Below are 72,089 nucleotides of genomic sequence, written 5' to 3'. Positions count from 1 at the left end.
TGGCAGTGATGAGTAGTACATGAATAGCAACTGTCTGCCGAGTATTCCACTAAGTACTTGGGCTAAAATGATGACCTCAAGGAGCTCATGGTCTCCTGGGAGAATAGGTACCCTCAGATAATGAAGGGGAAGGCACAGAAGAAGAAAAGGAAATTCTGTAAATCACAACGCACTCCCTGTTACCAGCAATGAAACTCATTTTCCAAAAAATTTCTTCCCAGGTAATACGGTGCAGTGCAATGGTTTACAAAGTCTTAATTCAGCCTGGAATCCTTTGCTCAACCTAAAGATTAGGTGAAAGCAATAACAAAATAGTTAAGGAGAAACAGAAGTAGTTCATGTAGAAGTATAAGGAGACAGAAATCTACCCTTCCACGATTGAATCCCAATTCTAGCTTCTAGACAGTCCACGATTGGCTCAGTCTATCCTTGCTCCCAACTGACAAAGGCAGTTCTGTTGAGTAAGACCTGGTTGAATTTAATTACAGACTATCACAACCTGCATTCTTTGACAAGACTTGACATTTTCACCATTTCCATAGCAGCCCATGGGCTGTCCATCTCTAAGGGCGAATCACTCTCAGTCACATTTCAAAGGGCCCCTGTCTCTAAGTTCTGAAATATTTTATGTTGTCCTCTATATACTGACATCATCCCTTGGTTAAATGTCCCTTCTTCTGTAAAACCTCTGTCACCCCATAAATTTGTATAAATATCCTGAGTGTACCCTTTACTTCCTGAACCTTCCACCTGAACCTTCCATCCTTTACACTTTTATTGTCATTTCATTATATATCTTTGAGATAGACAAGGATGGAGCCATGTCTTGAACATATATTTTTTTATTCCTAATACTTAGTACACTGCCTAAAATTTTAAGGGCACTTAAATGGTCCAGCTTTTTTATTGAATGCTGACTGAATGAATATTGAATAAATGAAGAAGATGAAGAGAGAGTATAAAGAGTCATCCAGATGGCTTTAAAATTTCTGAACTAACTTTGGAATTCAGAAGAAAGGAGCTAAACACTCTACATGGCTATCTTATTAATCCTTGGCTAAATTTTTTTGGGGTCAATCTTTTCATTGCCATTTTACAGATGAGAAGACTGAGGTCAAGATGACACTGAGAGTCAATGAAAAAGCTGACATTTCAATTTGCATCTCTTGGGCGTGAACCCTTGTTCTTTCCACTCACAATATCGCACTGCCGCCCTACCGGTGAGTGAAGCAGTAACAATATCCTGTCCCTCGTGTAGTCCTTTAGAGTGTCAGGGCACTTTCACAGCCAGAACCTCCTTTGTGCTGGCAAGGCAGCTGTCGCTTGGGGGACACACTGAGCTCTCTGCTCTGTGACAGAGCCAGCTGCAGAAGGCACAGCCAACAGCTTCCAATCAAAGGAAATCCTGAAGAAACAGTTTCAGCGGATCTACTGCAGATTCTCCCTATCATAGTCCCTGGCAATAAATAACACATGAAAAGAGATCAGCTCATGCCAAGGTGGACTTCAAAGAGGGTGGGGGGGGGGGTGGCAGCGCTGGAGCCTTCCACTTGGCATCTTTGTTGTCTGCCCATTCCAGAAGTTAACTCAAGGAGAGTGAGATGAAGGGAATGCCTGTCTCCCCTGCAGCTGACTCGTGGGAACTCTGCGTCTGCTAGCTAACTCTTGCTTGTCTTTAAAGAGAATTTTCCCAGCTCCAAGCCTTAGAGCTAGGCCTTGAACCAGTGCTGTGACACGTGTTCTGAGCTAGTCCCAAACAAGCGCAAACACAACAGCCTCCACTGATCAGTGCAGCACAACTGAAGGATGGAATCCAAAGCACGAGCCCTGAGAACAGAAAGTTCCAGCTCTCTCTGTGTGCAAGTTGCCATGAGCTCCAGCCGTGCGTCCTGCAGCCAAGGATGGGTGGCCCCCAAGCAGGAAACTCTTTGGCAGCTTCTGCTGCGTGCTTTGCTTGCTGACAAGAGCACACCCTGGCCTCGGTTATTGCCCTTATAAAACAGCTCAAGTAGAATGTGAGCCAAATGTTTTAAATGTGCCTGGAAGAAAAATGTTAACTATGAATCCATGCGGTGGAACAGTACAGTACAACTGCAGCAACACGCAGCTCTGCTCCTGGAGGAGGGGCCAGGGAGGAAAATACAGCTGCTACCCAGGCTTCTAGTGGCTTTTCCTCTTCCTTCTGCAGCACTCCTACTGGGGCAAGGACTGCCTTGACATCCACTTTGTAACAGAATCTGAGAAATGGGTGCTCTTGTGGAAATGATTAGAGAGTCATAGAATTTTCAGAATTTTCCCAACTAGAAGAGACCGTACTAACCATTTAGTTTGCATATAAGTAGGGGAAGACGTTTAAGTCCATAGAAGTCACTAGTTAGGTCGAGTCTTTCTTATTAAAATTCATTCTGCAGGTTTCCAATCCATGTTTTGCAGAACAAAGCAATGCAGTTTTCCATGTCCAGCGCCTACCGTCTACCAGGCACTGTCCTATTTTTCCAATATCTTTTTGAATCTCCAATACAGTCTTATAAAGGAATATTATCACTTTCATTGTAAAGCGAAAGAAATCAAAACGGTAGGTGTTCATGCAAATTGTCTACCCAGTAAGTGTTGGAACAAGCATCAAACTCAAGTGCCCCGACTCCAAAGCACATGTTCTTTTCATTGTACTAAGATGCCGTTGCAAATGGCATAAAAGTTGTCTGTTATATTTCTGGGCTATTGACATGCATTTTTTCTTATAATTCTAACGAAGATATTCAGAGGATGTAATTAGAACAATCTTTGAGTACTTCCATGAGGAGAAAACCTACTTTGCCCTACTTCATGGTGAAATACCAGAAGCATTACAATAAATATAAAAAAAAGACAAGGATACCATCAATGACATTAATACTTATTATTTTTCTGGACATCTTAGCCAATACAATAAAGCAAGAATCAGAAAAATAAAGCAAGAATCCTGGGGGAAAGGATATAAAATTATTATTTTTATTTTTATTTTTTTTTTTTTGCGGTTCGCGGGCCTCTCACTGTTGTGGCCTCTCCCATTGCGGAGCACAGGCTCTGACGCACAGGCTCCAGACGCGCAGGCTCAGCGGCCATGGCTCACGGGCCCAGCCGCTCCACGGCATGTGGGATCCTCCCGGACCGGGGCACGAACCCGTATCCCCTGCATCGGCAGGCGGACTCTCAACCCCTGCGCCACCAGGGAAGCCAAATTATTATTTTTAAATGATTGGATATATAGTGTCAAACTAAAGGAAAAAAGCCAGGAAAAACCTATTAGGCCTAATAAGAGAGCTCAGTAAATTAGTAATTAAGATTAAGAATAAAATCAGTAACTTTTCTGTACAGCGGAAACACCCATTTAAAAAACATAGTGGAAAAGATTGATTATGCTTATGTTAAAATATACTCGTAGGTAGCTTTAAGAAAATTGTGTGATCTATGGAAATGAAACTTCAGAGCTTTATAGAGACTCAAAAGAAAATTTTACAAAGTCAAGAGATATTTTAAGTTCTCAGATGAGATGAAAGAACAATGATGCCAGATCTTCCTAAATCAATATATGAGATTATCATGATCATAGTGGGGGTTTTTTGTTTGTTTGTTTGTTTTTGGCTGTTTTTTTTTTTTTTTTTGGCGGTACGCGGGCCTCTCACTGTTGTGGCCTCTTCCGTTGCGGAGCACAGGCTCCAGACGCGCAGGCTCAGCGGCCATGGCTCACGGGCCCAGCCGCTCCGCGGCATGAGGGATCCTCCCGGACCGGGGCACGAACCCGTGTCCCCTGCATCGGCAGGCGGATTCTCAGCCACTGCGCCACCAGGGAAGCCCATAGAGGGGTTTTTACATTAGGTAAATGGTTGCAAAGTCATTCAGAAGAGAATGACTAGAGAAATAAAATAACCAAGAACAAGTTTAAAACAAGAGAAATGAGAGAGTTTGCCTACCAAAACCTATATAATACTACTATCATTAAAACTGGAACACACATATAACTAAGACTAGACAGCTGTATCAGTAGAAAATAACAGAAAGTTCTAGGACAATCAGAAAATACTATAGAACTTACTATATTACAATGGAAGCAGCAAAATTCAATAATATTCACCAAAAGATATTAGGGAACATGGCTAAAAATATGCGGAGAAAATAACTTTCACTGATCCTCAGTTCGCACAGCCAACAATTCAAATTCCATATGTTTCATAGATCTATGTGGAAACAATTATTAAAAAATAAAAATAATAGTAAATATTTAAATTACCTTGAAAATAGGGCATAACTTTTAAATATAAAATAAATGAAAGAAATCACAAATGATAACACATTGATCACAAAATAGTAGACATTTTTACACAAAATATATGAAAAAGTAGAAGAGAAATAAGGAATTGGAAAATGATTTTCAACAAATATAAACAAGGGTTTAACATTTTTAAGAAATATATCCAAATACATTTTACAAATCCTTTTTCTCTAACTCCCATTAGTATAATCATGAGAGTAGCAACACAACAGCCCACTCTCACCAAGCAAATGCTCATTTGGTTGCTCTGCATCCATCATTTCATCTAAACCTCATAGGGTAGAGATAGGGTTATTATTCATGTGTACAAAGTTAATACACTAAGGCAAAGCATGGTTAATATTATTTGCACAAGGTCACACAGCTAAACCAAAACAAAAGACACATCTGTCTATAAAGTTCTCAATTCTCAACATGACCCTGTAACAAAGTGGCCAAAGGCAATGAACACATTTCACAGAGGAAGAAATGCATTTGGTCAATAAATATATGATAAATGTACAGCCTACTAGTCATAAAAAATCATGTAGGAGATACCATTTTTAGCTATCAAATTGACCAAAAAATGAGAAAGAACACTTAGTGCTGGTGAGGGTAGACTCCTTATAGCTTGTGGAGTCAAAAATTTACAAAATCTTTCTGGAAGGGAATTTGGCAAAGAGGAATCAAAAGTCCTCAAAATGTTCTTACCCAATCACCCCACTTCTAGGAAGTTACACTGAGGAAACCATCAGAGAAACTCATAAAAGTGTTTTCATTTATACGGAAACTCATTGCAACACTGTTTATGATATTTTAAATGAAGAATTGAAAATAAAATTAGTTAAATTGTGAAACATCCAAAATGTGGATAAATAATGCCCCTGCTGCCCACATAAAACATCCAGGTCCTAGTCTTCAGAACTTGTGAATATGTTACCTTCCAAAGCAAAGAGGAATTTGAAGGTGTTTAAGAATCTCAAGATGGAGAGATTATCCTGGATTATCTGGATGGGTACAGTGTCCTCACAAGGGTCCTTATAAGATGGAGGCAAAAGGCTCCGAGTCAGACAAGGCAATTTGACAACAGAAGCAGAGAAGCAGGAAGCAATATGATGATGGAAACATATGTTGGAGTAATGTAGGGCCACAAGCCAAGGAATGTAGGCAGCGGAAACAGGCAAATAAACATATTGTCCTCTAAAGCTTTCAGAAGAAGCCACAGCCCTGCCAATGCTTTTTTAGGCCACTGAGTGATTTAGGACTTCTGACCTCCAGAGCTATGAGACAATAAACTTGCATTGTTTTAAGCCACAAAGTTTGTGGTTTAAAATTTGTAACAGCGGCAATAGGAAACTAATTTTAGTACTAAAACACCATTAAAAATCATATTTGCAAAAATAAATAATGATATAGGATCATTATGAAGATAAATGCTATTTGAAAACAAGGATAATCGAAGTTGGTGAAAATGTTAAATCATTGAGTGTCAACTGTTACCAAGATTCAACAGATACAACATTTCAAAGAGACATACAAGATCAAGATGCAAATTTCTAAAGGAAATGGTTATTAAAAAGGCTATGTTACTTTTAATCCCTTATTCACCTTTAGAATATGAAAAGATCCAGTTTTGAAAGTTAAGAAAGAGTAATTGAGGGAAAATTTCTTTGAAGAGGACTGCAGCTATGATGTGAGTGCCCTCCACGTGTGTCCACAGTGTTTAAGTGTGTGTGTATGTTGGTGGGGAGGGTGCCCTGAAAATCATCTCAAACCTACTGAGAAGAGTTTCAACAGGACCACCCAGAAATTTTATATATGTTTCTTGACTTTGGGAGTCACACAGTGGAAAATCTCAATAGAGGGAGCCAGCTTGGCTAGCTCTGCTTGTGGTAGGAGTGTAGAAGAGATGGTTGTGTTGGATGGCAAGCACTCCTGCAGGAGCAAAGAATATGTGTTTCTCATAGAGCAACTATCAGGAGAGTGAGAGAACCAGTATGGGGTTGGAGTCGTACTCAGCAGGACTCCTGGAGGGTAGACAGTCCCCACTAGAGAGAGGCTGAAGGTGGTGCTGGATTACTGGGGGCTGAGAAAGGAGTTAACATGAGCTGGAGAAGGAGAGTACATCACCAGCATCAAGAGAACTGCAGATAAAAGCTCTTGGGAAGCGTGGTATGGGGACAAGAGTGTCTTAAAAAACACATTACAGGTTGGTGGGAGCAATGACTTCAACATCTGCCTGTGGGAAGCCCGCCTTGGACAGTGCCAGTCACTAAGAAACTTCCGGCTCTTCCCCTGACTTCCAACGCTGGAAAGGTCAGAAATGAACAAAAGTGGGAGTGAAGGGCAAAAACTGAGAGTGGAAGTCAACTGCACCCCCTTTGCCTTCTTCAGGTTTTCCTGTGGCAGCCAGCCTAACTAGGGAAGTGCAGAAGATAATTTTAAATCAAAACTTTGATTACCATAAGGGACATGGAATTGTAATCTCTGAATTGCAATTGTGTTTGTTGAAAAAGAGACCATCAGCTCTCTTATCACTTAGGCATAATCATGAGATTCCCCAGTGTTTCATTATTCCTTCAAATTAATTTTAAAAAGACAGTGGAAGAGGTGAAATAATTTTACTTTATGACTGTTTCTCAAGAGCGGTTTTGTCCAAGACACTGGTTACATTATGTTTTTTAAAACACGTAGAAAAAAAAGAAGAAAAGAAGAAAAAGAAAGAGAAGAAAAGAGAGAGAGAAAGAAAGAAAGAAAGAGAAAGAAAGAAAAGGAGGGAGGAAGGAAGGAGGGAGGGAGGGAGGAAAGGGAGGGAGGGAAAGGAAATACACGAAAATGTTAATAGAGTTCTTTTGGGTTGATTAGGTGATACATGAGTTTTATTTTCTACACGTAGAAAAAAAAGAAGAAAAGAAAAAGAAAGAGAAGAAAAGAGAGAGAGAAAGAAAGAAAGAAAGAGAAAGAAAGAAAGAAAAGGAGGGAGGAAGGAAGGAGGGAGGGAGGGAGGAAAGGGAGGGAGGGAAAGGAAATACACGAAAATGTTAATAGAGTTCTTTTGGGTTGATTAGGTGATACATGAGTTTTATTTTCTACTGTCTTCTCTTTTCAATTTACACCTTTATAATAAAACAAATAATTTTTACATGCATCTACCCTCCCATGCAAAAGATCCCATGTTGATGTCTCCATAGCATGTGACTTTATTAAAGGAGAGTTTCAAAAATGAAAAAGCCTTGGTCAGGAAGAGACTGGAGGAACTTCTTCACTCCTAAATATCATTGTTTAAAATCAATGTGTTTACAGAACTTTCTGTACCTGATGCTGCAGAAGCCTTAATATTAGACTGTTGCTTCATTACAGAAAGAACCCACACATAGTGGGCAGGAAACAGTTGAACAATAAAATACCAGTGTCCAAAAAAAAAAAAAAATGAGCTGGCAGTTTTTAGCTTCAGTTCACAAAACCAGGGTGGCATTTGTTAATGGGATACAGAAAACACCCAGAGAGACAAAAAATTCTGGATAACGGAGGGAGAGAGGAAGGGAGAGAGAAAGAGAGAGACAGACAGACACACTTCTATTTAACCTGGAGTGTCAGAGTAACATTTTTTATTCAACCCATTGCAACTACAGCATCCAACCTAGAGCACAAATGCATAGAAATGTAAGCAGGAGCTGAAAAATAATTTGGGAAATCCCTACCTCCAAAGGGATTCTTAGGATGGTAAAGTGCATAATGTATCTCACATTCAGTGCTTATCGTATTGTAGGTGCTTCATAAATGCCAGTTCTCCTCTCTTTCCAAGTCCCCTCCTCCTCCCCAGCCCCCTCCATAAACATATGGGCACCTCACAGGGGTGGCTTGGCACAGATGTCTCCTCATCTCTGCTTTCTTTATTCCATTTCAGACTCTTGGGTGAATTGTCATGCCTGATATGGTTGATTTCAAAGCCAAGTTTAGACGATGTGAATAATTAAAATCATGAAACTTAAACTCTCAAGTGAAACATTTCTGAGTCCTGCACACAGAGGAAACTTGAACGTTGAATTGGAAAGGAGAAGCCAAACCGCAGCCAAACGAAAAAGGCTACAAATCCAGCATTTTAGGTACCACAGAAAATTAAGCACAGCAGGCAGAAAGGCAGCAAAGTTTATCTTGAATCCGGGCCAAGAGTGAGCCAGGAGGAAAACAAACAGACAAACAAAAACTCTCTAGTGAAATGTATTATTCAACTAAGGTTCAGTGGATGCCAGTTCAACCTTTGAGTTAATCGCAGCTAGGTGTTAGTCTGTCTTCCAAGACCACTGAGCAGATAACCATTCACAACTATGCAAGGCCATGCATTGTCTTTAAATACAATAGTAAAATTAAAGGTCTTTGTGGAGACCCAGAATAGTTCACGGAGGGTTCTGTGGTTATCCTGGTGCCTACACTCTTTAATTCTGCAAATGCATGTGCTGAAAAACGTAACAAAGATCTCTCCTGATAGGCATGTGGCTCTTGTGGGATCTAAGATTTCCTTCCATCAAAACAGCATATCCACAAGGAAAATACACCCACACTTATCCGCACACATACACACAGACCCACAAATTTACTCAAGCCAGGCAGGGGTGCATAGACACACACACACACATTCGGGCATACCAACCTTCATACGCACATGGGCACATGCTGGCATACACATGAAATTCAAAAAGGGAGTCTGGAAATTCAAGGTTAAAAATAAAATTCGAGAATTTCCTAATGAGGTTAAAAAATAAATAACATGATCTGAGGGAAAATCTTATCATAGCTTTGAGTGTCTTTTTCTTTCCCCTTTTTTGTTCCACCCACTTTTCAATGCACTTTGCATGATCTAGCATAATGGCTTCTGCTGGAACTGGAAAAATTCAAACACTTAAGCTCTGAAACTACACTTCCAGAAATACCACTAAAGAATGTGTACTGGAGTAAGTTCAGAGGTATTAGCAGGGTTTCCCACCTATTAAGGTAAATCCATCAAAAAGATAAAAAGTCAAACTAACTGCATGCATGAAGTTCATTATCTCCAGTGGCAAAGGAAAAAGAAAAAAAAGAAGGAAGATCTTAGCACAGTTGCAAATAATTTTGCTTCTTTAACACAGCCAATGTCTGTGGTATGGATCACTACATTAGATAGTCTATACAGTAACATTTGGAGAAAATTATTCTCTGAAAACCCACTTATTCAATATCCTGAGTGTCTACTACCTTGCCAGTCTCCACTGTAGAAGCGGCAGGGTCTTCCCTCCAGGAGCCCACTATCCATATGGTTGCATACTCTCTATCTCCTTCAAAATATTCATCCTTACAACATTTACCAAGGACGAGAAAGAGGGACTACTATTTCCCCTACTTGGCAAAAGAGGAAATGGAAGTGAATCACTCCGGAAGTAAGAGGATTCAAGGGCATGTTGGAACTGGCCTAAAATCTCTGTTGGAACAAACTGTCCTTCCACTAGGCTGAGCTCTTTGTACCACATGCAGTACAGAAACATTCACTTACCAGCTGGAAAACAGCCTGGAAAGTACATGAGCTGCCTTGTTAGGCTTAACCCTGATGGCTACAGCAGAGCTTCACATCTCCAAGATTGGCATCATTTTAGAACTATAACCAACATTTAGTTTTTCCTCCTCTTAACCAACCAATATGAGATGTTCTGTGGTTGGGCTGGCAAAACTGAATTGTAAAGCTGAAAGGCGTGCTTCTGATTTCAGCCTGGGGCCTACCGTGAGGGTGTGCGGCAGCGTTGGTCACTCTGAAGAAAATGGGTGGTGGTGGCTGGAGGACTCTGCCTGGGCCTCATGCTGTTTGGGCCCCCTACCCTGCACTGTGGAAGAGGAAGATAATGCACCATACTCACCCCTGTCCTTCTTTTCAGGTGCTTACACAAGATGGAATCAAATACTGCTGATTCACCTCCTAAGCTAGATCTCAGTGAGTACTGTACATCACCAACAGTATCTTCATGTTAGATGCTTAAGCACCATATTGTTTCAATGTGGTCGCCAAAGCCACAACTTGACTACAAACCAGTAAATCCATATGTTCAGCCGTAATTTCATGCCAGAGGTCCAGGCTTGTATCTATAACTTCCCTCTGAACATTCTCACTGGAATGTTCTACAGGCACCACAAATACAGCATATTAACAAAGAGAAGCTATTTGCCCCAATATCCACCCCTCCAATAATAACAACAACAAAGTCCACATTCTGTAGAGCAAGATTCAGCCATTTTTCTGTGAAGTGTCAGCCAGTCAATTTTTTGTCCTTGTGGCCCAACTGGTCTTTGTCACAACTCCCTGACTCTGCCATTATGGTGTAAAAAGAGTCATAGTCACTATGTAAATGAATGTGTGTGGCTGAATTCCAATAAAACTTTATTAACAAAAATAAGGAATAGGCTGTTTTCAAACAGTCCATTAACCACTCACTCTCAGTCATGCAAACCAAACCCTCCTAGAGTCTTCTTTTCCCCTAATCTTTCACACCTTCCAATCATTCACTAAATTTTACCAGTCTGTACCTCTTAAATGGATCTTAAATCTCTTTTCTCCCACTCTACCACCAAGGCCTTTAGATCATTTAGAGTAATTTGTGCTATTTTGAGCATGAACAACTGTTATGCACAAAAACGAAGCATAATATATGGTCACTGCCCTATGGTCTCTGCTGTTTTTACTTTTTAACTCAGCAAATATTTATTTAGTTCCCATTATGTACCACACATTATATTAACCACCGAGGGGTCAGTGGTGAACAAGAAAGACGTGGTCCTTCCCCCAACAGAGCTTCTATAAAGTAAAGGAATATTATTCTAAAGATACAAACTATCTTAGATAATCTCTGAAAGTGGCTTGATTTTGTCTACATCAGTAGCTTCCCTGAAATTAAAACCCAATTTTAAAAGAGAATTTGTCAAACACTTACTGAAAAGAAATAAACTATATATATTCTATATTTGAATATAAACCAGTTGTTTAAAATAAATAATAAGTATGAAAGCAAAACCATCTTACTTATCAAAAGAGTAAGGTATTCTTTAACTTGTAATAATTTCTGAAGCATGTATTAAAGGATTGGGGTATATTTTTACCTCATCTCTGAGCATTTCTGAGTATTCTAAATATCAAACTTGGTCTGTATCAATGACTATTGCCAAACACATTTAATTCATTGTAGAAAAAATCATACTGTCTAATTAACTCTAAATGCATCCTTCTTTGGGGGTTATAACGCCAGTAGTATAAATAAAAGGGGAGGGGTGAGTAATATTATACAAACCCCATTTTCTATTCAAGATAGAAAGTATCAAAGTACCTTCCAAAATGGCAACTGGGATGTTCTGAGATGAAAAGTTAGATTATATCAGGAGGAAACTGGGTCATTTGAGGCTAGAGAAGATAAGAACTGGGGGCCCATAGTCTGCATTAAAATAAAAAACTGGGAGAGATAGATACATTGATACAGAGAGTTTGATATTTTACATATAGTATTATACATGATATGTTAATATGCTGAGTTTGTGGTGCCTATAGAACATTCCAGTGAGGATGTTCAGTAGGAAGTTATGGATACAAAACTGGAACTCAGGCATGAAATTATGGATGAACATTTAGATTCAGTATTTTGTATCTTTGGTGGCCGTGTGGAAACAAACAGTGGCTAAGCATCTAAAATGAAGATATGATACGTAATATATAACATAATACATATAAATTTCTATAAACATACAATGCATAAATATATAAATAGAATATAACATATAAAGGACATCACTTATACATGTATTATATATATGTATATATGTAAGTATGTATATGTATATATACAAACTTATAATGCACACATACAACATGAGGGAAATAAAGCTTTATTGTTGTTAAGTCAGTGAGAGCTGCGGTTGTTTACTACTGCAGCTTAATTTAGCTTATATTATTTAATATACTATTTAAAAAACCACTTTCAACTTAACTCTCTATAAAATGAGGATGATGAAAAAATGTATTTTAGAAAACTGTTGAAGTACATGAGTTTGTTCATGAAAATTACTTGGAACAGAGTCTGGCACAGGGCGAGCGCTAAATATTACTTATCATTGTCACTGAACTACACAAAAATCCTGAGATGAATGCCCATTATTTCTCAGTACATGTTTTGCAATTATTGCCTGATACATCAGAAACAATCATTGGTAACAAGGAAGAGCCTGCTAACAGATTAATTTAGCAAGACAGTCCTGAATCAGCTTTTATAAAATATATTTCATCACCAAGAAATAATGCATAGAGGCAATGGGTACCACTACACTGGGAATGAAGAAACCTAGGCTTTAGAACCTTCCACTCACTGAGCTTCAGTTTCCTCCTCTTTGATTGAGGGGTTTGCACTAGATGGTTTCCAATGTCTTGGCAACTTGTAAGTCCAGTGGTATTCTAGCAGAATACATTTCGACATTACAAATGACACATTCAGAGAATGAAATAGTAGAAGGCGGCCCTGGGGTACATTTGTTTATTCCGGTTCAGCAGTGGTGGAAATTTGAATTCCAGGTGTCCAAGCAAAATTCTGGAACCCAGAAAGGCTCTGCAGCATACTCAGGAGATGCCCTTTCTTTCATGGGCTCCCAAGCCTTGCAGGGGATGGCAGGCAAAGAGCCAGGCCTTTGTATTCCAGCTTTGTCGACATTTTGTGGCCAAGTCTTATGGGAATTCTGACTGACATGTTTGACAAACATAATCCACTCATTTGTGTCCCCCAAAGCACTGGCATGGGGTAACAATCCAACACCTGCCACAGAGGGACAGATCAAACTAAAAAGGCCTCTGACATCTCCAATTTTCGTTGCTATGATTTCACAGTCAGACTCTAAGAGTTCACACTATGGCTGAGTGGCCGGTTTTTAGCCACACTTCAACTTAGAGAAATCTTCCCCCAAGAACTTCAATTTAAAGACATAAAACACCCTACGCTGCTAAGTTTGTAGTGAAAAATGGCTTATGACAACATTGCTGGTGGCAGTGTAAATTGATAAAAACTTTTTTGGAAAGCAACTTTATAATATCTACAGAGAACAGCAAAATAGTTCATTTCATAAGACTGAGTGACTCAATTCCAGGAAATTTACATTATGGAACTAGTTTTCTAAAAGGGCAGAAGTGGAGGAAACTAAATGCAAAACCAAATTTATCATAGTGCTTTCCATAATAGTGAAAAATTCGAAACAACTTTAAGGTCCTCAAATAGGAAACTGGTTAAATAAATTGTGCCATATCCCCTCAATTGAATTTGATGCAACGAATAAAATGGTACTTTAAAATTTTACATATTCACAAATTACAAACTGCAATTTAAAATTTAACATATTCATGGCCCCAAGCAATTTCACTGGCCAAGACATCCTCCCAGGGCACTGCTTTTCCAGGCAGTCTTATTCAGCCAGTGCTTGCCTCTTGCGATTCAAGACCCTCTTTTTCCGTTTTCTGCCAATCCCCACTTCCTGAAACAAATCCTCAGTTTCAGTTTGCAGTTGAGATTCCCATTCTCTCTGCCAAGAAACCTGTGAGAGCGGTGATGCTTTTATCTTTGAAGGAAATGTGCCTGTGCAGGAAGCCAACACCCATCAGAGTAACATTGACTCAGGTCCATTCAGATGTGCTAAACCTCTGAGGAGGTGTGGCACGGTGAAAGGACTTTCTCGGTCACGTAGGCTGGGGGTTAAGACCTCAGTTCTGTCCCTTGTTCGGTTTTACAAGCTTCACCAAAGTCATTTATGTTCTCTAAGCCTTAGTTTCTTCTTTTGTAAAATGGTAATCATAATTTCAACCCAGTTGCTATTATGGTTGAACAAGATAATATATGCAAAGCATCTGACTCAGTAATATGCAAAAAATACTATCTATTATTATTATCTCAGGTATTTTATTTAGCGGGCATAAGTAGTGAAATCTGTCTGTTAACATGTGAGCCAGCAAATGTGATCAAAAAAAAAAAAGCAAACTGAATCATTGCTCCATTTTGACTTTTCTCTTTTCTTCTTAGTAACTTATTGGCCAGCGCCTAACTCTTCGTATATTGTATATATGTTGAAAATTGCAAGGGCAAGTAGGTAGAAAAGGGAGAAAAGAAATAACAAGAGGGGAGGTGTGGGCTAGGCAGCTTGTAATTTGTCAATATAAGAAGACATATAACTTGATTTTTATTTTAAAAAAATGATCATAAAACTAAATAAATACTACCTTTTCATGACTTGAAAAAATGATTTTTTTGGTTTTCTGGCACCTAATACTTTCAGATTTCCATTTAATTTTGGCATTTGAAAGTTAAATCTCCTCAAGAGACAATGTATCCATTAGTTTTATACATGAATGTGTTTAGGCTGCCCATCATTCAACTCTCCTTCCATTGGTGGGTAGGAGTTGGGGAGCATTTCCCATTGCATGTTTTCTTAATGGCAAATGAAGGGAAATTTCCACTCTCCCTTTGACAGTAATGGCACAGGAACATAACCCAGACTGAGCCAAAGATACATTTTGACTAGGAAATTAGAATCGGAAGCAAGAGATGCCAAAAAGAAGTGAAGGTGGAACTAATTACGGTGTCATGCGGTAGCCAGGGTGTCCAAGGTCAGCGTCTGGTAGTGGCAGTGATGACCTACAGTGCAGAGCACTGTCCAACAGCAGCGGAAGCCACATGCCTCCACCGCAGTAGTGTCCAGCAGGGGTGGTGTATAGCCCTGGTCAGGTTGCTATTGCTGCCTGGCTTCCACTCACTGAATCTTGTCTGTTTGCCAAATCTACTTCTTCAAGCTTCCACGAATTACAAAAGTTCTCTTTTATCCCGAGGGAGTTGGATACTGCTGCTTACAACCAAGGAGTCTGGCTGGCACACCATGTTTCTCCTTGTGAACCATCACTGACACCTTTCTCTTCATTCTCTGTGGATTCTGCCCAACCCAGGTTCTTTTTATATCATCCTCAGCCTGGTCTCAGATCGGTCTCCATTGGCCTCTTCCCTTGAAAACTGCCAGCATTAAGGACTTCGCTTGGCGGGGGCTGTTGAATGGGATGAGTAATTTTATATGTTGATCTTTAACTGTGTTAGTGTGTTTTCTAGACCTAATAGGCTGTTTGGCCCTGTGTCTCTTCACTTGCATAGCTGTGTTTTGTCTCTGCCCATTTGTTTACGATTCCTAATTTCTACTTATACATATCACGTTTGGTGTGTACTAGGGCTTAACTGTGTACACTAGGGCCAAAGCCAAATTCTTTTAGGGCATTTAATGTACAACTTCGTTATACATTTGTAAGCACCATCTTCATAACTTTGGGGTTAGTTTTCTTCCATTTTTGCAGAATTACTCAATTGTGCAGTACCCACCAAGTATGGTCACCTTGCCAGAAATGAGCTAGGACTTGTCCCAGTCAATAAACATAAAAATCACAGTTCAAAATGTCTGATTGACATCAAGATCCAAGTGGGTCCTTTCATGAATGCAACTGGGTTTAATGTAGTGAAAAATGACTCTTAAGGACACCTTCTGAACTTTCTTCCCTGTTCTGTAGACTGAGGCCTACTATCCAGTCATAAATATTAGGAAGTAGCTCCCCTACCCTTAACTCTGTACTTCCCATACCCCAACCCCAACCCCAAGAAGTAGGACAGATTTCGCTGAGAAGTCTCAGCTCTTTTTTGGTGTGTGTGTATGTGTGTGTGCTGTTTCCAAATGGAATTATACCTGGACTGGAGCCCAGAGGTAGCTCTAGAGACTCAAATGTCTCTGTTCTCACCCTGAGGCCTGGGTGTGCTGTGGCCATGATTCCTTGAGGCTAAGCTGGCTGGTTAAGTAAGCCCATCCACTGAGCTAAGGCAGCTCTTTCCAAAGTCTAGGTTTGAGGACAAGGAGGAAGAAGCCTGCTCAAGCCACATTCTCTGATCCAGCATTACTAGCAAAAGAATAGTTATTTTGATCGCCTTCTCTCTGACTTCTCTGTCTCTCAGTTGGTTTTAAACAGAATGTGTGTGTATGTGCGTGTACACATGCCCTATGAGGTTGGAAGAAGTATACTGAAAGATGCGAGTAGTTTCCATGTATTAAATCCTAACATGCATGGGTAGACTTGTGTAGAAGTCATTCCAAACTAAGAGAGGAAAAAACAAAGGTAAAGCTTAACTTGTTCTCTCTCTCTGTCATACCAAAAATTTTATCCTATTTCCCTGAATAATTTGGGCTGCAAGATGACGTCCCTCAAATGACATGTATTACATCATTTATTTTCATTTATTTAACACCTATATGCACCAGGCGTTGAGCTGGACACCAGAGCTGTCCCTCAGAATACAAAGATGTATACACGTAGCAAGAGATAGAGCTGGCAGGAAGGAATGGGCCACGTTATGAAGGACATTAAGTAAAATGCTAAGGAAGGTTGGCCTGACCCAGAAGTTACTAGCTATTTGATATCTCAGCCACCTACTTATCAAAGCAAGTCTGTGACCAGTAGCATGGCTCCAAGCAGACCCTCAGAACCCTGATACATCACAGGTTTCACTTACAGGCCAATCAGTGTGAGGGATAGGCCAAGTAGAAGGGCTCTGGGTCTCACCAATTCTAATTAGGACATTTCCACTTTCACCTGAATTGTATATTGATATGGTGCATAAGAATTCTTCTGAAGAATTTCAGCCAAATTTGGCACTTCAGCCGAAACAAGGTAAAAAACAAAACTCTTATTTTTTGAGGATAAAACTACCAATTTACAGCATTCCTATCGAGGATCCTTCTGCAAGTAGGTAGCATTAAAGGCTCAACTTATTTTATAAGTTTATGAATCTCAATTTGCATCTCCAGGTGTACAAGAAATAGAACACTTCTATATTCTCTTTAAATCAAATTAAATATAACTCTGAGTTGTCATTCTACTAGAGTGGCAAGAATACAATCTCAGTTATGAGGGGCAGCCCCCTTCTTTTCATAAAGCCACATCAAAATCTGGGAGGCTTCTTTGGTGCCTCCAAAAGAGGAGGGTTCTCTAATTCCCAGTCCATCATGGTCATCATGAATGTCTTCACTGAGCCTGAAGGAGCCCCTTGAAGTCCAGCTGCTTCCATGCCATAGGTGGGGCGTGGGATTTTGCCACTCCAGTGCCCAGAATTCTGCCTTCTGCGTGCACCAAGCAGCCACCTACTCTCAGGTTTGGTCATTTTCCTAGAGAATAAAACAGGGCGGAGCGTGAGGCTGGGCTCATCATTGGACATACAGCCCTCCTGCATCTCTGAGATGCCCTGCTGACTCTGCTCACATTTTCCATCACTTCTCTCCATCAGGAACACTTAGCATAATGCTTTCAATTAAGGCTTTGGTAAAAGGCTATTTTCTACATTGCAAAATTTCATGAAATGTGAAATTAATTAAATCCTGCTACCTGCTTAAAATAGAGGTTGAAGAAAACATAAGAAACATCATTACCTGTGGACACTTCAATAATATAAAATGCAGGGTCTTGCTTTTAAATCACTATATAAAGTATCGATTTTGTCTTTCTAATCACTGACTCCTCTTCCTGGAAAAAAAATTCTGAAGAAGAAATTACATTGCTCAGCATTTGGTCACTCCAGAGACTTGTGACCTTTTTCTTTTCCGTTTCAAACAGGGACAAAAGTCATCTGCCCAAGGGTAGTCTTCACAGAAGCTCCCGGGAAGGGGCAAAGCGTAGCATTTGAGGCCAGACTTGGCAGTTTGGGAAGAGGTTTCTGTCTCCTTCCGATCCAGAGCTCTGACAGGCACTGCATGAGGCCAGGTGACTCTGACAGTCTTGATTGTTATTTCAGCTCTTCACAGTCTTGGTGGGAACTCAGTCAGCTCAGCCACTGATCTCTTCTTGACTGTCATGGGGATGCTGGAGTTCTGGGCTGTGAGAAAAAGTGAACTGGGAACAGCCCATCTATAAAAGTGGAATACCAAGAACTATTCAGAAACCCCAGTAAGAGCCAAAGCAAAGCATCAATACGATACCAGCTGGGCAGACAGGAGGAAACCAGGTACAAGAAAGAGTCAGTGACAACTCCAGGAAGAATAAGCACCTTCAGAATGTTCATCGCCTTTCTGTGTGAGGGTGTGAATTGGCTGTGAATGCTGCAGTGACAGGATCCTGGTAGTAGTGGGGCACTGAGGGGAAGGCCAACAACTCCTAGGACAGGTACAGCCTGGCTTTAGTCAGGGCTCAAGTGTCACAGGTTGTCTCATCTTGGATGTGGTCCACCATGAACACTCTTGGCCCCTTGCCCTACCCCTCACTCCACCTAATAAATGTGGGGTGAGTTACCTTGCTGGCGGGTCACAGCCATTGATCCCAAATAACGTAGTTAATTCTCTCAAATATCTTAAAATTGTTGGATTAAGTCTCTTTCTTTTTGCATATCCACATGGACCAGTGGGAAGGAGGTCCATGGCCAGACAAATGCCCTCCCACCTTTAAAGATGTAGGCTCCAAGAGTAACATGACAGCAGAGCAGAAAATGAATCACCAGTGGTTCCCAGCAAATCCCTGGGATTGATAGAAGTGCCAAGATCATCAATAAATGGTAGCTGCAATATTGTCATTTGACATATGACTCTATTAGTCATTTTCAAGGAGAGGTTCCAAAGGCAACATTAGTACGAAGAACACATGGTTTCCAAACAAACAGGAATTTCACATATATTAACTGTCTTCTATGTGCCAAGATCTTTAGCTACATTGCCTCGTTTGAACCTTAAAACATCCCTGCAAAATAAGAATTATCTCCATTTTTACAAAGGAGGAGGTGGGTGATTTACCCAATGTCACCCTTTGGTAAATGGTAGAGCTGAGAGCTGATGCCCAGTACTCTGACTCCCATTAAGTACTATTTCCAGTACATCACTCTCCAGAAGAGCATCTCAAGGGTTCATTTTGATATCTACATTCAGGTGCGCTGGTAAGGAGAAATCAGTCCTATTGATTCATAGTCACCCTTTATAGAAATGTTCTCATTACAGCCAAGAGCCTGGAAACACATGGACCAAGTTGCTCATCATCAAATCAAAACAGGGGTTTACTATGTCTCTCCCAGTGAAGAAGAGAATGTGATTATATGGCAGGCCTTTTTACTCCTCAAATCCCATTTTGAGAGCTGTCTTTGAAATTGGTACAGAGTACTCTTAGAAAAAAACCCTAATTGCACCAGCCTTGGTCTGAATTGGACAACAGGACAGACAGGCAGCAAGGCAGGTTTGGGTGGTCAGCCTTCTTCTGGTGGGGCATAGGCCAAGCAGCTCATCCATGGTCTGCTAAGAGGATGGTGACTCATGATTTCACTGCTTTATTTTAACCTCCAGAACCACAGGAACACATTAGTTCAGAATAGAAAAGACTGGATGACCATCAGAGAGAGTTCTTCTCCAGAGAACTACATAGAACTCTCCAGCTTACATAAAATTATAGACAGCCAGAGAATCCCAGAGAAAGGTGTCAGCATTTTCTCGAGGGGCTCAGAGTACTCAAATTTTCATGTCACATCAAACCAGATTTATGTGGAAACTTGAAGAGCCTGGGGGAGGTGATTCATTTCATTCATTCATACATTCATTTATTCATACATTCATTCATGCATTTTTTTCTATACTTCTAGAGCACTTGTTTATGCTAGCTTCTGGAAATACTGAGATTTCAATAAAAAATACAGATGAGCAATATATATTCCCTACCCCAAACGTCTGGCACACAGTAGGTACTAAATAAATATTTACTAAATAAGAGAATGCTCTTGAAAGATACATTTAAAAGGGAATATAAATAAGTACATGTTATTTTATTGCTATCAAAGGATTATATTAAACAAGTATGGCAGTGTTTCAGAGAAAGCTACTGAAAGGAAAGACCATTTAATCTGGGTTTTGAAGGATGTATAGGAGCTTGACAAGCATGTAAAAGGGGAAAAGAAATCCAGATGGATTTCTTTTATGTACATGTTTATGTACATAAACATGGAGGTGGAAAAGCGGATGGTTTGTTTGGGTGCTCACCAGTATCCCTGTGACGCAGGATTGTGTCTGCATGGGGGTAGGTGAGGTATGCAGGAGTTGAAGCTAGAGAAATCACCAGGGACATACCCTGCTAGGCTACACAGCAGGACTCATCTTGCAGGCAGTGGGGCAGGGAGGCATCCTGACCAACATTATGTTTAAGAACGTAGCTCCAGAGCAAACACGGATGACTCAGCACACTCTGTTAACATTCCCAGGAACCGTGCTCAGCCTTCTCCTTGTGCTGGTGGGTGGGCATGATGTCTCTGGGCAGGAAGACCACCTGCCTGGTGTCACTGCACACACATCTGACTTCCAAGGGGATTTTCCTAAGCCCCATGGCATGGGGAAAGCTTATTCAGAAATCTGGAAGGCAAAATTATCCCATGCTTTTACTCACATTTCTGCTCTCTTTTCTTCCATTTGGCTCACATTCTTTTATTATGATAGTCACAGAATTACTTCTTGCTGCTTCTTCTTTAGTTCTCCAACAGAGAAACTGTCACTTTGAACATCTCTTTCTCTCATTAGCAGATAATTCTATCCATACTTCAAAGCCCAGTCAAATACCACCATGAATTTTGTTCAGCAAACATTTAACGGGCACCTACCTGGTGCCTTCTGACCCAAGCCCTGCAGCAGAGGTAGGTCATTTTCATTTGATTCTCACATTGGACCCTCCCACCAGCCACTCTTTGCCAACCTACCTTCAGACTAGTACCTGGATTGATCCCCTCACCAAACCTGGATACCACTCTCATCCCACATTCACCTTGACATGCTGCACATTGACTCAAACATTTATTAAAAGTAGCAAAAACATGAGCAGTAAGAAACAGAAAGAACAGGATAGAATAAGCACAAGAGTAGCAAATATTAATTCAGTGCTAAATCTGAGACAGCCTCAGCTCTAAGGACTTTTTAATATGTTAACTCATAATGGGATAGACAGCAACATAAAGTCTCCAGCCAGAGAGGCTGAGCAGGAAGAAGAGGATATAGGCAAGAGGAAGTTTGCTGCCAAGAGAGGTGTCCGCTCTCACCACTTCCTTTCACTGTCACACAACCTACTCAAGTCTCTGCCCAGCAATGGTCTCCCATTGTCTTCCACCCACCAAGGATTTTGTTTCCAGGGCTTCTATTCTCATTCTCATTCCTCTTTCCTAACAGAATCTGCAAGGAATGGGGAATCTCAACCTTCCCACTCAAGAAGGTTTACTCTAACAGAAGGGCATAAAATACTCCTCATAACTACTGTGTGAAAAGCCTTAAACAAGCCCCACCTCCTCTTGAAGGCAAGAGGAAGCCATTGAAGATGCTGGAAAAGGGAATAACGTAATTCAGGTGGTGTTTTGGCTTCACATACTGGCAGAAAATTCTAAAGGAGAGTTCAAAGTGATAAGAAAATGATTGCAGCTGGACAGGAGGACAGTACTGTTCACAGAGTCATAGAGTTGGCATCATACCTGTTCGTCAGTGAGAGTTCAAAAGACTATGATGCTTTGAACGGAAACCAGCCTGCCCAATCCCCTCCCCACTTGACAACTTTTCAGCAAGCTGACAGTCAATCAGACAATCAGAGGGAATCAGAAATTTGCTAGCTTACTGAATACTTGACAGAATTATAGCAACTTCTCTGTGCCCTCTCCGTCCCACCTTGAATTTTCTTGTCCTTATATCCTGCAGCCATGCTGCTGGCTTCTGGACACCCACTTGTACTGACCCAACCAAAGGTCTCCTTCATCTCCAGGATCTATTGACCATCCCTTTCTTTGCTCCCATTCTGACGGCCCCTCCTCTCCTGGCCGCTCCCTCCTCCTTTTTCAGGCATTCATTCAACGAACACGTTCTGAGCACTCTGCTTAAGAATCGAGATACAACTGTGAAAGTGGTCTCCGGCGTGTCTGCCCTCTTGGAACTTAAGAAGAAGAGAAAAGTAAACAGACAGATGAACATGTGGAAGGGGATGTGATGGGGAAGAAATAGGTGGCATAGAGACAGAAAGCCATTCTAGCATGTCATCCACTCCCAGGAACAAAATGATCACTGAAATCACAAAGTTTGGATGAAAACTCAGCAGAATTCATGAGTGTGGGTGTGAATTCCATAGACATTGACTCAAAGAAGGATGAAGCTATAACTTTAATGAAATTTAATTAAAATCATGGCAAATTTAAGAGCTTCTTTATGTAAACTTGGCCAATTCAAGATTAAAACTTGGTCAGCTCAAGGTTGTCTCCTCCTCTTTTTTCTTCTTCCTCTTCCAGTGTAACAAGTTGGAATAAAGATGGAGAAGTGGTGGAGAATTTCCCAGCACTGGTGTGGAGCCATGTCTGAGCCACAACCATGCCTCTGCTCCTCCCTTGCCTCTCCCATCACCCACCTGCCACCATGTTGCTGGATCTAGTCCTGTCATACTCGAGTGCCTCCTCCTGAGTCTTCCCATCACTGTCTCTTAGAGTTCCAGACTCTGTGTTTCTGGATTCTCTACCTCCAGAGGAAGTAAAACATAGTTAACAATCAAACAATCTCTCTCCCTAACAAGGACTCCTTTTACTTTATACCTTCCTTTTGTCTTAACATCTCCCGCCCATTTTAGGTCCAAGGCTTTGACCTTATTTAAATAACCAGTAGCCTCATTAAAATGCTTTTACAATAAAACAGCAATATTCCTCCAAAGATGAACTCTGCTAAAATACATAAATAGGTATAGTTCTTTAAAAATGAATTTTTGTTTTCTTTTGTCCTGCTTCATGTAAAAAAGTTAAGTCTGAGGTCTATTCTCTTCCCCCTGAATTGTGCAGTCCTCTAAACACCTAGACCACTTTTCTATAGAATGATTTTAGTTTTGGTTGTTAGTTCACCCAGGTTCCAGAGTCATAAAAAAAAAAAATTGCATGAATTATGGGAGTGAATTTGCCTATAGGTCCTGCACAACGGTTATGAAAGTCCTTCATCCCACACGGAATATTTTGCATCTTTCCAGCGGTACATGTTCTACCAGTTGTGCAATTATGGTAATAAATTCAAAATAAAAATATCAAGGATGTGGGTGCTATATGTCCTTCTGGGTTACCCATGCCTCTGTTCCTTCTTTAGCACAGAAAATGGAAAGTTAGCTCTCTCCTTACTATTTTAAGAGAACGTATTTTCAGGGGACCATTTCCTTAAAAAGTTAAAAGATCAGTCACAACATAAACAGAGGAGAATTCAAGACACACTCATGGTTACTCCTATGGTTAATTTAAAAACAGAAGGGACTGTTCTTTTCCATATATATCCTCTCACCGCACTCAGGCTTCCTAATATACCCACTGATTGAATTTCAAGAGACGTGTTCTACCTCCTATCCCACCAGGGCAATACATATTCAAGAGGAACGAGTTATGCTGGGCATGGGGTAAAATCAAGGTTGAGAGCTGCTTGTAAGACAACTCTGTGGTGGAAGGGATCCTAAAGCCAAGGTCAAAGTAGGGGAGATGTTGCACAAGGCAGTCTAAGGCAGCTTGGTCAGATTATCAAGGTTTTCACCAAGAAACCAGAAGCTCTTTGAGCACTAAGACAAGGACAAAATAGCAGAGTATGGAACAAAATCAAGGATGTGTGAAAGGTGTGAACTGCTGACGAGGATAGTGCCAGAGTAAAGGCACCTTGCTGAGCTCCTTAGAGCACCGGTCCAACTCTGGTACTATGAATGCATTCTTCGGTGTTGCCCTCCTGGAGCAGGCTGTTACATGGCCTCTCCTGAAGGCATACTGAAAGGCCAGTCCACTGAATAAATAGGGAAAACACATCCTACGTATAGAGAGCATGAAGTCAGCTGAATTCCTAGGGCCATGTGGTCCCCATCACTCCTCATCCCTCTTTTGTAGGCCTGTGCTGAGCTATAAATTTTTTAGAGAAAGATTCCAGATAAACACAGGCTCCTTGTTATTGGCATAAGTTCAGAGCTCCTTTAAAGAATGATGAATAAATTATTTCTTCGTTCAGCCACACAAAACTCAGTAGTTGTGCTCACATTTCAGGATTGCAAACTATGAGGTGTGCAGGCAGTCAAACTAGGCTTTGATGTATGCCCTCTAAACAGTAAAAGTTTATACTCTACCAGCCCAGAGGTAACCCTGGTACTCTAGACCAGAAACAGAACATCCCTGATACTCTGTTCGCTAAGCCACGAGCCCCAAAACATTCAGTTGTGCCTAAACCCATTTGCCCTTTTCCATTTAGGGAGAGGAAATAGAGAGAGAAAATGTTTTCTTTCCAAAAAAAAAAGAATTTTTGCATTATAATGATGATTATAAACCCATTTTATATATGATTCTTTCAAGGTCACACAGCTGGCATTATGGATTTAGAATTTAAACTCAGATCCAAACCAAACATCTACCATGCATTATGTCCAAAAAAGTCCTGCCAAAAGAAAAGATGAGAGGATGGGGAGCACCACTTATTCGCCAAGGTCCGGGGATATCAGGATTTCACAGATTTTCAAAGATGGTGTTAACAGTCTTCAGTAGAGCACTTGATTCTTTTGAAGTAAACCCAGGATAATGGGAAACACTAAATTTGCTTTGTAAGGACCCCTTATTTGGCTCTTCCAAAGTCCACCTTTTTCAAATAAAGTGGCATGTTAACAGCAGTTTTGCTTTGCTGAGTCTGAATGGCCCCAATGCGGCAGCAGCCCAGAGCATGCTGGGAAGAGGCAGAGTTCCAGGGCAAGTCCAATGACCCAGCACTGCCTCTCTCCTGACCAGGACCTGCTGCTGCTGAGGCTAAAGATGAGTCAGTCTCCCTCCAAACCAAACAGTAATTAAGAGAGGTTGCATTTTTAGACTGTTGTGGTCTTACTCTGCTGGCAGCTTTTGAAAGCTGTCAGAGCTCTGCCAAGGAAAAAGGGAAGGGACTACCATTTATTGGTTGAGTGGCTATGACAGACTGGGCACTATGCTAAGTGCGCTACATACTTGGTGACATTCCATCTCAACAGCATCCCTATAAGACAGGATTTTCTAGCCTCATTTTTGGGGGGATGATGATAATAAGGTTCAGAAAGAAGAATCGACTTGCTCAAGGCCACCCAACTGGGACACACAGCTTCTAGAATTTAACCCTAGATCAGCCTGACTCCAAAGTCTATTTTAACTTCACTACATCAATTCTTGGCAGTGAAATTTTAATGCTCATGGAATTTGCCATGCACTCTAAGTTCTAGTTCCTCAAGAAAAAAGATGGAAACAATGGAGACCTGGGTATTCCATATTAACAAGGCCCAGCTCACATTTGTCCTGAAAATTCAGGATGTGTGTCTTCTCCTTTAGGAGCACGCTCCCCCCTCCATATGTATTGATAGTTTGTGGACAGTGCTGTTTTGCTCTCTTACTGATCCACAGTGAGGTAAGTACAGAAACTGAAAGGAAGTAAATGTTTACAACTATTTGACACAGCAATTGTTTTGCAGTGAATCAAATAACAAGACATCATGTATTATGTATATCTTTTATTATGTTTTTGTTTTATGAATGTCATTTTAATTTTATTTTTCTAGTATTTCATTTTTAATGTGGTTTATAAAAACATCATATGCAATGGATTGAAAATTAAAGAAATAAAACTCGTTCTTCACCTCAAGTTTGAAAATACTGTCTCAAAGTTGGAGACATCTTTGAAAGCAAGGACCATCTTTTAGCGTCCATTAAATGAATGCTTTGATGTAGGTCTCTGTATAACTGAGGCCACTTAATGAGTGGCCTCTTGCTGAAAACCATTTCTGCCCTATACCACTAGCCACCTCAAGCATTTATGATCTGAAGGGAGGCAAACCAGCAAGGCAATTAAAAGCATAGAGTCAGAGGAAATTGGGTTTGAATCCTGTGTCTACAAATTAGCAGCTCTGTGATCTTGATTAGGTTCGTTTTGCTGTGTCTCCTCCTCCGTAAAAAAAAAAAAGACATACATTAGGGAAATGCAAATTAAAACTAAAATGAGATACCAATTTACACTCATTAGGATCAAAAAACTGAAAACATCAGTGTTGCTCAGGGTATGGAGAAATTGGAATCTTTGTGCATTGCTGGTGGGAATGTAAAATGGAAAACCATTTGGCGGTTCCTTTAAAAAGTTAAACATAGAATGACCATATCATTCTGCAGTTCCACTCCTAGGCATATGCACCAAAGAATTGAAAACAGGGACTCAAGTAGATACTTGCACACCCATGTTCATAGCAGCATTATTCACAATCTCCAAAAGGTGGAAGAAACCTTAATGTCCATGTATGGATGAATAGGTAAACAAAATGTGGTATATACATAAAATGGAACATTACTGACCCTGGTTAAAAGGTAAACTGAGGGGCTTCCCTCGTGGCGCAGTGGTTAAGAATCCACCTGCCAATGCAGGGGACACGGGTTCGAGCCCTGGTCCGGGAAGATCCCACGTGCCGCGGAGCTACTAAGCCTGCGCACCACAACTACTGAGCCTGCACTCTAGAGCCCACAAACCACAACTACTGAGCCCGTGTGCCACAGCTACTGAAGCCCACACACCTAGAGCCCGTGCTCCGCAACAAGAGAAGCCACCGCAATGAGAAGCCCGCGCACCGCAACAAAGACCCAACACAGCCAAAAATAAATAAATAAATAAATAAATAAATAAAATTAATTTTAAAAAGGTAAACTGAGGAATATTAAAATTTTTAAGAGTTTATTTGAGCAAAAATGGATTCAAATTGGACAGCAGCAAACCAGAAGTGGTTAGGAATACTCCACTGACAGTAGCTAGGGAAAGACTTATAGAGACAGTGTGAAACAAAGCAGTTATTTGTTTGGCTACCGCTTAAGCATTTGCCTTTATGGGGAAAGCCTGTTTGTGACTGTTTATTTAGGTTTCAATTTCTTAACTTAGAGACATTTACAGGCTTAGGTTTTGGTTTGCTTACAAAGGCCACCCAGACCTTAGAGGCACTCCAATCTAATGGCCTCCTCATTTAATCAATTTAACACTATTAAAAAGGAAGGTCATTCTGACACATGCGACATGGATGAAAAGCCAGACACAAAGGACAAATATTGTATGAGTCCACTTATATGAGGTCCCTAGAATAGGCAAATTCATAGAGATAGAAAGTATTAATTGAGGTTACCAGAAGCTGGAGGGAGGGGCAAATGGATTGCTATTGTTTCAGTATGGGATGATGAAAAAGTTCTAGAAACGGATATAGGTGATGGTTGAACAACATTGTGAATGTACTTAACGTCGCTAAATGTATACTTAAAAGTAGTTAAAATGGTACATTTTGTGTTATGTATGTTTTGCCACAATATAAAAAGAGAACTAGATGGTATTTCCCCACCTATCCTACTTACTCCTAATGGTTGCCAGCCTATGAGTCGTAGTGATCAGAGACTAGAACGAAATGGGCCAGAGCATTAGATGAGGGGCTTTGCAATTTTCTGTGCTTTTCCAATGTTCTCTAGTAAACAAGAGTATTCCTTTCATGATTGGGAAATAAGGAATATGTAAAAAAATTATTATTGTTTGAAAAGTAGGATTTAAAACCCAGGGTTTTCTCCTATCAGAACGGAGGGGGCTTTGTCTTTGCTAAAGGATCAGGCCGTGGAGTAAGTATTTTTATTTAGAGGCATCACCATAAAGAGCTAAACCCAGCCATGTTTTGCGGGTGTTCAATGTATTTGGCTAGTTTTCGGACCTTTAGATGATCGGTGACACCCCAGTGGAGCTTGTTTAGAAGATGTTTGCTCCTAATTTCTAAGGTAAATTTGAGGCACATGTATTACTGTCTCTCTTTGGTCACGTGCCTTTGAAGTAGGCTTGCCACTGAGCTTAACTTCAAGGTTTCCCCTGATGCTTCCTTGGTCTCCCTAAATCACTTACTGCAGTTAGTGGCAAAAACGCAGGCAGCGTTTGGAGAGTGCAACCAGATGTACTCATTCAGCAAATTCTAATGAAGCAGAGATTGGGTCCCAGGCACAAGGGATGCAGGAGCACTCAGTGTGGTATCTGCTGATGAGGCGCAGACTGTTGATGACAGTCGACAGGGAGAGACGGGAGTAAACAAATAAATAAATGGAATGTGACAGGCTTAATTACAAAGCTAGTCAAGTGTAGTGGGAACACAGTCAGAGACTGTACGACTCAGGAGACCTCCCAGTGGCCACTCCATCTAAAATGGAACTGCTCGGTGGCTCTGTCTGATCTTTCTCTCCCACTCCCTTCTGGCCCTCTATGTCACATCACCCGTATAATTTCTTTCATCGTTAAAAGCTCATGCCATCTTGTTTATTTACTTGTGAATTACATGGTAATCAAAGCTCTGGGAGTGGGGACACCTTGTGTCTCTCTTGGACACCACTGTATGTTTAGCATCTAAAACAATGCTCAGTTCTGGGCAGTGACGTCTGCAGAATTTCTACCCCAGAATTTCTACCCTATTTGCTGATAGGGATAGCAACCTGTGTGGAATAGGAGTAGAACTAAATCTCGATTTTCGAACAAGCCCTATGTTACAAGTTATTTGGCATGGCTTTGATGGGGAGACTGTTAGAGATTAGGAAAAACAGCTCAAGATACTTCCCTCCTAGCCACCCCCTTGCGGCACCATTGTCCCATAGGTTGTTAGAACTCCAGAGAGGCCCATATTCATTTATTTTATACTTCTAATATAATTCAAAATGAAGCAATGCCAGAAAGACATTACAAAATTCATGCTACTTGTAAAATGTTTGCATGTAATAAATGAATGTTCTAAAAATGGAATGCAATGTTATTCTGTTAGTCACAGAATAACTCAAGAATTTTTTAAAAAATTGAATTATAGTGCACCTTGGACAATGTGTTCCAGTTATGGGGCACTAATTTAAAATTGTATAAGTGACTTCTCTTAATCCTGTAAGTATTCTCTTGGAGAAAATGCCTCACGCCTCAATTTACTCATATGAAGCCCATGCCAAGCAGTTCCCAGGTCCCACCCCCATTTTAGGTTCTGTATATGCCTTTCCTGGGACATAGTAAATGCTCACCAAGTGGTTTATAAATAAATCCTAAATGAATACACGTATTAAGGAATGAATGAAAAAAGTCAAGAAAGGAGGGTACCTGGGTTGAGTCTACAAAGATGAGCAGCATCCCCAGAAACTTGGTGGTAGGAAGAGAAACAGCCTTCTAGGCTGAGGGGACAGGTATGCAAAGGTATGGCACTGACAAATGGAACCATGTGTTCTGAGAACTGCAAACAAGATAGTGCTACAAATACTGTAGGGGGCATAGTGCAGTCTCCACTGTAAGAGCTGGCAAGGGGCCATATCCACTGGAGTTTGGAGCTGACAAGGAGGCAGTGAAGGCTTTTAAGCAAGACAGCAAATATACTTGAACCTGACTTTTAGAAAGATCATTTTGACCCCAGTGTAGAGCAAGGGCCAGCAAATTATGGCCGGTGGGACAAATCTGGCCCTCCACCTGTCTTTGTGAGTAAAGTTTGTTTGCAACACAGCCACATTTATTCTTTTGTGTATTATCTATGCTGCTTTCACACTGCAATGGCAGCGTTGAATAGTTAAGATGGAGACCACTGGGCCCACAAAGCCGAAAGTGTTCACCACCTGGCCCCTTATAGACAAAAACTTCTGACCCTGGTCTATAGGAAGAGGGAGGAGAGAATGAGTTCAGAGGCAGGGAGACCAGTTAGGAGCCTGCCAGGAGCCAGTAGAGTGAGGATGGAGAGGAGGGGCAGATACGGGAGATGTTAAAGGAGCAGGGTTGTCAGGACTCAGTGTTCGGTGGGGGATAGAAGGAGGGGGCTCACACTCCCTGTTTTTCTCTTGGGTGACCAGGCAGAGGTTGCATTATTCACAGAGAAAGGGAAACTGGTTTGAAGGCAAGGATACTGACTTTGGTTTTCAACATGTTAAGTTTGAGGATCCTTTGGGACATCTAGGTGGAGATGTCCCCCAAGCAATAGGATAACCAAGCCTGAGGCAGCCTGGAGACACAGACCTAGGCATCCTCAGCATGTCGTAGGAGGTGGTTAAGCAGTAGGGTGGAGTATATGCAGAGAAGAGCTGTGGACTGATGGAGCTCTGGCAACCCCCCAGAGCTCAGCTGGGAGCAGACAAGGCATGAGGAGACAAGGGCCCTGGGGAAGGCTACCTCCTACCCAGAGGCTCAGTGTCCTGCCTCGTTCTCCCTCTCCCAACAAGATAGAGTCGGGGTGCGGGGGGGGGCTGGAGGGAGCCCTCCTCTGCCTCCCAGCTCTAGGGACACCATCATTTCACCTTAGAATGGCCCCATCCTGAGAGGCCTGTGGGAATCTAATCATTTTACTATATTCCACTCCAGCATTGTTCTCAGCCCATGTCAAAGTGACGTCAAATGCCAGGATGAAAAATAGACTGCTCCTTGAGATGCCTGGAAGCCTGCAGCGATGGACGAGCTCACTCAATTTTCATTCAGGCAGAAGCTTATCGGTAGACATGTGTTCTATCAGTGTTCAGTTAAGTAACATTTCAGTTCAGTTAAGTATACATTTTCTTCCAGAGGCGTTTTAGTCAGGCCCCTGTCCCCAGGATCATGACCTTGCTCTGGGTTTAGAGTAATATATATGACATATATACACACACATATATATGTATGCATATATGATGTATATCAAATGATATATATATGATATACATACACATGCACTTTTTTTTTTGGTCCAGCCGACAAACTGATGTCCCCACACAGAAGGAGCTTGCAGAAAGGTCAACGAATTTAGAGCAAAGCTAAAAATATCTCACGTCTTCTGACTCCAACCTCAGTGTTTCCTCTCACCTGGCTCCTCAGTGTTCCACGGCATTTACTGTCTTGGTGTGGATTTGAAGTCTGTTCCTCTCTCCATCCCACATCTTCCACTGGAGCCCTCCCTTGCCCAGGATGGTGTCACGTAGACACAGGCAGGCATAATATTAAGGTTTGAAGGGATGGAAAGGTTTGAAGGGATGGAAAGCTCATTCTCCACACCTCTGAGTTTCCTTGAGCACTTTGGCCTCTTGCCCTGCCCTGACACCTCCCTCAAGAGGTACAGTCCCCTGATTGCAGGGGGAAGCTCTTGCTCTATAAATCCCTATGGGTATCTTCATCAGAAATCCTGAGGCTGGGGATTTTCTTGACTTCTCCCCTCTATTCCAAACCAAAACGATGCAGTGATTATGGTTCAGAGCGTCAGCTCTGCAGACTCCAACTTTCTTATGGTTTAACTCTTCCAAAGTCAGGTGCATTTGACTCTCATGCTAAACCATGCATCCAAACAAGGGTTTATCATATTGAAAGACATCTTTTGATATCCATCATGCTGACTCTTGCATCTGCCCTTCAATGTGTTTCAACTGTAGGCAGAAATTAAGGAAGTTATCGTTTTAGAAAAAAGAAGAAGGAATTTTCACAGCAAAAACACCAGTGAGTCTCTGTAAAGTGTAGGGACGGGAGAGGTTGGCTCTGATGTTTTGTCTTTGCGGTAATTTATGTGAGACCCACATGCTTTACCCCTCTGAGAAAGAGGTAGTCCAAAGCTGAGAATACTGTATTTGGCTTGGGAATGAGACCTGTCACAGTCTGTCCCAGGGCTGCCTATCCAGCTTCATTCACAATGGCTGGCTGCTGTGCAGCCATATTCATTTTAACCTCAAACGTGATCCAAATCTTCCAGCCACTAGGCCTTTGCACATATGGGTCTTCCCACATCTCCACTTTCAGCCTTAGTTGGAGCCCCTGTGTGATAGGTCTTGAACCAGCTCTAAAGGAGACATGAAGAAGAATAAGCTACTTCAAGGCATGAATCCTCTGGTCCTGTATTAGTTTCCCAGGGCTACTGGAACAAAGTACAACAAACTGATTGACTTAAAACAACAGAAATGTATTCTCTCACAGTTCTGGAGGCCGAAAATTTGAAATCAAGGTGTGAAAAGGACCCTGCTTTCTCTAAGAGGTAGAATCCTTCCTTGCCTCTCACTGTCTTCTGGGCGGCGGGGGGGGTGGTCCACAATCCTTGGTGTTCTTTGTTTTGCAGCTGCATCACTCCAGTCTCTGCCTCTGTTATCACATGGCCTTCTTCCCTGTGTGCCTGTTTGTCTTTGTGCCTTAACATGGCATTGTCCTCTTCGTATAAGGACTCCAGTCATATTGGATTAAGGCCCCACCCTAAAGACCTCATTTTAGCTTGGTTACAACTGTAAACTTGCTATTTCCAAATAAGGTCACATTCACAGGTACCTGGGCTTAAGACTTCAGCATGTCTTTTTGGAAGACATAATTCAACCTATCACAGGTCTTATTCATTTTTCAGGGCTCAGTCTAATATCCGTGGGGAACATACCTGGATGCCTCAAGCAGATGGAGCCCCTCCTACCTCTGCCCTATCAGGATTCAGTCTCCATCTTTTGGTGCTTGTCTTATACTGCCTCATAGATGTGATATTTTGGAGAAAATTACCAAGAGGAATGGGTTGTGCAGGGAGAAGAAGTAAGTGTTAATTTGGGCCCTAGATACTACTTTATGCCTTGCACAGTCTCTCACAGACTATAGAGTTTCTGCATTCATCCTTTGGCCAGACCTGCAACTCTGCACAGTGATCTAGCCCAAGGAAGCCTCTCACAGAATCCAGGATTGAATGGAGGCGCTGGCACAAACTAACCATAGCTGGCTAGGAAAGCCCTGGCTAACAGACACCCCATGGGTCTCTCAGTGGTGTGTGCCTCAGCCTGCCTGCCAGCCAACTAGTGTCCCCCCATTGATTTTTCTGGATATTGCTGAATCCAGAAAGCAGGCTCTTCAAGAGCAGCATGTGGCTTGGCTGAGTCAGGGCCACCTCCTTTACCCACCCTGGTATCCGCAGCTCCCTGCGGCAGCCCTACTGGCAGGCCCAAGCTGTTCTCCACCTACTTTCCTAAGCCACCCCACTTAGCCAAGATGAATACATGCAGTCTTGCCTCTGGCGCTAGGGGGAGACTTGTTGCCCCTCGAGAGGCCAGCAACTGGTGACCTGGACTGAATTCTAGATACCCACAAACCGCCATTATTCAGTCTACCATAACAACATAAACATAGGTATCAGTCAGTGCAGGTGGCACAGATCCCTCAGAACGGCCCGCTGCTTTCCGGCCTCATGGGAGGGGCAGAGGCATCCAGAAGGATGGGGATCCACTCAGAGAGATCAGGTCAGGACCTATTTACTAATCGGATTTGAACTATTTCAATGTTTTAACACCTAGCCATACCAGCTAGATATGAGCCCTGCTATTAGTAAATACCTCAGACAGCAGTCATCATGATTAGGTTTCATAATCTATTAGGTTTCATAATCTATGTCAAGTACTCAGCACAATGCCTGGCATACAGTAAGTGCTCAGTAAATGTCAGCTATTACTGTCGTTACCAATAGTGACATGGTGCCTTCCAGGGGCCTGAGCTCTAATCTGAGTGAACTAATTCCACCAAAAGATGAGAGGTCCTCCACCTCCAGCTGCCCTTCTGCTGTCCCTTCAGGCAGCACAGATGCCCTGGCACGCCTGTGTGCTGGCCCTCTTGGACGCCAGCTCTTCCTACCTTTCTCAACTTCTTCCACCCTTCTCCCTGGACTTGCTCTCACTCTCAGCTCCCTCAGAGTTAGAACTTTATCTTCTGCAGTTGGTACTCTCATTAGAAATTTGGGTGAATATACCCATTCATCAAGCCTCCAGTTTGCCCAAAGAATAAATCATGCTTCCCCTTTCCTCATCTACATTTTATATGCTTTGGCCAAGAATGCAAGGGATGCTTCCAACTGCCTGGGAGGTGGTCAGACACCCTAAGCCTAGAGTTGTGCACAGGAACCAGGCTCTGACAGTTGAGAGGAGTCTCCTCCTTGAAGAGCCATTACTCTGAACTGATTGGCCAATCCTGGAAGAGGGTCTCAGGCCATACTCATCCTGTGAGCTGACTGCTTATCGGCTCTAAAGCAACTGACTTCTCATGAAGCCCAGTAGATTCTGGCTTATTGGAATCCTCTCTACAAAGAAGAAGATTCCAGGCATCACTTGGTGCTAAGTGAACCTTTAAGTTTAGGTCTCCAATTACCCCATCATTTTTTCTCCACCTAATACTTAGAGTACCCATTCTGGGTCAGAACACTTGCCAGGCTTGGAAATCCAAACTCAGCGATAATAGCTACTGCTTATTAAGCGCTGCTATGTGCCACAGAGGGTGCTAGGAGCTTATATCAACCCATCTGTTGTATTAAAAAAACAGATGCAGAAACTGAGGCTTACACAGGTTAAGTAACTTATAAATGGTGTTGCCAGGTCTTCAACTTAGGATGTCAAAGTCTTGTTTTGTTTTGTTTTTTCCCTACAGCACAATACTGCCTATGAATACAAACCAACCCTTGCACTTCCTTAGAAGTTTCTATCTAGTGGGACCACGTTCCATAATTAAATAACTGCCCCCATTACCATCTGAACAAGGTGGTAGGAGCATGGAATATAGAGGACCCCTCTCCTATGCCAGAGAACAAGAGCCAGGAACGTTCTCAGAGACTACCTGACTTAACCTCCCGCTGTGCATATGGTGAAACTGAGTCACTGAGAGGGACAGAGACTCCACCAAGGCTTCACAGAGAGTACATAGAAGGCCTAGGACTGGAGCAGCCTCCTGTAGCCCAGCCCAAACAGCCTCCTGCCCCTGCCGCTTCCCACCACCTGGGCTCCCAGGAAAGGGAAGAGTTGGGATTATGGTTGCTAGATTTAGCAAAAACCAAAACAAGGTGCCCAGTTCAGTTTGAATATCAGATAAACAACAAATAAATTTTTGTATAGGTATATCTCTAGCAATATTTGGCAACTTTGGTCTGACTGGAGCCAGCTGGGCAGCCAGGGCTTTGGGAAGAGGCAATCTGAAGGAGAGTGGCATCCACCCTTGGCTGACGTCCAGCTGATTATGTGAAATTCAGAGAAATGACCGAAGGAGCCAGAGTAGAAGACAAGGGAGAGGTCTGGGTGATGCATGATCGAATCCACAGCATCCGGCAGGGCAGAAGGTCCATATCACAAAAAAAACCCTCCAAGAATGGAGCAGGGAATGGACACGGAACGACTGAAAACAGGAGAACTAAGGAGACAGCACAGAAGAGGGAGAGGAGGACCCGGGCTGGATGAAGGGGACAGTTCTCAGAAGAAGCAGAGCTCTTCCAAGAAGTGGTGGTCACCAGGAAGATTGGGTAGTGATGGCGGGGGCATCCCAGGAAGAAGGAACGATTAAAAAATGCCTCCTGAATTGTTTACTCCCCATGCTAGCTTTCTCGGTGTTTGGTAGCTTTGCTGCAATGGAAAAAAATGCAAGATTTGGCTTCAGAATTTCCAGTCACATCAGCACCGCCTCACAGCTCTGTGACCTGAACACACTTACAGAGCATTTCTGAGGATTTTCCTGTGTAAAATGGGATTCATGGAGCTGTTGTTCAAACTGGATAAGAAAAAGAGGGTAGAACTTGATAAAGTGCTGGTATAAATGCTAGCTCTTATTGCAGTAAACGCTAAGTGTGTTTCGAATGAATGTTGTTTTCATGCTTCCTCTCTCTCCTCACCAAAACCACGCCAGGATCTTAAAGCAAATCCCATTCGTGAATCAAGTCCTCTGCTGCTTTATCATTCCTTGCTCTTCCAGTTTAAAAGGAGAGTAATTGAATGATTTGAGGCTACGAAGGTCCAGATCCCCCTGGGTCCCTGGTTTCCATCGTCATTTTGGGGAGCTGCTTTGGCTCTCAGCACCACACTGGGCACTATTAAATAATTTCCTGTAGCAGTAAGTTGTAGGAGATGGTCCCTTAGGGAATAAAATTTTGAGGACGAGGTCAAGCAAGGATTATTGGTGTTAAAAAGTAATTAAGTGAAGAGACAGGGGTGGGAGTTGAGACAATGGGGAGCCAAGGAAGAAGGAAGAAGGGAGGAGGAAAGAGAGGGAAAGGGGAGGAAGGGAGGGAGAAGAGTTAGGCTATGCTAGGATCTGGTTACTCTCTGCCTGCAAGTTGGCATCTTTGGGATCTAAGGCAAATGATTTAAGCTCCCCAAACCATTTTTCTGATCTCTAAAAAGAACAGAACCCATTTACAGATGGGTTAAGCTGGTAATTATTGGAAAACATTGGCAAGTTTACTAATATTCATGTAATGCCTTATGGTACACATGGTACGTTCTGATCCATCATATAACTTGAATAGCAAATGACTCAAGTGGGCAAGACAGTGATTGCTATCCATGTTTCATACTGAGAGTCAAGGAGATCATTGATTTTCCCATTATCAACAGGCTGGTAAATGGCAACGCTAACTGCTGTTGGACCAGGCACTGTTCTCTATGACCCTGGTTTCCACAGAGTACCTGCTGTAGGCCAGGCCTTGTGGTATGTGCTGAGGGTGAGGTCAGCCAAACCAACCTGGTCCCTGACTTCAAGGAGCCTAATGTCTATTAGGGAAGACAGACATTAAGTAAATAACCATGCAACAAAATATGTAATTATATACTATGATAAATGACACAAGGAAATAAAATAACTAAGTCTCATAGAGAATAAAACAGAGGGGAGATAACTGAGATGGGGAAGTGTATAGAGGAAGGCCTTTCTACTGAAAAAAAGTGTAGGCCAAGACTTAAAGTGTGAATCTGATTTAGCCAGACCCAGAATGAGGTATTCCAGGTAGAGTGAAGAGCATATTTGAAAGCCCTAAGTTAAAAAACTGCAAGGATTCTTATAGTCAGAGTGTATTTTTTTAAGGGGGAGAGAAATCTAAGATTAGGTGAAGAGTTAAAGGAAGGTAGCTCAGTGGCTTCACCTAAAAATCACTGGAGGGAGGTTTGAAAAAGTACCTGTGCTAAGGGCCCACAGGCAGGGATCATAATAGTTGGTCTGAAATGGGCTCTGGACAAAAGAATTTTAAAAAGCTCCCCAGGTGATTCTAATGTACAACCAAGGCTGAAAACCACCAGGCTAGACCTTTAGAACAGGATAAGCTGTTTCAATATTCTCCTAATGGGAAGGCATTGAACATTATTAAACATGAGGTAAGACAACATCAGATTTGCATTTTTAGGTGATCACTCAGGATGCTGTATGGAGATCAAAAGTGGGGAGGTGAGTGAACAGACTTTCAATAGCCCAGATGGGATGTAGTGGCTGGGACTGGAGGGTTAGAAATGGAGATGGAGAAACAGGAGTCAAAATATATTGGGGAGGTAGAATCAATGGGTAATGTATTTGTGTAGGACTCCAGAGACATGATTTCCAAGATTCTGGTATTTCTGAGATAATCGTCTGTGTAGATAGAGGTACCATTTATCGAGGTGGAGAAAACTGGAGAAGAAGCAAGTCTGGTATTCTTTTGCATCTGTTAGGTTTGAGATGTCTGGGAGACGTCCAAATGGAGGTGTTCAAAGGGGAAGTTTGATATACAGTTCTGGAGCTCCAAAGAGGTCTGGGCTGGAGATGTAAATTTTGGAGCTGTCAGTGGGTTGATGATCTTTAAAGATCCAAGTATGTCAATGACATTGTTTAAGGAGCACCAGAAGAATGAGGAGGACAACCAGGAACTGAGTCCTGAGGCTCCCCCATGGTTAAAGGATAGAGAGATCTAGAGAAGCTAATCTGCGTACTAAGGAAGGAGGGAGGGGGGAAAGTCTATGAGAATGAAGTGCAGCTGGAGACAAAGGACTGAAGCGTTTGAGGAAGGGGGCTATGATCAGAGGGGTCACCAAATGTGGTTAGGATGCCAAGTTAGACTGAAAGCTTGCACATTCCACCAGGTATGGTGGCATGGAGGCTTTCAGTGACTTGTAAAGGAGCAGTTTGGATGAAGTGATGGGGACAGAAACCAGTGTGTAGTGTTCTAGAGAGTGAATGGGTACCCTAGGACACAGCAATGCATTCACAGTGTTAAAAGGTAAACTGAGTCATATTAAAAATTTTAAGAGTTTATTTGTGCAAAAATTGATTTGAGTCAGGCAGCCAGACCTGAAGCAGTCTGAAGCAGGGGAAAGACTTTTATAGAGAAGATGTGGAAGCAAAGCAAAGGAATCATTTGATTGGCTATAGCTTAAGGGTTGCCTTATTTAGAAAAGCCTAGTTGCCTATTTGTGATTGGTTATCCTTAGGTTTTGATTTCTCAAACTCAAGGCATTTTTGGCTTAGGTTTTGGTTTGCTTATGTAGACTACTAAGGCATTAGAGTCACCTCAGTCTAATGACCTCCTTGTTTAATTAATTTAACCTGTAGGAGGCACTTGCATGTGAAAACAAAGAGTTCCATGGAGGCATGTTTATTGAAGCAGTGTTTGTATTTGCAAAAACACAAGAACAACTTAAATTTTCTTCTAGAGCAGAATGGAAAATTAAACCATAAAGCTACAGAGTGAAGTGGTTAAGGGCAAAGACCCTGGAGCCAGACTGCCTGGTTCAAAGCCTACATTTTCTACTTGCTTGCAGTGTGACCATGGGCAGTTACTGACCCTCTCTGTAAAAGGGGACTAATAATAGACCATCTACCTCATAGGAGTGTATTGAGAATTAAAGTAACTTAAAATATATAAAATAAGTTCAAATAAACATCTTGAATTAACAAACATCATTTTATAACTCAAAGGGTCTCAAGATAACTTTTGTAACCCCATTTTACAGGTATGCAAATGATAGCTCAGTGAGGGGAAAGTGGCTTGTCTACTTCAGTAGAGGCTATGAGCCCAATCTCCAGATGCTAGGAGGTAACACAAATTCCATTTAAAAAAAATAAAATATCTTCAAACATACAAACTAGCATCAAACACTAACAAATGTAAAATGACATTCATGGAACATGGATCTCATCTATGAACTACAAGAGTTAAATTAGGGGAAAAGAAGACTGGAAATGCGATGCTGTTGTCCTTTGTATTGGGTTGGCCAAAAAAGTTCCTTCACTTTTAAAGTAAAAATAAAAGACACTTTTTTCATTTTCACCAAGAACTTTATTGAGCAATGTATTCACCATCTTGTTCCACTACCTTCTGCCATTTTCCAGGCAACTTCATAATTCTATCTTCCCAAAACTTTTTATCTTTTAGAGCAAAGAATTGTTCTAAGTGCCTTTTACAGTCTTCCAGGGAATTGAAATTTTTTCCATTAAGATAATTTTGTAAAGACCGAAATAAATGGAAATCCGAAGGTGCAAGGTCTGGTTAATATGTCAGATGAATCAGAACTTCCCCGCCAAGCTGTAACAGCTTTGCCTGGTTATCAAAGAAACATGCGGTCTTGTGTTACCCTGATGGAAGATTATGCGTTTTCTGTTGACTAATTTTGGACACTTCTTGTCGAGTGCTGCTTTAAGTTGGTCTAATTGGGAGTACTTGTTGGAATTAAACGTTTGGTTTTCCGGAAGGAGCTCACAATAGAGGACTCCCTTCCGATCCCACCGTATACACAACATCACCTTCTTTGGATGAAGACCGGCCTTTGGTGTGGTTGGTGGTGGTTCACTTCGCTTGCCCCACGATCTCTTCTGTTCCACATTATTGTACAGTATCCACTTTTCATAACCCATCACAATTTGTTTTAAAAAATGGAACGTTTTCGTTATGCTTAAGAAGAGAATCGCATGCAGAAATACGGTCAGAAAGGTTTTTTTCGCTTATGTGGAACCCAAACATCAAAGAGATTAACATAACCAAGCTGGTGCAAATGATTTTCAACGCTCCATTTGGATATTTTGAGTATGTCGGCTATCTCCCGCGTGGTATAATGCTAATTGTTCTCAATTAATGTCTCAATTTGATCACTACCAACTTCAACTGGTCTACCTGACCGCGGAGCATCATCCAGCAAGAAATCTCCAGCACAAAACTTTGCAAACCACTTTTGACACGTTCGATCAATCACAGCATCTTTTCCATACACTGCACTAATCTTTTTTTGCGTTTCAGTTGCGTTTTTACCTTTCTTGAAATACTAAAGCAGAATATGCCAAAAATGTTGCTTTTTTCTTCCATCTTCAATATTAAAATGGCTAAACAAAAATTCACCAATTTGGTAAGTTTTTAAAAAATGCATGCTGATATACCCTGAGAAAACCATAATTCAAAAAGAGTCATGTACCAAAATGTTCATTGCAGCTCTATTTACAATAGCCAGGACATGGAAGCAACCTAACTGTCCATCAACAGATGAATGGATAAAGAAGATGTGGCACATATATACAATGGAATATTACTCAGCCATAAAAAGAAATGAAACTGAGTTATTTGTAATGAGGTGGATAGACCTGGAGTCTGTCATACAGAGTGAAGTAAGTCAGAAGGAGAAAAACAAATACCGTATGCTAACACATATATATGGAATCTAAGAAAAAAAAATGTCATGAAGAGATTAGTGGTAGGACAGGAATAAAACACAGACCTACTAGAGCATGGACTTGAGGACATGGGGAGGGGGAAGGGTAAGCTGTGACGAAGTGAGAGAGTGGCAGGGACATATATGCACTACCAAATGTAAATTAGATAGCTAGTGGGAAGCTGCCGCAGTTAAAAAAAAATGCATGCTGATATGACAGCTGTCACAATACAATCTAACAAAATTGTTTCGAATGAGGTAAAAGACAAATAAGCTCTACTAGAGCCATCTTACGGAATAAACCGAACGAACCTTTTGGCCAACTCAATAGTTATTTAAGGTTGAGAGCCTGCACACTGGTGACATGCTTGCTTGCTTTGTTTTTGTTGTTGTTAAAATATGAAGTAATCTGGGTTTAGCCTAAATCTAAGCCTTGTCTTCTCTTTCATCATCCTCCTTTCACATTCCCACTGTTTATCCTACTTCCTGATTCTCCCTCCCAACCCCAGAGCCTCAGTTTTCATGTCTGGAGGTCAAGCAACCTTCTACCTTTTCTTCCTGGACTTCAATCCATGCCACACTGTTAACAGATAAATTCTTGTGAAAGGCCCATCTGCTCATTTCTCTTGCTGCTTACTCGTTTTCAGGGGCTCCCTATGATCTTCAGAATGAGGTCCTTAACATGGCAGGCAAGACCCTCTGTGACTCAGTGGGCTCCCACCTCACAAGATGCTATGACCCTCCTCACCTCCATCACAATTCCTCTACCGGGCTTTCTCACCTCCCAACACTTGCCCAGGTTGCTCTCTCTGTCTTTCCCCTCTCCCTTCACCTGCATAGCTCCTGCTCATCCTTCAAGATTCTAATCATGCCTCCCACCCCAAAGGAGGCCGTCGCTTGGACCCTTGACTCTATCCCTCACCCACTCCTCCATGTGTTGGCTGCCCTTGTGGGCTCCGATAGCAGCACCCTGAGTTTGCATCTATCCTTCGCACTTATCACACCCAATTATCAGTAGCTTGCCCCCTGTTCTCTCTCTCACCCCCTTTCTCTCCACTACCCTAGAGGAACTCCTCTAGGGCAGAGACCATTCCTCTTGATGTCCCCAGTAAGTCTGGAAAGTGCTGCACATACACATAATAGACTAGATGTACAATTGAATTTTATTCCAGGATCCTGGAATTTGCTTCATAACTGGGCAGACGCACAGAGGAAGTCATGGCTTCCCACTTTTCCTAGATTTCTAATTGTACCCAGTCAGGCACTGCACACATACTTGCTAGATGTTTCTGAGGTGCTAAGAAACTTGTTTTGTCTCTAACTGCACTTTTCAAAAAAGAGTCTGTGTTTATAAGGTAGTTAGAGAGGCTTCGCATTGTATAATTCCACAGATATTATGCTGCTCACTAGTTACAAAAATAATTGAGTATGCCTCATAAAGCTGACTTAATTTCACAAATGAGTTGTACTCAAGTAAATATTTACTTCTAAATGTAATTTTGTTGAAAAGCCTCTTAGAACACTTTCATTAAGCTCACAAGATGTATAGGCTGTGTAGCTATTAAATCATTACTTAGAGAGATGATAATTTTAAATAAAGAGAAACACATGCTTTCAATGCATCAAACACTTTTAGGGCTACTTACATGCCAAGTCTTGAGGTGATCACAATACCTTTGATTTCTTTATTTTTCACACACACGCACACACACATACATTTCATAGGCAAGTCCAAAATAGAGCCATGATCTCTTACCTTCCCTCCATCTCACTGCTTTAACCCTGGTCAATTACCACCTACATGGATCCTTGCAGTAGACTTTAACATCTCCTAATTCCACTCTTGTCATCCTGCATCCCCTCTTCTGCACAGCAGCTAAGTGAACTCTGTAAAATCTAAAACACATTATAACACTCACTTGTTTAACACCTTCCAGTGACTTCCCAAGTTACTCAGAATAAAATCCAAGCTCTTCACCTTTGACAGGAAACCCCACCTGACCCAGTCACTGCCCATCTGTCCCACTCGTGACACACAGCTATCCCCTTAAGCTCTCTATGCACTGGCAGTTCTCTCTGCCTTGATCACTCAAGCTGGTTCGGTTCTCACCCCAGGAATTCTGCAATCACTGTTCTTTTACCAGTCTTTTGCATGGCTGACACCTTCTCATCATTCAGGCCTCAGTCAGAATCACTTCCTCTCAGAGAGCATCCCTTCCTTCCACTCGCTCCATCACATAACTCTATTTTCTTTTCTTCACAAAACCTACCTCTCTCTGTTGCGATTTAGCTTGCTTCTTTGCCTATTTTTTGTTTGACCTCCTCCTCCTACCACTCCCTTTGAATAAATATCTCCATGAGAAGAAGGGTCTGGCTTGGCTTGTTCACAGCAGTATCCCCAGGGCTTAGAAATGGGTCCTAGTCCATTGCAGATGTTCAACAAAATGTGCTGAATGCATAAATTAGGACACAATCCCTACTTGAAAGACCATTTCTTTGTAAAATTAGATTGAACATGGGACAATCTGGGATACGTGCTGTCATGGGTGAAGAAGTCCTAGAGATGTCTCTTCTTCAGTGTTGACACCACCTTTTGATTATACTGACAACATTCTGAAGAGTCCCGCCTCCCTCTACTTCATTTTCCACAGTGCAGTGAGTGCTCTGTCCTATACTCATGGCCTTTAAAGATAAAGTATTAACTCAGTAGCACCCATCTAAGGTATTTCAAGTTCTGGTTCTAGCCAAGCTCAGTGGTTTCACTCCTTGCCCTCTTCCCCCAAGCATCCTTCAATCCTCTGAAATCAAAACACTTGCAGATGCCAATCACCTTAGCTTTGCCTTTCCTCCATGTTGTTAACATCTTATTTTCTCTGCCTCCAATTCCATTCTCCATTTCTTAGACTGGCTGACTCATTCCTTGTTCAAGGCTCAGTCCGGATGATTTCACTTCTAGAAAACCTTTACTGTTTCTCCCTTTCACCTTCTACCCCAGGCTGGGCTGGTGCCTCCTCTTTGCTCCTGTAGTCCCCTGTGCTCAGCTCCAACCTAGGACTCATCCCATCTGACTGTTTTTGCCTTTTTATGTCTCTGCTTTTGCCACCAGGCCAGGAACTGCAAGAGACAGTCTGCTTTATCCGATTTACCACAGAAGTCTCAGTGCCTAACATAATACACAATAAATATTTACAGTATAAGTAAATGAACTAACGAGTACATAGAGTAAAATTTCCAGGGTCCAGGAAGAATGGTACACTGAGAAGAGAGGAGGTCAAATTGGGGAGGCTTCCAGAAACAAGCAATGTAGCTCTGTAGTCACTTATTGGTTTACAATTCCAAACCCAAAAGCTCCAAAACCAAGTCTTTTCTTATTAGGTGGCAAAACTTCACTTGATCCATTTAGTATCTTAATTTATTCCACTTAGCATGAGTATTCTTATGCTTTGCTGTAAAACATTAGTGCAATTGAATGCAGGGTACTGCCCTAGACTCCACTGGAGATATTTTGTAATATAAGAATATAAACTCTGTTACGTTTCTTAAATCCAAAAACGTTCTGGACTCAGGGGGTTTTAGGTAAAGGATTATGGCCCAGTATTTGAACTGTCCTAAAGGATGGATAAGGGCTTCCCTGGTGGCGCAGTGGTTGCGCGTCCGCCTGCCGATGCAGGGGAACCGGGTTCGCGCCCCGGTCCGGGAGGATCCCACATGCCGCGGAGCGGCTGGGCCCGTGAGCCATGGCCGCTGAGCCTGCGCGTCCGGAGCCTGTGCTCCGCAACGGGAGAGGCCACAACAGAGAGAGGCCCGCATACCACACACACACACCTACCACACACACACAAAAAATAAATAAATAAGGATGGATAAGATCCCAGCAGACAGAACTGTGCAGGAAGGAACAGAATGTACAAAGGAAAAGCAGCAGGTATATTAGTAATGGTGATTTGTCTGGAGTTATCTGAGAGAAGAATGTCTAAATTGACAGGAAGATAATATGGAAATATGTTTGGGTCTAATGGAGTCCTTGAATTCCAAGCTAAAGAGACTGAACTTTACAGGTGATGGGAAGTCAGCAAAGGATTTTTTTTTTTCTTTTTTCTTTTTTTACAGTACGCGGGCCTCTCACTGTTGTGGCCCCTCCCGTTGAGGAGCACAGGCTCCGGACGCGCAGGCTCAGCGGCCATGGCTCACGGGCCCAGCCGCTCCGCGGCATGTGGGATCTTCCCGGACCGGGGCACGAACCCGTGTCCCCTGCATCGGCAGGCGGACTCTCAACCACTGCGCCACCAGGGAAGCCCAGCAAAGGATTTTTAACAGACAAATGAGGTCAGGTAAATGAGGTCTCTGATATTCTGGAAACAACCTGTACTCGTCTTAATTATGTGGCATTTAACTGTTCTGAGCATCAGCTGTTTCACCTGAAAGTTGGGGATAATTTAAAATGAAAATAAAATGAAGAATGCATGTGAAAATATTTTCTAAGCTGTAAAGTTCTTTCAAAATATAAAGTGTAATTATTATTAACTGACAATGAAAACTGAAGGATGGATGGGCAGGGTTTAGGGGTTCAGTGTTGCATGTGTTGAGTTTGTGGGATATCTAAGAAGCAACATCCAATAACCAGGTGGAAGCCACAGGAGTTGGTGCCTAAAAGCAACTATGAAATTTATCATAAAGATGCCCCTCATAAATATTAAAAGGAAGTGAAGTGTTCCCTGTTTCATTTACATGAACTGAGACATTGTATTTAAGTTTCTTTTGAGAAAGGGGTAAGGAAGTAAATATACAATCTTTGAGAGGATGTGTCATTAAGAAGCTAGAAGAGTGAAAACGTCAGCCCCTTCATGCAGAGGGCCTTGTTGCTAAGTCATTTGCATTTTATGGGAAAAAAAAGATACTATGGGAAGTCACTGGATAATAGGGCTTTGTCTTTGGATTTTTTTTTCTCCTAAATGAAAGGACTGAGGGTTTGTTCTGTTTCCAAACTTTCTTTTCCCCCAAATTCTTTTTTTTTCTTCCAAACTACATCTCTGAGAACACACTGAAATTTAATAGACTGTAATAACTGGAAGGACCATTACTTTTCAAACCTCAGTCATTTTGTAGATTGAGACTGAGGTCCAGAGATGGGAAGTTACCTGCCCATCATCGCACCATTAGTCAGTATAAGGACGTGGTCTGAAGGCCAGCCAGAGCCTTTTCCATTTACAACAGTGACAGAATCTATTGCAAGGCTGGAGACAATGGCATGAGCCTGGACAGAGAGAAGCAGATTGTGACAACCATTCTTCTCATTTGGGTACTCAAATACAGCAGGAATTACCCCTGAGGTGGTCACCAAGCTATTTAGAACAATTTAGCCAGATTGTTCTGGAGAAACACAGTGAAGGCTGGGAGAGGTGGCCAAAGGAAGACAGAAATGGGCAATTGAAGGATGGCTCAGAAACTGAAAGTCTGGCTTTGGTTTTGAGTGTTTTTCTCTTAATGCATCGGACCATTATGGAAGAAAGTGAACAGAAACGCATCTGTGTGTTTCTTTTTCTCACCCACTCTTCTTTTAAAGCCATGATGAAATAAAGTCTACCACATGTGACTGGGCACTTTGAATATGCCCTCCAGGTTACATAAAAGTCAGCGCTGAAACCAAGCTATTATTAGCACCATGCTTTCAATAGCTAGACCACTTACAACCAGCCTTTTCTGCAAGTGTATTTGTTTCCACATATTATATACATGACACCCCCCCCACATTTTATACATATGTGTATATATATATTTTTTCAGGATGTACAATCATTCATTCATTCCATCAATATGCATTTACTGAAGCATCCTGGGTACTGAGAATTCAACAATGAGTAAGTCACAGAGGAATAATTTACTCTGCGGTATTTCCACTTTGAAGAATCTTGGAGGTTTTTCACTGTTAGATGTTTGTATTGTTTTATTTTGTTTTCAATCATCTTGATGGGATACTAGAATTGAACTTCTAGCTACCTATTGCTCTTTATTTCTTCACTAGGAGTGTTCTTTGGGGGCATTTCATGATTAGGTTCCTCAATTTGCCCAGGGATGGTTTAGTTTTAATTTTTCCAAATTGTTTTGTCAGAGCTATAATGAATCTTTATTCTATTCCTTCATGAAAATACAGTCTCTTGTGAAGCTTTCCCTGCCCTTGCCCTTCTCAATATTCATCATTAATGATTTCTTCTTTGAGGCCCCCATAAACACCCCTGACACGGCATTTCTCTCATTTGATTAAGCTGTATTTGTTTCCATGTCAGTTGTGAAGTTTAATTTCCTTCTAAGCTCCAAGACAGAGCCCAGGGCCTGGCACATAGTGGATGCTCATAAATGTAGCCCTCAATAAACTTAATCAGGCACAAATGTATTTGTCCTATTGAAGTCACTGTCTAATTCAAAAGAACACATCAGATGGCCTGGAAGCCAGACATATCATGCCAGTCTGTTAATCACACCAAATTGTGGAGATATGCCCTGCCTTGGTAAAACAACCTCATGGAGATGTATGACCTAGCAGCTACTGATGTTCTGAGCCCTACTCTCAGTCACCATGGGGAGGACCCAAAATGAGCCCCACATCTGAGTGAATGGAAGCATGTTAATGAGTGGCCTGGATGAACTAGACAGGCCTGGTTTGCTTCATATTCAGCCTGATCCAGTTTCCATGCATCTTAAAAAAAACAAGGACAAATATTTAGGCAATGATGCAATCCAAATAAAACAAAAACGTTTTGTGATGTATGTGGGGATCAGTGAAGGAGCATATAGAGTACATACCAAATGCCTGCCTGGGGAATCGTTTCGGGGAGAAGCTAGATGTCTTGGAAGATTTGGCAAGAAGACAGTTGAGAGCTCTGTGTGCAGCCCATCAATGCATCCTGATTCCATTTCTCATCTTATATAATACAGTGGAAGTGAGGCCCTTGACTTCCTCACAGAGGACAGCAAGGCTCACAGGCGTGAGTGTGGATCACTTTGGCACTGCTTATTATTGCTGCCACTACTTACTGCTTCTAGTATAATCCACAGCCTGGCAGCTGGTGTACCATCTCACAAGATGAGGTCTCACCTGTGAGCAGTATATGGCCAATCTAACATTTCATTATCTTTTTTTAAAAAAAATAAATAAATTTATTTATTTATTTATTTATCTTTGGTTGCGTTGGGTCTTCGTTGCTGCACACGGGCTTTCTCTAGTTGTGGCGCGTGGGGTCTTCTCTTCGTTGTGGTGCATGGGCTTCTCATTGTGGTGGCTTCTCTTGTTGCGGAGCACAGGCTCTAGGCGCGCGGGCTTCAGTAGTTGTGGCACATGGGCTCAGTAGTTGTGGCTTGCTGGCTCTAGAGCACAGGCTCAGTAGTTGTGGCACACGGGCTTACTTGCTCCACGGCATGTGGGATCTTCCCGGACCAGAGATCGAACCTGTGTCCCCTGCATTGGCGGGCAGATTCTTAACCACTGCACCACCTGGGAAGTCCCCATTTCATTATCTTTGACATGATAAATGTTAGGGACCTGAAATGCATCTGAGAAGCAATAGATGAATTAGACACATATTTCTCCATCAACTCACTGTTTATTCACTCTGGTTCATTCTAATACAGGGGGAAAAAACTAAAAGGCAACCATACAAAAGAGATCCTCACTCTTCTCCTCACCCATTCTGTTGTACTTTTACAGAAGCCATGAGAGAAGCAGATGAGGGGCTAGAAGTATATTTTCTTGACCGCAAGAATACACTGAGATGTTTTCAGTGGTGGATTACAGCAGTAGGCATGTGGTAATTCATTTTTTCTCCTAACTGCTATTCTTTTTCTAAAATTTTTAAAATGTGAAATATGGCATATGAACATAAACAAAGAGGTTTAAACCTGTAGGCAAAGAGTTCATAAAATGTTGTTGGATACCCATTTACCACTACTCCGTCAAGAGATGAGCACCAGCATCTTAGAAGGTGTCCTCCCTAATCATGACGTCTGCCCCCCACATTTGTAAAAGTTCTACCCTCTATCTTATGGTAGTGATTTTTTTCTTTATTGGAGTAAAATTGCTTTACAATGTTGTGTTAGTTTCTGCTGTACAATGAAGTGAATCAGCTATATGTATACCTATCTCCCCTCCCTCTTGGACCTTCCTCCCCTCCTTCCCCCGCCCCCATCTAGGTCATCACAGAGCACCAAGCTGAGCTCCCTGTGCTATACAGCAGGTTCCCACTAGCTATTTTACACATGGTAGTGTATTTATGTCAAACCTAATCTCCCAATTCATCCCACCCTCCCCTACCTCCCCATGTCCACATGTCCACTCTCTACGTCTACATCTCTGTTCGGGCCCTACAAATAGGTTCATCTGTGCCATTTTTCTAGATTCCACATATATGCGTTAACATACATATTTGTTTTTCTCTTTCTGGCTTACTTCACTCTGTATGACAGACTCTAGGTCCATCCACCTCTCTACAAGTGACCCAGTATAGTTCCTTTTTATGGCTGAGTAATATTCCATTGTATATATGTACCACATCTTCTTTATCCATTCATCTATCGTTGGACATTTAGGTTGTTTCCATGTCCTGGCTATTGTAAATAGTGTCGCAAGGAACATTGGGGTACATGTGTCCTTTTGAATTATGGTTTTCTCAGGGTATATGCCCAGTAGTGGGATTGCTGGGTCATATGGTAGTTCTATTTTTAGTTTTTTAAGGAACCTCCATACTGTCCTCCATAGTAGCTGTATCAATTTACATTCCCACCAACAGTACAAAAGGGTTCCCTTTTCTCCACACCCTCTCTAGCATTTATCGTTTGCAGATTTTTTGATGATGGCCATTCTGACCGGTGTGAGACGATACCTCACTGTAGTTTTGATTTGCATTTCTCTAATAATTAGTGATGTTGAGCATCTTTTCCTGTGCCTCTTGGCCATGTGTACGTCTTCTTTGATGAAATGTCTATTTAGGTCTTCTCCCCATTTTTTAACTGGGTTGTTTGTTTTCTTGATATTGAGCTCCATGAGCTGTTTGTATATTTCAGAGATTAATCCTTTGTCCATTTCTTCATTTGCAAATATTTTCTCCCATTCTGAGGGTTATCCGTATGAATTTGCTTATATTCATTGTTGAACCATTTTTCTATACCTCCTGAAACAATATACTCTTTGTCTGTTTTAAAACTTTATATAAATGGACTCAAGCTGTATATATTCTTTTGAGTCCAACATTTTACGCAACATAATGTTTTTAAGATTCATCTGTGATGCTGCATGTATCTGTAATTGATTTGTTTTTATTGCTATATTATTATATCTCATTATATAAATTCTCTGTGACATATTGATCCATTCTATGAATGATGAATGTTTACATTGTTTCCAATTTGGGGATATTTTCACCAAGAATAATATAAGTATCAGTGTTGTAATTTCCTGGGACATATGTGCACACACTTCTTTATGGTATATACTGAGAACAGAGATTGCTGGACAAATGGTTGTGTGTATCTTCAACTCTGATAGGTATGGAAAAATGTTTTAATATAACAAATATAGTATTTTTAATAATAAAAAGCATTTTACTTTAAGGAGGGGAAATATACTAAAAAGTTTTAACAGACAGATGACCCATGCTAAATTTGGAGATGTATCACAAAAAGAAAAGTATGCACAAAGTCACTATGCCTATTTTACCTTGAAGCCAGTGGATTTCCTTTATTGTGATGATTCCCCTACCCCCTTATTCCAGGGGTTTAGGAATGGAAATGGGGGGGGCTATGAAATAGGACATGTACCTATGTTTGTTACTTAACTGAGAACATGTATTTTCCAGACAGGATGAAATTTTCTGTAATTTAGTAGAAAATAGCATTAGCCTTCCAGTACTCATTCTATACTGAAGGTTCTGGAAATAAAATAAAGGCATTGAAAAACATGACAGGTGGGAAATGTTTGGGAAAAATGAGATGAGAGCATGTATTTTGGAGAAGAGATAACTCAGAAAAATATGATCCCAGCACTCCAGTCTCAGAAAGGTCTCAGCAGGGAAAAGCAAACAGAGATCTACATAGCAAGACTTTGAAAGAAATATATGCATTTATTTGACAAACATTGTATAGTGCTAAATAGGTGCCAGGCATTCTTCTAACCCCCTGAGTGGGGTCTCACAGAGGCAGATGTCTGATGACTTCTCCAGCAGGCTGCAAAGACTGCCTTATTAGATGAGAACCTTTGTCTCTGGAGGTACAGGGGCTCAGAGAATGCTTGCTGAGCTGTGCAGAGTAATTCACACACAGGGCACAAGATCTGTTCTGCCCTTACTAACTTTGTGACAATGGGCAAGTAACTTAACATCTCTGGGTCTCATTTTTATCATCTATAAAAGGGGAAAGGATGGTTAATAATAGTACCTTCCTCTTAGGGTTCTGGTGAAAACTCTGTACGTGTGTGTGTGTATGCACGTGTATATATAATGTGTGTGTGTGTATAATACTTAGTATGATGCTTGACACAAAATATGTACTCAATATATCAGCTGTTCTGTTTGTTTTTGTCGTTATACGAGATGACCTCAAAGGTAACTTCCGATGTTTGTATTCTGTATTTCCACTGAAGTAGTGAGCAGAGCACAGATTTCTTTGCCAAAGACTGTGATCTACTTCCCGGATGCTCCATTTATGAGCTGCATGAGCTTCGGCAAGTTACAACCATTTTGAGCCTGTCCCCTCATCTGTAAAAGAAGAATAGTCACAGCTCTGCTAAATGGTGACTGGAGTGATCAATGGGGTAAGTGATGTAAAAAGTGTAGCATGAGCCCTGAGAGCCAACTGGCCTGGGTGCTCTCCTTGCTCCTAGGAGAACTACCTAATTCCAATGAAATTCCACTTTATTTGGGTAAAATCAGGATAACAATACCTGCCACAGTTTAACACAGATAAAGCCCTTGGCATGGGCATGATCTGTAGTAAGGCCTCAAAGCCTTTCTTGGCTTCCGTTGACTTTTCTGTGAAATGGAGAAAGTGATGTCAGTCTTTTCTGACTCATAAGATTCTTGTGAGGATCCAATAAGATAGTGGATATAAAACTACTTTTTAAACTATAAAGTGGCATAAAAATAAATTTTTAAATTAGCAAGAATCTAAATTAGTAAGCCCGGATTTATATTGCCTAGTTTTATTTTATAAAAATGACTATTAACAAATGCTCTTTTAACATTCAAGATCCTCCTAAACAGAATATTCACTTACTCATTCAACAGTTATTCAATGAGTATGTTACATCAGAGTATTTTCCTAATAGAATTCCTTTTTAAAATTATTTTGATCTTGTCCAAGAGAAGATTTTATGGCAATTACTGGAGAAAGATAGATATAAAAATAAATAAGGAAAGAAACTGGGATTAAGTAAAAATAAGGGCAAAAAATAAAATGATGCCAGAGGTAAGATTATTCCGTGAGAACTAAGATAAAATTCTATACTCTGATGAGATAGGCTATATGTTTTACTCACAGGAGACAATGCAAAGAGAAAAGCAAGTTCTTACTGTTTTTCCAAGTGTCATCCATTGACCCTGCATCAGAATAACCAGGGGTGCTTATTTCCTTTTCCCATCACCTGACCACCTGAATTTCCACACCTGCTCGTTGTGTCTCTGAACATTTTACAAAAGCCCTAATGGCTATGTAAAGCTGTGCTGCTATTTGAAATTAAGGATGTGGGGAATGGTATACACAGATACTCTTGGCAAAACTCTTTTGGAAAATAATTTAGCAAAAGTGGTAAAAAAGTTAACAACCAATATTCAGAATTCTTAAATTTCTTCTTAAGAAAGTGATTCATTCAAAACAAAAATAAAGGCCAAGGAATAAATATGGTCATTGCAATTCCATCTATGGTTAAATTGAAACCAACCCACTTATGCAAAACATGGGGAAATAACTAGTTACAATATAGAATATCTTCTCTATTTGCTTACTCTGGAGACATAAAAAATGATAATCATGACTTTGCCAAACTAGCTCAGTTTCCTCAATGAAACTTGGAGGGTGGAATTCAAAATGATTGCATTGATGCAAAATATATAAACTGAAGACTAGAAAATAGAAATAGAAATATTATGTTTAATTATGGATGATTTTTGTTTCAAATTTTTAAAATTGTCTTTCCTTTTGGTTTGGTTTGACTGTGTATATGTGTGTGTGTGTGTGTGTGTGTGTGTGTGTTCTCTTTCAATCTCACTTCTCCAATACCTAGAAGAATATACAAGTTTGCGGTTTGCCCACCTTGGGACAGTTGGGCTGCCAATTGCTAGTAGAATAAATGCTGACTATCTGAATGTTGGAAACAAATTATTGAAGAGGTGCAAAAACATTTAATTAAACCTTGTAAGCCAGAAATAAATTTTAATAGTTAAAAACATTTCATTCCTCTTCAATTACACCTATTCAGCCTTCAGGGTCTTCTTTTTGAAAGAGAGTGCAGTTGCCGAGAGAGACAACTTTCCTTGAAGGGAATTGTGTTCTGGGTTTTAATTGGGAGCCTGTATTAGCTACTGTTTGAAAACTACCATTCTATCCCCATCTCTAAAGACTGCAAAATATACATAAAAGGAATATAAAAGGAAGAAAAAATTATAATCAAAAACATTAAAGGGATAGAACTTAAATTATTTCATGACATATTCATTAACCCCAAACTTAGAAGTATTCTACTAACTAGAATACAGCTAAGAGGGCATTCTGAAGAGGAAGAAGCTGTGTATGCTTAGCTACATTTTCTGAGATTTCTTATTTTCATATTATACAATATTTTCTCATTATAGTTCTTCAGAAATTTGTTTAGGTATCTCCAGGATATAAGCTACAATAATTTCAAATATATAGCATGAGTAAAGACAAATTTGCAATTAGAAAAGTGTTATTTTTTTCACTTTAATTCATTGGTCTTCTTTTCTTTTTACATATTCAGCAAATGTATTTAATATGTTTATAAATTTGCAGTTTAAATATTTAGATACTTCCATCTTACTTTAGTTCATTTTAAGATTGTATCTTAAATATATCTTTTTATTCCTAAGAGTTGCTGAAAATTATTTTAAGGAGTACCTGCCTAGTATTTCACTTTATCTGACAGTAGGTTGATTTCCATTTTTTTTTTTCGTAAGTATAGATAATTTTGCAATTAGGACATTTGTACATATGCATTCCATATCTTCTTGAGCAACTTCTGGAAATTCAGATAAATATCCCCATATAAAAACTAACACATCTAAAATTTATCTCTTTCAAATTATTTTCCCATTTAGTTTATTATAGAGTATTGAGCAGAGTTTACTGTGAAAAAGAATAGATACACATATATGTATAACTGAATCACTTTGCTGTACACCTAAAACTAACACAACATTGTTGTTCAACTCTACTTCAATATAAAACAAAAATTAAAAAATAAAATTTAATTATGGATGATTTTTGTTTCAAATTTTTAAAATTGTCTTTCCTTTTGGTTTGGTTTGACTGTGTATATGTGTGTGTGTGTGTGTGTGTGTGTGTGTGTTCTCTTTCACCCAAAATGGGGCAAGTTTATTATCCCCATCACCATTTATTATTAGAAAATTAAGAATCAAGCTTTAATTATTTCCAGTTCTCCCTTTCTGGACAAGGTTAAGGTAGGAATAAGCAGTGAGGGGAAGAGGTAAACCTTATAACATCACTGAGAGAATCAAGAAAGACTTTGAAAATATAAATTTTCTTCAAGGAGAGTCAAAACGCTCCACATCTCTTGGACTTTTTAAAAGCATGCTTTCTTGGCAGCTGCGTTTATCAGCATATATGAAAATATTATCCAGGGTGCATTCTGTATTTTCAGAAATGTGACATGATAACATCCCTTACAGAAAGGGATTTGGTGGTGAACATCCATCAGTTTTCACTCGTGGGACTCCCTGAGGCAAGACCTTCTGTGTCATGTCAACATTATTTTCCCTCTACCAGAAAAATTGGAAGATATAAGGAGAGATAGCATCTCAACATCTTGTCATCATTGCCTTCCTAACACTTATTCCACCAACCTCCTTCCCCTGGTGCAGGCCAAAATGACAGGAGGAAACAATGTTGCTGTTACTGGCTTTTTAAAGGAAATAATGTCAAAGATAAACAATGTTTACAGATTTAACCCAAATGTTAGTCATAAAATTATCTTCCAATGCTTGGATATGTAATGAGGCATCTAATGCCAAGTTAATACTGTCAACAGAAACACCATCCAACTTTCTAAACTGTCTTCATCTGAACAAGGGGCAGCTCTCAGGATACAATGAAGGATAATCCCATAAAACAAGACAAAGGACACATTTGCCTAGGTTTTATGCTGCTAGATCCTGATCTGTTTTCCTCCCAGTACAAGAGACCACAGAGTTCTTTGTGCCTTATGTATAAGGTGTTCTTCCTATTCTAGCAGGTGAAAACATGAACTATTTCCAGCCCTGTGTGGGTTGTGGATTGTTCCATCAACTCTCTTCTGGTGACTCTTTTCCCAGCCTTAGATTGTTTCTCACATACATAAATAGATCAATATTTGGCTGAGGATTCAAAGGGAACCCTCCATAGATATCCAGAGCTCTCCCTGCATGCAGTTTTTCCTCTTAGATTTTCTGCTCTGTAAATTCTAGTTGTCTTGGCCTCCCTAAATTCTGAATTCTGCCTCCTGAACTGAAGGAGTCCAGTGGGCTCTGACTGGGATCCTTCTCCCTATTCTGTGACCTCAACCCACTACCAGCAATGTTCTGGGACTCACTTTTGTTGTCCTTCTCAGAGGAATCACTGTTCTAGGCTGCGTGTTGTCCAATGTCTAAAAACCATTCTTTCATATATTTTGTTTGATTTTCTAAGTATTTAGGGCAGGAAAGTACATGGAGTTCCTGTTATTCTATCACGGGCAGAAGCATATTTTCCAATGCTTTTGATTCCACTAATTCTTATAAAATGTGCACCGTCTTTTAATGTTACTTATTTTAATTTATGTAAATGTTTCTTATTTTAAACTCAGAAACATGTTTTAAGATCTATTCACTCTGCAATACGAACATCTAAATCACAACTTCTGAGTGCTGCATGATACTCCATTTGCCTATATTCTCCCTCAGTGATACAGTCTGTGGTTCCCTCCAACTTGATGCCACAACAACTAATGAAGCAACAAGCATCCTTCTACATGTGTTAATGTCTTTGGGATATATACTCAGAGGAGAAATTCCTGGGTCAAAATACATCTTTCAACTGAGTAGTGCCAGATTGCTCTCCAGTCTGGCTGCCAACACATTCCTTCCAACAGTACATGAGATATCCTGAATCTCAATGTTTCTGCCACACTTGGTATTATCTAGCTTTTAATTTTTGCCAGCATCTCACTCAGATCAGGCTACCATAACAAAATGCCATAGACTGTGTGGCTTAAACAACAGAAATTTATTTTCTCACAGTTCTGGAGACTAGACATCTAAGATCAAGGTATTAGCATGACCAATTTCCGGGAAGAACTTTCTTCCTGGCTGGTAGACAGCCACCTTCTTTCTGTGTCTTCATGTGGTGGGGAGAGAGAGAGCTAGCAAGCTCTCTGCTATCTCTTCTTATAAGAGCACTTATCCAATTATGAGGGCCCCACCCGCATGACCTCATGCAAACCTAATCATCTCCCAAAGGCCTACCTCCAAAATCAACACAATGAGGGTTAGGCATATGAATTTGGAGGGGTGGGCATACCATTTAGCCCATAGCAGTTAGTTTCATAGGATAAAGCGATATCTCAGTTGTTATTTACCTGCGGTTTAACCTTATTGTGAAAGACCTAGCCAATGGAAGAAATATGACAAACTAAAGATTCGTGACCTTTACATTTTGAAAAGGAAAGGAGATTATTCTCATTGTCTACCTAAAACCCTTCCCCCAAATCAACTCATAGCTATTAGCAAGAAAAAAAGGACTAAGTTTTAATTAAAGAAACTAATAACTTTCTTGAATACACCTATATTTACATACACATATATAGCACGTGTATATATACTATTAAGTCAATATTAGGTATTCATACAGAATACATGTACATGCATACTATATATATATATAAAATGCATGATAGGAAATAATTCAATTAATAGTGCAAGAAATAAATAAAATACTTAGAAATAATAATAATAATAATAATGCAATACTTAAGTTAAAAATAACACTTTAGTGAGAATAATAAAAGAATGCTGGGTTAAATGGAGAGAACTCTTGCTTTTGGATGGGAAGATGCAATACCGAAAATATGTCAGTTCTTCCCAAAGTAATAAAAAAAATCTAATAACTTTCCAACTGAAATTGAAAGATTTTACTATAACTTGACACATTTATTCTAAAATTTATCTAGACAAAATACATTAAAAATTAAAAAACAGCAAAGAGGAACTTTCATTGACTCTAATCATGCCAGAAAAAAAGAGTGACAACAATTAAAATAATCTAGTATTAATACCAATTAGATGAATATGTGATTGAAGAGAATAATAGACCAGAAACTGACTAAAAACTACATAATTGTTTAGTATATAATAAAAGTAAGGAAAAGATGCATTATTCAACAAATTGAGCTTTAATAATTGATTTACAATTTAGGGGAAAATTAGTCTTATCTAACAACATATGGCAAATAAATTCCAGATGTATTATATATTTAAACATTTGAAAAATAAAAATGACGAAGTACCAGGGAAAAAAATGTAGGCAAATAAAAACTGGGGCTTTTAAAGCATAACACCAAAAGCACAAATTATTCTGGAAAAGACTAATATATTTAACCACATAAACTTGGCAAACATCTGAATAAAAAGCACTAAATGAATCTGATATGCCCTCTCTAGCAGGATAAACTCTACCTGTTCTTCCTCCTACTGTCTTGAGAACCCCTAGTCTGCAAGATAAAGTCCAAACCACTCAAAATTGCATTCAAGTCCTTTTAATTTTTTTATACATTTATTTTATTTTATTTATTTTTATTTTTGGCTGCATTGGGTCTTAGTTGCTGCACACGGGCTTTCTCTAGTTGCGGCGAGTGGGGGCTACTCTTCATTGGGGTGTGCGGGCTTCTCATTATGGTGGCTTCTCTTGTTGCGGAGCAGGGGCTCTAGGCGTGCGGGCTTCAGTAGTTGTGGCGCATGGGCTCAGTAGTTGTGGCTTGCAGGCTCTAGAGCACAGGCTCAGTAGTGGTGGCACACGGGTTTAGTTGCTCTGCAGCACGTGGAATCCTCCTGGACCAGGGCTCGAACCCGTGTCTCCTGCATTGGCAGGCGGATTCTTAACCACTGTGCCACCAGGGAAGCCCCTCAAGTCCTTTTACTATGTGACTTTAGCCAACACCTTCAGCCTCTTTTCCCTCTGTGCCCTAGCATTCACCCTGGGTTATGGCATACCCTTTACTCATTGAGTCCACTGATACCATCCTCTAATCCCAATCTCTTATCCTTCCCTGGTAAACTCCTACTCCTCCTTTAGCACTTAGTTCAAAAATCTCTCTCTTTGTTAATTCTCATCAAATCCTCACACCCATTCCCTCCCACAGGCTTGCCCTCTGGGTTCCCTCTTTTATTACAGTTATCATAAGGTGTTTACATGCCAGTTTCTTTACTAGGCTGAGATCATGCGGTGGCTTCTCTTGTTGCGGAGCAGGGGCTCTAGGCGTGCGGGCTTCAGTAGTTGTGGCGCATGGGCTCAGTAGTTGTGGCTTGCAGGCTCTAGAGCACAGGCTCAGTAGTGGTGGCACACGGGTTTAGTTGCTCTGCAGCACGTGGAATCCTCCTGGACCAGGGCTCGAACCCGTGTCTCCTGCATTGGCAGGCGGATTCTTAACCACTGTGCCACCAGGGAAGCCCCTCAAGTCCTTTTACTATGTGACTTTAGCCAACACCTTCAGCCTCTTTTCCCTCTGTGCCCTAGCATTCACCCTGGGTTATGGCATACCCTTTACTCATTGAGTCCACTGATACCATCCTCTAATCCCAATCTCTTATCCTTCCCTGGTAAACTCCTACTCCTCCTTTAGCACTTAGTTCAAAAATCTCTCTCTTTGTTAATTCTCATCAAATCCTCACACCCATTCCCTCCCACAGGCTTGCCCTCTGGGTTCCCTCTTTTATTACAGTTATCATAAGGTGTTTACATGCCAGTTTCTTTACTAGGCTGAGATCATGCTCTGTCTCTAAATTCTCATCCTGTTGCACAATAGACAAATGCCAGCATGCCTTGCTTGGTGGTGTTGTTGTTCCTGAATGCTCTTGCTATCTTCTGGATGTGGATTTGGGTAGAAGTTTTTAGAAAGATGAAAAACTTGAGGCCCAGAGAGATGTGGAGATTTGTTCAACATAACAAGGAGACCCAGATCACCAGTTTTGCATGTATAACCCAGTACATTTTCTAAGAGCAGTTTTTTTTTTATCTCATTTGTCCTAGAAGAGAGTTGGATGTTGGCTAGCAAGAGGTGAAAAGGAGCAGTGGAATTGGAAGGAAAATGTCTTTGAGCATAGCCCTGAATAGGTCACCATAGGTTTTGTTGGTGACGTGGGGTACTGAAGCATCCAGTTATGGATTTTATTCATTTCTGGGCACGAGAATTAAGTCCTATTGCCCAAGGCATCCATGTACATAGTGAATGAACTCCTTATTCATCTAGTGTGCACTAGATTCACCCTTGGGAGAATTCAGATAATGGCCATTCAAATCATTTTCTGTATTCTGTGGTTCAGTTGGGAAACCCCAGTCAAAAAAGACTGCCTAGAAGGATGAGTTGATAATAGGGAAGAGAGAGAATGCAGTCAAAAAAGCCAGAAACCTATAGCCAGAAGACCCCAGTTTGAGGCCCAAGTTTAGCGTTCTGTGATATAAACTTCTCTGAGCCTCAGTTTCCTCATCTGGTAAACAGGATAATCATACTAGTGACCTCATAAGGTGTGTTCCAAATGAGATAACATTTCTGAAAGTGGTTTGTGATGCATCCTGATTGGTATACAAGAGAGCATTTTCTATGAACTGGAAAGAATCTCAGTGATTAAGCCAATGGCTGATTCTCAGGCAAGTGTTTTAATAATTAGGGCAGTTTCACACATCTTTTTTGGTTTCCCTCCTCCAACCTTACAAGTCATACACATGCTCATATCTACCCACATATGTCTGCATAAAACCAGGTATTGAGAGAAAACCATGATTTACCTTCTTTCTTGTTCAGAGAGGCATCAAAAATGGGGGATGAGAGTCTATTTGTTTATCTTGGTAGTCATAGCCTATTGGTGAGCAGTTACTTTGTCAGCAGGAAAGAGGAGGGATTGGACATTGCAAAGGTAAGCCACAAAAAGCAAGGCCATCTGATAAAGTGGAAAGGTTGTATCCTATACAAGGGTACTCAGCCAAGGGAGTGAGGGGACAATGAAATCCAGTGCATGTTTTTGTTGTTGTTGTTGTTGTTTTAATTTATTTATTTATTTATTTATTTTTGGCTGCGTTGGGTCTTCGTTGCTGCGCGCAGGCTTTTGTCTAGTTGCAGCGAGCAGGGGCTACTCTTCATTGCAGTGCACGGGCCTCTTATTGCAGTGGCTTCTCTTGCTGCTGAGCACGGGCTCTAGGCGCACAGGCTTCAGTCGTTGTGGCTCGTGGGCTCTAGAGTGCAGGCTCAGTAGTTGTGGCGCATGGGCTTAGCTGCTCCGAGGCATATGGGATCTTCCAGGACCAGGGCTCGAACCCGTGTCCCCTTCAATGGCAGGCAGATTCTTAACCACTGGGCTACCAGGGAAGCCCAGTCCATGTTCTTCTTACAAAGCCATATGCCCTGACTTAGGGTTATACTCTTCCAGAGGAAGGGGGAAGGGGCTGCCTTTTTCTTTGGACAAAGGTGCCACCTGCTAACCAAGCCTTATTCTTGAGGGGGTGTGGTCTACTCAGTGAGGGTGTGGTCCACTCAGAGGGGGTGGAAGAAGAGAGAGCTATGTTGTTGTTTTTTTTAATATTGCAAAAAAGGTTCATAGCCCTGACAGAAGGCATAAATCAGCATAAAAGAGCATGAAAGCTGGACAGAGACAGAGAGACAGAAACCCCCAAGAGTTGACTACACATATCTCTTCTTAACTCCATGTTCAGTGACCAGGTTAGTAGCTAGATATTGGCATAGAAGTTTTTATGTCACAGAAATAGGCAAATGCTACAAATCAGGGCTTCCCCTCCTACCCCTTGGAGAGCTCATGTTAAATATTTACCTCCATTGGATTAAAAGCAAGCTTTAAGAGGAAGATAGGAGCTAAAATTTATTACACACCTTTGGTGTGATCCTTGGCACCCATGCAACCTTGAGATATAGTTATTGTTACCCAACTTTGTAGGGTAAGTAGCTGAGAGTCTTAGAGATGTTAAATTATTTGCTCAAGGTACCCATCCAGCTAGAAAGAGGCAGAATATGAACTCAAACCCAGCTTTGTCTGGTTGACTCCAAAGCCCATGATCTTTCCACCATACTATGCGGTTTTGCAAAAATCCAAACTCTGTGACTTTCAGATGTTTCACCAACGGACTTGCTTATCACATTAATTCTCCTTAGCATTTGTATTTCCTTCAGTGGCATTCAGGCATTTGAAAGGCCATTGCAGCACTTCCAGTACATTCATTAGACTTGCTCCCACAGCTCCAAAGACAGCCTCCCCATAAGATCCTTTTTCAAAAGAAACCATCCCAGAGTCAAGCGTGTCGGAGTTCAGTAACCACTCTGCATTTCTGACATTGAGAAGATATATTACTATACTCCAGTGACTGCAATGTTTAGAACAGCTTTGGAAGAGTATTATATCAATTATATTATCCCTCTGGGAGCCCTATTAACATTAAAATGTCTTAAGAGACTAGCTAAAGACTCAAGCAAAGAAAACGTCTCTTACAAAGGCTCCTTCATATTTTATAGTTGTTAAGAAAAAAAATCCACCTTGCCTCTCCCTTTGCACAGGACACTGGGATATATGACTCTTCTTGAGCTATTTTAAGCAAGTTATCTTAGAAAAGGAGGGCTCATCTCAGAATAAGTTACCTCAAACCAAAAGCCATGCTGTGTGGGAGGTGATGTGGAGATAGCATGGATTAGAATCACACATACCTCAGTTCAGACTCTGGCTCGACTACTTAGGATATCAACAAAACAATAATAATCATTATAATTTACTGAGCAACTATTCTGGGCAGGGGCTTTATGCAGTCTATTTAATTTAATTTCCATATCAACAGTGCAATGTGAATGTTATTCTTACTTTAAACATGGGGAAACCAAAGCTAAAAGGCTAAGTAAACTCAGTCAACTCAGGTCGTGTGGTAGGCAGCTTGTGAAATGACTCTCAATGACCCCTACCTACTGGTATTCACATCCTTGTGTAATCTCCTCCCCTTATGTACGGGCTGGATTTGGTGATTTTCTACTAGTAAATAAAATACAGCAAGTGAGATGGGCTGTCACTTTCACAATTAAATTATAAGAGACTGGCTTCCATCTTGCTCGTGCCCTCTCTTTCACTTGTTCATCTTGTTGGAGCCAGTTGCCATGTTGTGAGCTGCACTTGGGAGAGATTCATGTGGCAAAGGACAGAGGGCAGCCTCTGGCCAACAGCCAGGTCCACAGTCCAACATTCCATAAGGAACTAAATCCTGCCAACAACCACTGAGTGACTGTGGAAGTGAATCTCACCTCAATTGAACCTCGAGATGACTACTGCCCCGGCAACACCTTGTTTGCAATCTTGTGACAGACTCTGAGCCAGAAGACCCAGCTAAACCCTGCCCAGATTCCTGACCCACAGAAACTGTGGGCAAATAAATGTGTTATTGTCAGCTGTTAAATTTTGAGGTAATTTGTTACACAGCAATAGATAACTAATACAGGTGGTAAGAAACAGAGATGAAGGTAAGAAACAGCTTCAAAGAACAAGCTCCTTCTTCTTGGTTAACTAATTCCTTAAAAGCCACATGACCCTGGGCAAATTACCTAGGCTCTCTGAAACTCCTTAAGTACATGAATAAAATAAGGATGACATCCATATCACAGTGTTATAGAGATAACAGATGCAATGCCTTTGGCTTATCTGTCAGTTAAAATACGAAAAAGGAGAAAATAATGAAAGGTTACCACAGGAGAATGTCTTAATAATGCCAGGCAGTATATGATGGTGGGGAGCTTGAATAACAAAGTAGTTACAACATAGATTTTGCAGGTTGGCATCCAGGGAAGCACAAATTTTGGAAGCACAGTAGTTACATAACCTGGGTCCAGTCATTTTACATCTCTGATATGTTTCTCATGGGTGCAGTGACAATAATGCATACCTCACAGGAGTGTTCTGAGGATTAAATGAGATCATGTGTGTGGAATAACTGGGATAAGACCTGGCATATAACAGACATTCAATAGATTCTAGCCATTTTTATATTATTTTTCTAGTTAGTATTATTTTTACTAACGATGGCATTTCAGGGACCTGTTACAGGTGAGTAAAAAGTTTCTAAATTGAGGCCTTTTCAGTAACCCACATCATATTTTGCAGTTCCTCTCTACTCCTTAAAAGCATCAGATAAATCCAAACATACACACTTTGATTCTCCATTTCAACCTCTTTTCCCCTCTCTATTTATCAGATCTTATAGCAGGGCTTCTCCACTAGTAGTTATGCTCTAACAGAACAATGAAAACAGAGAAAGCCTCCATCTAAATTATGTGTTTGATTTCCTACTCAGGGAGTCTTCTGAGGGATTAATCATCAGACATCTGGGCTACTGCAAATATCTACAGCCACTTTCGATGCCTGTATAGAAAATATGTGTGGAACGTAGTAGGCTCTCACAATGACCCACTTAATATCTTTGAGAGTAATAGCAGAAACCATATCCACCTTGTTTATTTTCATGCCCCCAATGTCTAGCAAAAGTCCCAGCTTAGAGTAGGTATTCAATCAACATTTGCCGAATTACTGAAAGACTGAACAAACACGGTGGCTTTTTACCCTCCCTAGACAATCATTGTTTGGTTTTCTAAAAATCACTGTGCTCATCAAAAATTTTCATTAATAGATTTTGTTGATATACTAGATGCATGCAGCAATTTCACTTCCTTTTTTTCCTATTGTCTACTCTACATCCTGACAAATCTGGCTGAAAAACAGAAGAATTTCCCTCCCATATACAGACTCAGTATCCACTCATTTCCCTATGAAATGAAATAAAAGAAAACAAAAAAGTGAACTGCAATGAAAGCAATTACGTACATTTTGTTGAGCTAAATGTGGGTGTTTACTTAGAAACTAAAGCCACTCAAGACGGTGTTAGCCAAGATTCATTTCTGCAGCCATAAAGGACTACCTCACTGAAGGCCTGTTTGTTTTTAAACCTTAAAGATAATTTGGATATATTTAAAAATGTAGTATGTCATATAGTTAACCTGACACAAAATAGCCCTATGAGCTTATATAAATCACATAATCCTCTAGCCTCAAAGAAGTTGATGAGAAAAATCATTGATACTGAATTTTACATACTACCCATTGATTTCCCTTAGACCAGTAATCAAAATTATCAAACATGTAGACCAGAACAGTTTGCAGAGTTGATATAGGAATGGTTATTTTATAAAGGTCACAGGTTTACTTATTCTCCCGGTTTTTTATGCGTTCGTTCAGTGGGACTGGGACACTCAGGAGTTAAAGAAAGAGAGAAAAAATTTATTCAGTTAGAAAGATCAGCAAGATGTGAACCACATTTTAGAATTAGAAACAGCAGTTATATTAAAGGAAAAAAAAAAAGAAAACCCTAGACTTAGAATTTAAAGTAAGTGTGTGTGTGTGTGTGTGTGTGTGTGTGTGTGTGTGTGTGTGCATGCACACGTTCAAATCCTTGGTCTCCTCTAACTGGCTGAATAAACTTGAACAAATCACTTTACTTCTAAGAGCCTCAATTGCATTATCTGTAAAATGGACAAAATCATCCTGACCTCACTCTAGCCCTGTTGTAAGGTTTAAAGGAAACATTGCACGTCAAAGTGCCTAGCATAGCTCCAGGCAGATAGCAGGCATGCATTAAAAGTTTGTTAAATCTCAGTAAGAATGGGAATGGCTAGCCGCAAATGAAGTCTAATTAGAAAATAATTACATAAACCAAACCTTTGAGTGATTAATAGTGAAAATAAAAAAATTTTTTCCTCCTACTCCATTTTCTATTTAACATTGAGCATACTGTCACAATTAAGGTCCAGAACTTTGTGAAAGCGACTGCCATAAAAACATAGAGCTGGATTTATTAAAAAAAAAAAAAATAAACAGTTATTCCATTCAAAATGTTCATGTATTTAACTCCAATTCTATGGATTTTGCTAATAAAAACATATTAAAAATGTAAATAATAAACAGTTATTCCATTCAAAATGTTCATGTATTTAACTCCAATTCTATGGATTTTGCTAATAAAAACATATTAAAAATGTATGTACACTCCTTCAAGAGCAGTTTTAACTTTTCAGAATACTTTTATGTCCTCCATTGTTGGACCACCTAGCCTCAGCACACTCAGATAAATGACAGGTTTACAATAATTTTGCAGGTCCTTCTGAATACTATTTCTCATCGCAAAGGGAAGTTGATCCTTATTTCATAGAAGACAGGGCAGCCACAGGCTACAGAGGTGAAGAAGTTCTGCTGGGACCTTCCTCGTTCAGAGCGCAAGTCTCTCCTGTGAGTTCCTCTTGCTCTAGTGACTCCATAAACATTGTTGTGCTATGTGGGTCTGTCTATGGACTCTATTCTTCTCTCCAACACAATTTCCCATATGGTTTTAACAATGTCTTATATGCTTATGTATTCCAAATCACCATCCCAGTTCTGTCATCTCTCCAGCACTTCCCATACAAGGATATGATAGACACTTGTGCCACCATGTTCCACTGTGTCCTAAACTAGATACCCTTTCCTTCACTAAACCTGGTTGTCTCTCTCCAAGAATGACACCGTCATCCACCCAGGGAACATGGGCCAGAAAACTGGGATTGTCCTTAGATGAGTTTTACTCATCTTTTGCCTTCCCCATCTCTTACATCCAAGGCTTACTGATCTTTTCTTCTAAATCTTCATGAATTAGACCCATTATCTCCTTGTCTGCTATCTATCACTGACCTGAAGCTCTGAGCTTCAGGCTCATAGCATCTTTTACCTACCCTATTGTAGTACTTTCCTAAAAGGTCTTCTTTCCTCTAGGCTTGCCCTGCTCCAATCTGTTCTTCACCACATGGCAGCCATACTGATATTCCTAAAAGGCAAGTCTGACTATGTCATTCTACTACCTAAAATCACTCTAAATTACCTGTGAGGTTGGAGGCATTGTAACTTGGCATCTTACACCTTATATGTATTCCTACTAGATTCTCCAGCCTTGGCTTCTATCAATCCCACTCTCCTTATTATAGTAATAATGAAGTAATACTAAATTCCTTAGAAGAGCTTTCTCTGCAGTTCTTGCTACTTCACAACCCTGTGTCATTTTGCCTGATGTTCCTGTAAATAGAACATCTTTTCTTCTCCTAGTAGTCCTTTAAGATTCAACTCTTCCTTCAGGAATCCTTCAAAGAACCCCCAGACTTTTGCAACATTACATGAGCACCTCCATTCTGGAGCTAGTTAGTAAGAATTAACTTTCCTTCTATACTAGTCTGAGATCCTTTTTAGAGCAGAGAACTAAGCAGCATAATGTGATCTTTAAGAATATGGGCTCCGAATTCAGAAGCATGGAGTTGGAATCCTGTCTCTACTAAGTATTAAGCTGCTTGACAAACTACCTAAACTCTTGGAGCCCCAGTTTCTTTAAGAGGTGATAATAACACTGAACTCAATAAATAATTCAAACAATTAAATGAGCTGAGACCCAAAGGATGAGAAAGAGTTGGCCATGCAAAGACTTAGAGAATGCACATTTCAGGGAGAGAGACTAGCAAGTACAAAGGCCCAGCTGAGGAATCACGGGGCACTGAAGAATTTACAGCCTCAGCCCCATCCCTCCTCCAACATTCACTCAGCCTAGGATTATAGTTTCTAAGGAAAAACAGTGAAAGTCCCAGAATTAACACACGGTGCTTCGCAGAATTGTATTAATTGGAATCTGCTTCATTTCTCCTGCCCCATTTGGATTCTTTCCAGACTCTACTATCACACTGAAGCTTTGGGTGAAACTTAGAAGCCCTCAAAAGTGGTGAAAGGGCTGCATTGGCAGGGCCCCAAAGGATGAACATAAATGCTGAGTGCAGCACTCTGGTAAGGGAACTTTGATGAGGGCATATAATCCAAAATGGCAAGCCTTTGGATAAACATTGCAAAGCACATACATTCAGGGAAACTTGACAGCAGGTTTATTTCAGCATGAGACGCATTTGCCAAATGAACAGAGACGCAAAGATTTCAATGGTTTTAAAAATGATTTTTGCTTTATAGCAAAGCAATAAAATGATTTATGAGTTTGTCAGAGAACGGATATGCCTTTTGAAAAAAATCCTCCTGATTCCAAAGTTTCATGAATTGCAAATGAAATAGTGAGTGATGTATATGCACGTGTGTGTGTGTGTGTGTGTGTGTGTGTGTGTGCACGTGTGTATGCACATATGTATCTTAGTGCTTGTCCTCTCTTTTCTTTGCCTCCGTGGTTTGGAAGCCAGCTCCACTGTGTGCCTTCACTGATGCTGCAAGCAAATTGTAATTATAATGCCAAACAGTCATTTCCAAGACAAACCAAATCTGTGTTCCATTAAAGTCATGCAATAGTTAAACATTATTTTTTTACTCCCAACCATAATAAAAAACAGGTTCCCCATTCAATCTGATGCTCCAGAAGTCAGAGGATTCCACATGGTCCCTTCCGTGATATTTGGAAATAGATTTTGATGGTGTCCCAGGCATATCAGCAGGAGGTCAGTTTAACTTATGGTTTATCATGTTCACTGTGGTTTGGACAGCGGCTGTATGGAAGTCCTGAAATGGTAATCGATTTCCTCCCTGAGATGCTAAGCCTGCCTGCCAAATACTAAACATGTTCCCTCAGTGTGTCATTTCAAGATATTAGATGGAATCACAGAAATGAGAGCGATACCTTCTGTGGAACTAGAGATGAGGAAATGCTGCTCTCCAGGAGTTGTCCCAAGAGGAAAACATAACACTTGAGTTTCTCTGTTCATCAGTTTTCAAGAATGATTCTGATGATATATTTTTGCAAAACTGTCTTTGAAATGAAATCTTCCTCTGTAATTCACCAATTATTGCATACCCCAATGCCCTAAATTTAAGTGCATTCAGAATGTATCTTAACAGTAAAAGTAACTCTTTACAGAATGTTGGATAAAAAAGGAAGTTCTAACATCCACCAGTAACCATTTACCTCCTATAGAAAGTCTAGCTTACATGCACTTGCTGCTTGCTCTTTAACATTTTGCAACCATGCTGAAAATTACCAAGACATTTAAAATTTCAATTTAAAAAGATGTAATCTTTCAGCTAGTTCTTTACTCAGCAGATCCATGTTATACCTCTAGAGTGGGGGATCTTGCTCTGTTTGGGCTTCTAAAGATTCCCCTAATTTCCTAACAAGCGCAGCTATGTATTATATTTAAACAGTGGGTTTCAAATTCTGTGAGTGACTCACATAATGACACACATATTACATTGTAACCAAGTATACACAAAAACTTATAATTCATGGAGCAATACTTACCCCTACTACCTACCCTACACTCTAATATTTTATTTTATTTTGTTTCATTTCCTTTTTTTTTCTTTTCTTCTCTACTCTGCTCCAGTCTACTCCATTCCATTCCATGTTTTAAATGCCAGTCACAACTCCTCAAATCAATATTCCTATACATCAGTGGGACAGGGCCTGCAGTTTTAAAAACACTAATTCACCAATTTAAAGGAGTGTTCCCCCCCGCTTCAATATTTTACCTCCCAGTTTTAAGGATTTTGTAGCATAAGGATCTTCAGGATATCCAAGTTACCACGTTGACTCTTAACATTTACAAGTTTCTTTATACTCATCTCTAAAATGAGGATAAAGATAAATAGTACAGATAACACAGGATTGTTATAGGAATTAAATTAAATCATGTACATAAAGCACTTATCTCAGCTCCTGGCACATAGGATGTTCCCAATAAGTGGTAATGAATCCCTATGGCAGACTCCCATATCCAATCTCATCCTTTTTGCCCCTCAGAAATATCTCTAGATATGAGAAAAAGAGGGGAAAATTCGTAGAATAAGTCTTCTAGCTCTCCAATTGATAGTTTCTACTGATTAATATTCTCAATTGTTTTGTACTCCATATGGTGTATGGGCCGATCACTATCAGAAACCACAGAGCTCCCTTCACCATTCTAAACTGAGAGAAGTTTGACCAGTTATTTATTAAAGGGTTCTAATAAATAGCCAAAAGCTGTGCTTTTGAGATACTTAAATTCACCCCTACACCCCATAAGGAGCAAGTCCCTGTTGTGTGAGGGTTCTCTCTTGTCTCTACCTCTCTCTCCTCTCTGACTTCCAGCTTCCCCTCCATGAACTTCTCTGTATACTGCTTCTTCCAACCCCCTTTACTTAGAATGTGATGAAGTGGTTCCTAACCCCTATGGTTCCTTCTTATGTCTTTCAAACTCTGCAATTCTTCCTTTGGCAATTCAGTTTCTACTTGATCTACAGATGAACAGAGGATAGTGATTGGTTGTAAGGGATGTTTTAATTCCAGTCCTTGGCTGCTTTTCTCCTAATTTTCTGATATCAAATATAATATGTAACTGTGAGGATTGAGTTCCTTCTATAATATACACCACTTGTCTAGTTGACACTTGCCTTAGATAGTCCTATTTATTCTTTAAGAAATTATGATCCTAGCCTTAGGATGCTAAAGATCCATCTGCCCCTTTGATTCCCTGAGGCCGGCGCGGCCGGAGCCTGTCCACCGCAACGGGAGAGGCCTCAGCAGAGGAAGGCCCGCATACCACAAAAAAAAAAAAAAAAAAAAAAAAAAAAATAATATGTAACTGTGAGGATTGAGTTCCTTCTATAATATACACCACTTGTCTAGTTGACACTTGCCTTAGATAGTCCTATTTATTCTTTAAGAAATTATGATCCTAGCCTTAGGATGCTAAAGATCCATCTGCCCCTTTGATTCCCTGAGCTGCACTGGAAAAGCAGCAACGTTAATGAACATGCCTCTGCCTCTGCCATCCAGATAAATGACATCATACCAAAAGAATTTCCCTGTGGCTTCTTGGTGCCTCCCAGGAGGATTTAAAGTTTCTTATCATGAATTCCAAGGCGTTTTATGATTTGGCTCCTACCTAACTCTCCCTCCTTATCTTCTTCCATGATTTGTCTCCTCACCTACTATTTATTCTTTCTGTCTTCTATCTCTGCCACACAGAATGATTTACCATTCTTCCAATTTGCTGGACTTTCTGGTCTCTGCACATTTGTCTAGGCTGCCCTCCTGTATGGAACTCTTTCCACCCCACTCTACCCACTTCATCTGATTAATATTCCTCAACATTCAGCCCATATCTTACCTCTTCCTTCCCTGACTCCCCAGGCAGTGTTAGGTCTCCCATATCATGCCACGAACTTCTCTTTACTATAGCTCGTACCACCCAGTACTATAACTAGCTGTCTCTCCCAATACCATGAGATCCTTTTCATTTCTAAAATCTCAGAAATGAAGGCAGAATGGGTATTTAGTGAGTATTGTTTGGGGATTTAGCTAACTTATTAATTAATCTCAAGTCTAGCCTCTTGTGCTATGAGGCTGAATCACTTCAATTGTCTAGAACCACAAGGGTGTGAAGGAATGTCCTTTTCCTCCTCTACCCCATGAAACTTGCTTGGTCTTCCTCTGCCTAAGAGTCAGCCTCCTGTCCCATCAATAGAGGCTTGTTTTGGTGACACTCTATGGGTTGCTTCACTGTTGGTTTGAATTTGGATGGATATGGTTGTATGTGTGTGTTTGTGTATGTGTGTTTGACACTGCAGTTTGAAACAGTCAGTATCTCATCTTCTATTTGCTTTTAGATTCCTCAGCTTGAGCCCATGTCCCAAAAAGTTAGCTTATTGCCGCCTGAATTATTTATTGACATTTGAGGCAATGGAATGTGGTCCAGATGGAGATTTCTATCTAATGGGGAAAGTGCTTCCTCACAAACTTGACCAGAGTTCCGAAACTGGGGCCTGAGGAGGGTGCAGAATTCTTCAGCGTCAAAGAGCTTGGCTCACCATCAGTCAACAAGTGGGGTCAGACTCTCAGACTACATATCCATTCACCAGTCACTGAGTCCAACACATTCTCTTTCTGCCATGTCCTATACCAGGCGCCATGCAGCAAGGATGGTCAGGTACAGGTCTTGCCACCAAAGAGCTCAAAATCTGTTAAGTGAAGACCAGTAAACAGATCATCAGGATGGAGTGTGATAGAGATATGTATAAAAGTAGGGGAGACAGAATAGAGAGTCAATGAAAAAGGTATAAAAAGACCTAATGAAGGGATAGTAGAATTCATCAGGTCAATAAAGAAGTAAATCCTTTTCCAGATGTGTCATGTGAAAATGACTTGGGAATGCCCCAAATTGATGAGGACCCAGAGTTTTGTCTCCATTGCTTTGATTGCCACTTGAAGTCAGACTGCTTGGTGCACTCTGGGGAATCAGAGAGGAGAGCTGAGCAGGTAGCAAAGGAAGGAGTCAGCATGAAGGCATGAGTAGAAATCTAGGGAAGACAGTGCCACTCGGGAAACTTCCTTTTTCACTCTACAGGCTGCATGTTGAAGCAGGATGCAGGTAGCTAAGTAGAATTCAACCACAGTATTCTGGAGCAGTAGCTAGAAACCATCCCCTATCACTCTATATCCCCTGGTCTTCCTACTTTTGTGATGGGAAAAGTGGCAAAAAGGGTGGTGAAGATATAAACAAGATGACTCCAAAAGTTGCTGCCATGTAGACACTCTACAGTGAGATCACCAGCTGACTTTAGGACCTATTTTGTGATGTTTAAGGGGAATCTTCAAAAGCTGAAAAGTCAAGATGGAATACTTTATGTTCTTGGTAGCACTGAATCTGTCCAACACTTGTCCTAATATTGTCATTATTCTTTTTTTAAATTTTTATTTTATGTCACATTAGTTTCAGGTGTACAGCAAAGTGACTTAGTTATACATATACATATACCTATTCTTTTTCAGATTCTTTTCCCATATAGGCTATTACAGAGTACTGAGTAGAGTTC

Source organism: Physeter macrocephalus, chromosome 9 (assembly GCF_002837175.3).
Source record: "Physeter macrocephalus isolate SW-GA chromosome 9, ASM283717v5, whole genome shotgun sequence".
Classification (NCBI taxonomy): Eukaryota; Metazoa; Chordata; class Mammalia; order Artiodactyla; family Physeteridae; genus Physeter; species Physeter macrocephalus.
This window is presented reverse-complemented; position numbering follows the sequence as displayed.